We start from the raw sequence: 60,948 nt of genomic DNA on the forward strand, positions 1-60,948 counted from the left end.
TGCCCGCGCCCCGCGGCCGGCCCCACGGCTCCCCGTGCCCCACGGCCCTGCTCCTCATGCCCCATGGCCAGCCCCACGGCTCCCCATGTCCCATGGCCAGCCCCATGTCTCCCCATGCCCCACGGCCAGCCCCACAGCTTCCTGCACCCCATGGCCCTGCTCCCCATGCCCCACGCCCCACGGCCAGCCCCCTCAGCCCTGCTCCCTGTGCCCATGGCCAGCCCCACAGCTTCCTGCACCCCATGGCTCTGCTCCCCACGTCCCACGGCTGGCCTCACAATGCCCCGCACCCCACAGCCTGCCCCTCAGCCCTGCTCCCCGTGCCCCACAGCCCTGCTCCCCGCACCCCATGGCCTGCCCCACAGCTCCCTGTGCCCCACGGCCCTGCTCCCTGTGCCCCATGGCTGGCCCCAGGCCCCATGGCTCACGGCTACACCACAGAGCTTGCCACTTCCCCACACAGCCCCCAGTTGCCCCCCACATGACCTGCAACCACCCCACATGCTCAGGAACCCCGCTGTGACCCCCAGACCCTGTAACAGCCCGTTCCCTCAGGAATCCTGCAGCTGCCCCCCAGAGCCCACGGCCGCCCCCACGGCCTGCGCTCTCTCCTCGCCCCCCGGCCCCGGCCGCTCGGCCCCTGCCCCACCTGGAGGACTCCTGCTTGTAGATGTCGATGATGTTCTCCACCAGCAGGTTGCGCTGCAGCCCGTAGACGCCGTGTCGGTCCAGCACCACCTCGTGGCGGCAGGAGGGGCAGCGGAACCGGCCCCCCGATGGCACCGAGCTGGAGCCCCGCGACTGCCACAGCGGGTTGGAGGCCTGCCGGGCGGCGGGGGTTAGGGGCGGAGACCCAGAGACACCGGCCCAGCCCTGCAGCCCCTCCGGCCCCGCACTAGCCTGGGGCACTGCCCGGGCGCTGGGGCAGAGCAGGGCCGAGGGGGGGGCCCACAGGCAGTAAATGAGCCAGTCCCATCCCTAGCCCAGCTAGCCCCGCCCACAGCTCAGCCAGCCCCGCCCACAGCCCAGCCAGCCCCGCCCACAGCCCTGCCAGCCCCGCCCACAGCCCTGCCAAGGCCACACCAGCCCCTCCCACAACTCAGCTAGGCCCACCCACAGCCCTTCCAGGGCCACGCCAGCCCTGCCCCCAACTCAGCTAGCCCCGCCCATAGCTCTGTCAGCCCCACCCACAACTCAGCTAGCCCCACCCACAGCCCTGCCCACAGCCCATCCAGCCCCACCCACAACTCAGCTAGCCCCACCCACAACTCAGCTAGCCCCGCCCACAGCCCTGCCAGCCCCGCCCACAGCCCTGCCAAGGCCACACCAGCCCCTCCCACAAGTCAGCTAGACCCGCCCACAGCCCTTCCAGGGCCAGGCCAGCCCTGCCCCCAACTCAGCTAGCCCCGCCCATAGCTCTGTCAGCCCCACCCACAACTCAGCTAGCCCCACCCACAACTCAGTTAGCCCCACCCACAGCCCTGCCCACAGCCCATCCAGCCCCGCCCACAACTCAGCTAGCCCCGCCCACAGCCCTGCCAGGGCCACACATGACAAATACAGTCAGCCCAACCTCTGTAGTGCACCCCAGCCCGCTGGAGCCGTCGCTGGGCCCCTCGCCCCCATGGAGAGGCCAGCGCTTAGCCGGGTCCTGCTGGGGAGAGGGGCCTGGCATGTCCATAAAGGCCGGGCAGAGCTGCTCACCGGCCCTGAGACCTGCCCCGGGGCTGCTAACGAGCCAGGCGCAACGTGCCAGCCCGAGCCAGCGCCAGGCCTGCGGAGCTCTCCCGGCGCGGTGGGGCGGGCAGGACGGGGAGCGCTCGTAGTCACTGAAACCAGGGCGGGCAGAGCCCTCAGGAGCCATCACGTCCAGCCCCCTGCCCAAGGCAGGACCAACCCAACTCAGTCATCCCACCAGGGCTTGGGCCAGCCGGGACTGAAACACCCCTAGGGACGGAGATTCCACCCCCTCCCCAGGGAACCCAGCCCAGCGCTTCCCCACCCGCCTAGGGAAACAGTTTGTCCTAATCTCCAACCTAGACCCCCCACTGCAACTTGAGCCCATCGCGCCTTGTTCTGCCCCAACTGAGCCCAGCCTCTCTCCAGCCTCTCTGGACCCCCCGGCAGGGAGCTGCAGGCTGCTCTCAAATCCCCCCTCGCTCTGCTCTTCTGCAGACTGAACAAGCCCAAATCCCTCAGCCTCTCCTCGCAGGTCGTGTGCTCCAGCCCTGAATCATTTTGGTTGCCCCCCGCTGGACCCTCTAACAGGGGCAGGTGACCGTTCTGCGGGGCCCCGGGCAGCATAATTCTGCGGGGCCCCCCTTTGCCACGGCGCATGCGCGGGGCTTTCTGAAGCGCGGGGCGGCCGCCCCATTCGCTCTGCCCTATGTCTGCCCCTGCCCTCTAAAATGTGTCTATGTCCCTTCTGTAGCGGGGGGCCCAGAACTGGACACAATACTCCAGATGTGGCCTCCCCAGAGCCGAATAAAGGGGAATGATGACATCTCTGGATCTGCTGGCAATGCTCCTCCTAATGCACCTAATATGCCATTTGCCTTCTTGGCTACAAGGGCACCTGGTGACTCATCTCCAGCTTCTCACCCACTGTAACCCCCAGGGCCTTTTCTGCAGAACTGCTGCTTAGCCAGTCGGTCCCCAGCCTGTACCAATGTTTGGGATTCTTCCCTCCCAAGGGCAGGACTCTGCACTTGCCCTTGTTCTACCTCTGTGAGGAACCAGGCAGGTGCAGGGGCTGGGGGGGGGGGGGGGGGGCGTTAGGAGGGGGCTCAGTGCCCAGATTTTACTGGTTTAAGGTGACAAGGGGGGGAGTTTGTTGTTGCAGGGAATGGCCCAGAGTTGGAGCCAGGGCGTCTGGGACCCTGCTGACCCCGACCCTGCTCAGAGGGCTCGGCCGGCTCCAGCCAGACCACAGACAAGGGGCTGCAGAGGCACCCGGCACCGGCCCAGCTGACCCCAGCGAGGGGAGAACATTAGACGGGGAGGGGGGCGGAGAAGAGGGGCCCAGGCGACCCTCTTACCTGGGGAGAAGACAATGGCGGGGGAGGGGCTGTTGCGGGGGTGTAGGAGGCTCTGCTGGGAGACGGGGGCTGTTTTGGGGACTGAGGGCAGAGCAGGCCGGGCTCAGCCGGCTGCCGGGGAGACTGACGTGGGGCTGGGGCCCAGGCCGACTGGCCTGAGGGATCCGTTGCTGTTCAAAGCTCCATAAACCCGCCTGTGCCGTGCTGGCTGGGAGTCGCTCTGGTCTGGAGAACGGGGGGGGGTGCTGTTCCCTCTGGGGGGGAGGCCCCGGGGGTCCAGAGGGAGGGGCTCACGGCGGAGGCAGGCGGCTGGAGCCCAGAGAGGGGCCATCCTGGAAGCGGAGGGGCGGACCCCCCGGTAGGGTTCCCAGAAAAATCCCGAACGTGGCAGGAAAAAAAATTGGTTGAGCAAAAAAAACCCCAAACTCCCCGCACTCCTGGGCCGGGGCGATGTCCCCGCCGGCCTCCAGCCCAGAGACGTGTCCCACGTCCGGCATTTTCTGTCGTTGTTACTGGACAGGGCCAGAAATAACAGACTGTCCAGGCGAAAACCGGACACCTGGCAACCCCCCCGGGCAGTGGGCCCCCCGGACCCCAAGAGAGGGGCGTCTCCCTGGGAAAGGGCTGTCCCCCTGCCACTGGAGGGGGGGAGGGGGCGGACGGGCCGAGCGTGGGCCCCACCTGTGAGCCGAGACAAACCCGTCAGGTTTCTTGTGGCCTCATCCTCTACTCTGCCCAGGTCACTCTGGGCCCTGTCCCTGCCCTCCAGCGTCTCCCTCTCCCCCAGCTTAGTGTCATGCGCAGACTTGCTGAGGGTCTCCAGTCAAGGTCTATCACATCCACTGACTTCCCCACGTCACCTCGGCACTGCCGGGTCTGATGCTGGCCTGCCCCTCCCCCCAAGGTAGCCCCACATCCGTGCCGGTCCCAGCCCTGGAACACGTGGCCCTTTGGGGCCGGCAGGCAGGAAGTCGTGGGCAGCCCCAGGCCTGTGGAAACCAGGCGCAAACAGGCAGCAGGCACCCCTGAGCCCAGCCCCAGCGTCTCCGGCCTCACTGGGGGCCCCACCCAGCGCCTCTCCCTGCGGAGACAAGCCAGCGGCCCAGAGGGAGGCTCCTGGACGGGGCTGGTCTGTCCCGAGGGCCAGGCCCCCCCATGCCCAGCGGGGCCCCTCGCCGCCGCCCCCCTCCCAGCGCCCATTTGAGTGTCTGGCTCCCGCCTGGCCCTGAGCAGGACGTGGGGCAGGAGGGGGCTGAGCCAGCCAAGGCCTGTGGGCCCCCAAGTGCCAGCGGCTCCCCAGCCTCGAGCCCAGGAGCACCTGGAACCCGCCGGCCCTGGGGATCAGTCCCGGGGCTGGGCCTGGGGTAGCTCAGACCAGGGCCTGGGGCAGCAGCAGCCGCACGAGTGACCTGGTCTGCGGGGCGACTGGCAGGGCCCCATGGGACACCGGGGCGCTGTGAGCCGGGGGTGGGGAGTCCCCGGGCCCTGCCCCCCACCCGCAGCCCGAAGGGCTCCCAGCCGGCAGGGAGAGTGGGGGGGGCGGGTCTTGGTCCCCAGGGACATGGCGCAGCACAGACTGGTCAGCACAGGGACCAGGGGCAGCCAGGACAGCCCAGCTTGGGGGGAGGGGCCTAGAGCACCGGCCCTGCCCCATCCCTGCCCCCCAAGCCAGCCCAGACTCACACACCCAGCAGCCCAGCTCTGTCCCAGCCAGCCCCACCCTCTCTTTGTCCTGAGCCCGGGGAAAAGGGGCCCCCTGGTCACTCCTCCCCCGACCCATGCGCAGGTGACAGGAGGCATCATCCCTTGTGTGCGTGGGGGAGGCTGTCCCACCCAAATTCCCACCCCCACCTCACAATTGATGCAGTGCCCAGGGAAACTGAGGCCTCTTCCCGGCGCGGCTCCCAGCCCCCGGCCCCTCCCCGGCGCGGCTCCCAGCCCCCGGCCCCTCCCCGGCGCGACTCCCAGCCCCCGGCCCCTCCCCGGCGCGACTCCCAGCCCCCGGCCCCTCCCCGGCGCGGCTCCCAGCCCCCGGCCCTTCCCCGGCGCGGCTCCCAGCCCCCGGCCCTTCCCCGGCGCGGCTCCCAGCCCCCGGCCCTTCCCCGGTGCGACTCCCAGCCCCCGGCCCCTCCCCGGTGCGACTCCCAGCCCCCGGCCCCTCCCCGGCGCGGCTCCCAGCCCCCGGCCCTTCCCCGGCGCGGCTCCCAGCCCCCGGCCCTTCCCCGGTGCGACTCCCAGCCCCCGGCCCTTCCCCGGCGCGGCTCCCAGCCCCCGGCCCTTCCCCGGTGCGACTCCCAGCCCCCGGCCCCTCCCCGGTGCGACTCCCAGCCCCCGGCCCCTCCCCGGCACGGCTCCCAGCCCCCGGCCCCTCCCCGGAGCGGCTCCCAGCCCCCGGCCCCTCCCCGGAGCGGCTCCCAGCCCCCGGCCCCTCCCCACCTGGAAGATGTCGTTGGCACACTTGCGACACAGGTTGTGCTGGCAGGGCAGGATGACGACGGGCTTGGAGAACATCTCCAGGCAGATGGGGCAGATGAGCTGCTTCTCCAGGCTGTCCATGCTCTGCGCGTCCCCCAGCCTGGGCTGGAATCCCACCGCGAAGTTCATCCCCGCGCCCTGCCCTGCTCCCCCGGCTCGGCCCGCGCCCTGCCCTGCTGCCCCGGCTCTGCCTGCGCCCTGCCCTGCTCCCCCGGCTCGGCCCGCGCCCTGCCCTGCTCCTTCGGCTCGGCCTGCACCCTGCCCTGCTCCCCCGGCTCGACCTAGAGCCTGGACCTAGAGCCTGTGTCCCTCACTGCTCCCCCGGCCTTGCCCTGCCTCGCACCACCGTACCCCTCGCCCCTGCTCTGCCCACTGCTCCGCGCTGCTCCCTCGGCTCAGCCTGCGCCCTGCCCTGGAGCTGTGGCCCGGCCCCGGCCCCGGCCTGCCTCGCTCTGGCTGTGCTCCTCGCCCCGGCCCTGGCCTGCCCCTCAGCTGCTCCCAGCCCCGTGTGCCGGTCTGCCCCAGATCCGCTCCCTGCCCCCCCGCCCTCGCCGGCCCTGCCCAGCCGTGAGCGCAGGTGCTAATTTTAGCCCCACTCTGCCGTGGGCCACGTGGCCCCTGGAATCCCGGAGCCAATTTTATCCGGGGCCCAGGCTGCAGCTGTCAGCGGCGTCGGGTGACACTGAGTCACGCGGCCTCCGCCAGGCCCTGGCTCCAGCTGGGGACTGAGAAGAGGCAGCCCCGGGGCCGGGCAGAGAGCCGGGCGTGAGGCAGAGAGCGGCCACGCGCCCCAGGGCCTGGCGGGGTGGGAGAGGGGCTCCGGGCCAGGGGAAATTTCCATCCGTGGGCGGCGGGAGTTTTGCCTTGTGCGCCCACAGAGAGTCACGGGCGCTGGCCTGGATGCGCCACCGTGGCCCCTGCCCGTGGCACTGCTCCTCCAGAGACTCCCCCAGCGCAGGGACCCCAGCCCAGCCCCCCTTGCAGGGACCCCAAGTCTGGCTCCCGCACTGTGGGGAGAATCATAAATACCTCTGGGTCTCTGGCACTGGGAGAGCCTGTCCAGAGACGGGGGGATGGGTAAGAACCTCTCCCCTGTGTGGGGAGGCTGGGGGGCACAGGGAGCACTGGGGTGTCTGAGGGGAGACGGGGGGATGGGTTAGAACCTCTCCCCTGTGTGAGCGGGGCTGGGGGGCACAGGGAGCACTGGGGTGTGTGAGGGGAGGTGGGGGATGGGTTATAACCTCTCCCCTGTGTGAGCGGGGCTGGGGGGCACAGGGAGCACTGGGGTGTGTGAGGGGAGGTGGGGGATGGGTTATAACCTCTCCCCTGTGTGAGGGGGGGCGGGGGGGCACAGGGAGCACTGGGGTGTCTGAGGGGAGGTGGGGGATGGGTTATAACCTCTCCCCTGTGTGAGGGGGGCTGGGGGGGCACAGGGAGCACTGGGGTGTCTGAGGGGAGGTGGGGGATGGGTTATAACCTCTCCCCTGTGTGAGCGGGGCTGGGGGGCACAGGGAGCACTGGGGTGTCTCAGGGGAGGTGGGGGATGGGTTATAACCTCTCCCCTGTGTGAGGGGGGCTGGGGGGCACAGGGAGCACTGGGGTGTCTGAGGGGAGGTGGGGGATGGGTTATAACCTCTCCCCTGTGTGAGGGGGGCTGGGGGGGCACAGGGAGCACTGGGGTGTCTGAGGGGAGGTGGGGGATGGGTTATAACCTCTCCCCTGTGTGAGCGGGGCTGGGGGGCACAGGGAGCACTGGGGTGTCTGAGGGGAGGTGGGGGATGGGTTATAACCTCTCCCCTGTGTGAGGGGGGGCTGGGGGGCACAGGGAGCACTGGGGTGTCTGAGGGGAGGTGGGGGATGGGTTAGAACCTCTCCCCTGTGTGAGGGGGGCTGGGGGGCACAGGGAGCACTGGGGTGTCTGAGGGGAGGTGGGGGATGGGTTAGAACCTCTCCCCTGTGTGAGGGGGGTTGGGGGGGCACAGGGAGCACTGGGGTGTCTGAGGGGAGGTGGGGGATGGGTTAGAACCTCTCCCCTGTGTGAGGGGGTTTGGGGGGCACAGGGAGCACTGGGGTGTCTGAGGGGAGGTGGGGGATGGGTTATAACCTCTCCCCTGTGTGAGGGGGGCTGGGGGGACACAGGGAGCACTGGGGTGTCTGAGGGGAGGTGGGGGATGGGTTAGAACCTCTCCCCTGTGTGAGGGGTGTTGGGGGGCACAGGGAGTACTGGGGTGTCTGAGGGGAGGTGGGGGGATGGGTTATAACCTTTCCCCTGTGTGAGGGGGGGTTGGGGGGCACAGGGAGCACTGGGGTGTGTGAGGGGAGGTGGGGGATGGGTTATAACCTCTCCCCTGTGTAAGGGGGGGTTGGGGGGCACAGGGAGCACTGGGGTGTCTGAGGGGAGGTGGGGGAGGGGTTATAACCTCTCCCCTGTGTGAGGGGGGCTGGGGGGCACAGGGAGCACTGGGGTGTCTGAGGGGAGGTGGGGGGATGGGTTATAACCTCTCCCCTGTGTGAGGGGGGCTGGGGGGGGCACAGGGAGCACTGGGGTGTCTGAGGGGAGGTGGGGGAGGGGTTATAACCTCTCCCCTGTGTGAGGGGGGCTGGGGGGCACAGGGAGCACTGGGGTGTCTGAGGGGAGGTGGGGGATGGGTTATAACCTCTCCCCTGTGTGAGGGGCGTTGGGGGGCACAGGGAGCACTGGGGTGTCTGAGGGGAGGTGGGGGATGGGTTAGAACCTCTCCCCTGAGTAAGGGGGGGCTGGGTGGGGCCCAAAAGTGTGTCCCGTGCAAGGATGGCACAGATCCCCACATGGGGGGGGGTTGGCTCAGCCCCGTCTCTAGGCGACGTGCTCTCCGCTGACGCTCAGCTGTGCCCGCAAGCCCTGCGCCCTCATGGGCCGTGGCCCGGCTCCGCTCCGCACCCCAGCTCTGCGCCCGGACCCCGAGCTCTTCTGCGCTGGGCCCGTGGGCCTGAGGCTTTGGGTGGCTCAGGAGCAGCTTAGCGGCTGAGCACCGACCCGAGGGGCCTGGCCGAGGAGCCAGGGAAGGTCTGTGCTCCGGACCGGAACCCGTTTAGCAAGAGAGCCGCAAACGTGGACCCCAGCGCCCTGCCGGAGCTTTGCTCTGTCACGTCAATAGCAGGGCCCAAGCGCAGGAGAAGTGTGATGCCAGGCCTGTGTCTAGACGCGGCCATGGCCGGCCTGGGGCGGGTGCCTGCAGACAGGCTGCCTGCCCGGGGGCTCTGAGCCCTGTCCCAGGCCTGAGAAGTGAGGCTGGAGTTCGAGGAGGCGCCCAGGGAACCAGTCTCTGGGGCAGAGCCAGGCTGAGGGGGGGTGGGCGGTGGAGCTGGGCCTGAGTGAGCTGTGAGGGTTTGGGAGGGGGTGCAGGGCCAGCAGCTGCTGCACGTGAGGAGGGGCCGCGTGGCTGTGGGGAGGGGCCGCGTGGCTGCGGGGAGGGGCCGTGTGACTATGGGGAGGGGCTGTGTGGCTGCAGGGAGGGGCCGTGTGGCCGCGGGGAGGAGCCGTGTGACTACAGGGAGGGGCCATGTGGCCAAGGGGAGGGGCCGTGTGGCCAAGGGGAGGGGCCATGTGGCTGGCCAAGAAGCGGTCTCAGTAGCCGGGGTGTGTCTGAGACCAGCCTGGGGGCTGGGCCAAGGGAGGGACCAGCCCCATGTCTGTCTGTGTGGGGCAGCCTGGGGAGTTTCTGAGCAGTTCCTCTGCCTGCTGGTTGTGCCTCCCTGTTACCCACCAGCTCTGTGATTATTGGGGAACCAGAACATGGTCGCCTGTCAGCCTTGTGCTCTTGGGGAGTCAGGGAGTGACATTCATGGAAAACCATCCCCCTCCCTCAGGCCTCTGCTAGAATCAAAGACAAAGCAAAGAAAAGGCCGGGGAACACACACCTAAACTGCTTCAGACAAGGGTGATACAATTAAGGAAACACCCCAGCCTCATTTGCATTAAAGATGGAACAGAGGGACATCTCATTAGCATACAGAATGGAAAGCAGCTCTTCCCAGGCAGGAACCGCACTGAACTATGGGACACCGAAAGCAGAGAAGCACTGCCTGATGGGAAATCCCTGCTCCAGATGCTAATGAACCTAGGCCTGCTCACACCCAAATTAGTCATTATCAGACCAATTCTAGTAACGATCCTATTGACACCTAAAATACTGAAACTGCCTAGTTGCATTGTGAGCTCGTTCAAGGAACATCCCCCATAACCAGGGGTGATCAGTCTCTATTGTCTCTCCTCTTTCTCTTTGAACTATCCCTATAAAACTCCTCTCCTTGCCTCAAGAAAACTGTTCTGATACCTGGACTTAAACTGCATCAGTTCCATTGACACTTCATCTCCTGTCTGATCGTGCTGGGGGCTCTGTCCTGCTTTTCTCCTGCCCTCTGGACCCCCGGCTACCATCATCATCTGGGAACCCCGATCAGTGCAAGCTCCGTGGAGTGGTGAGGTCTCTCTCTCTCTCTCTCAACTCTCTCTCTAAGCATAGCCTCCTGACCCTGCCCTGTGTAAACTGTTATATGGTTACCTCAGAACTAAATCACTTTCATTGTTAAGCTGGTTGCTTCTCTCTCTTTTGCTCACTCTTCCTTAAGGGGTGTTGTTTTGGCTTCCCCATTTGCTCTGCAACAACGCTTCTTGTACCCAAGCGAAAGATCCCTGTAGTGCCCAAAATCCTGTGGGGTTTGCTCATCGTGTGGTTTACCAGTGAATGACTGTGGTGTGAAAGTGGGGATAGGGGGTGCTGAACCTGGGGGCTTATGAGGATGGCAGCTTAAAGTGCTGTTTAATCCAGCCCACGGAGTCCAAAGGCACATGAGGGTGCAGTGTGGCATTGCTGTGAAACCCAGCCAGCTGAGTCCAGGGACATATGAGGGGGTCAGCTTGTGAGTGCTGAGTACCCAGTCCTCTCAGTCGTGCTCTGATTAGTGGGTGTGAGTGTCTGTGTGTTGCTAAGGTGGGAAGAACCCCATCCTGAGGAACCTAGTTCCTGCAGGAGAGCTCCAGTGGGAGGGGGAATTGGCAGCAGGGAGAATTCAGCTCCATATGAGAGCCCAAGTAAGCACCAACAGCACCCTGATAGAACTGTTAACCTTCCCCCAGTCCCATAAGGGTAACCCTGATAAATGAGCATACCCCAGAGTATTGGGCAAATCTGGTAACATCCCAGCCGGGGACGGTTCTGGGCACAGCCGGGGCCCGGGAAGGGAACGGCCCCGGGTCTGTCTGCTGGGGAGCGGTGCTGGGGCTCCAGTCGTGTCGATCCCAGGGACACACAGTTGGGGGGACGGGGGTCACCGGTTGCCGGGAGAGGGGAGATGACTGGAGGGAGCAGGAGGGGGCCTGGGAGTGGGGCGTACGGGCTGGGCGAGTTTGTAGGCAGGAGGAAGTGCCCCTGCCCTGGGGTGCGCCGAGGCAGGTATGGAGCACGGTGGGGGGACAGCGAGCGCCTCGGGCCTGAGGGCTTGGTGGAGGCTCCGCAGAGCGACGCTCCTGTGCAGCACCATGATGGAGACTTGCGGCCGAAAGCCCCTAAGGGGCCGAGGGAGGCGGGCGAGGGGCCGGGAAGAGGATTTGGGGCTGGAGCACAGGACCTGCGAGGAGAGGCGGAGGGGTTCTGGCTGCTTAGTGGGCAGCAGAGAAGGAAAGGGAAACTGAGTCACGCAGCTTGCTCCTCGAACCCTTACAAACATGCCCACGGCTCCCCGCACCCCCGCTGCCTGGCAGGGAGCCCGGCCCGACCTGGGCTATATTTAGACCCCCTGCCGCGGGTACAGCGTGTGCTGGGCACAGAGACCCTGGCGCTGCTGGGCCCCCCACCGTGCTGAGCGGAGCTGGCCAGGATTAGCCCCTCCCCTGCTGGCGCCCAGCCTGTGCCCTGCAGACACCCTCCTGCCCTGTGCCAAGAGCCAGCCGGGCGCCCAGGGACTGGCTTTGGGGGCTGCCTGCCTGTGCCGTGCAGGGCCCCACCCTCAGAGCTCGCAGCCAGGGGCAGCCCAGAGCCGGGCGCCGGGGCCCAAGGAGGCTGAGTAGGGGGCCCAGCAGGAAAGGGAGAGGCCCAGTCGTGTGCTCCAGTGCCAGAGAGCCTGGCCCCCACCCCCAGACTCCTCCCCAGGGCGCCTGCCCCCAGACTCCCCCCTAGAAGAACAGCCCCCCACGCCGGAGATGCTGGCATGAACCAGTCCCTGCCCCGTGCCTGGTACCCAGAGGCCTCAGGCTGCTGCGTCCGGGGCCCCACCTCTGACTAGCGAGCAGCCGGTGGGGTTGGGGGGGGGGGCTGGAAACTTCTGCCTGTGGCTGAGCACTGGGCCAGGAATGCTCAGCCAATGGCTGTGCGAATGAGCGAGGCACCAGGGGCAATAGATCTCTCAGTGCCAGAGACACCTGAGGAGTCTGGAGACCTGCAAGCAGCCAGGATAATGGTTGCTGACTTGGGACACAAGGAGAGGTCGATGGACCACGTGACCTTCTATGGCCAAGGAGATGCCAGGAGGGATAGAAGTGCCATGTGGCCCCGCCATCTTGGTCTTCAGTTTAGCTCCGAATCCAAGATGCAGCCTTGCAGGGAACGAGCCAGGAAGAACCCTGGACCCATCCTGACATCGGATGTAACCAGAGACTTCTAAGCCAGCAGTTTGTAACATCTCTGCTAGAGCCTGAATCGAGAACTGGGAGACTCGCTGCATGGAACGTACGATACTTTTAACAGCCTCACTCTCAGGCTTTTCTTTCTTGTAGTAATAAACCTTTAGGTGTTAGATTCCAAAGGATCGGCTCAGTGTGGTCTCGTGGGTAAGATCCAGAGTGTAAATTGACCTGGGAACTGTGGCTGGTTTCTTGGAACCAGAAGAACCCGTTGGGGTGGGTGAGATTGGTTCTATAACCCCTCCCCGTGTGCAAGCCCGGGGCTGATTGGGGCACGGAGAGATCTGGGGCGCCAGAGGGGGTTTGCTCATGAGGCTCCAGGCTGGCCAGATTAGCAGCTGGAGCACTCGGTGGGACTGGTGTGTGGCCTGTTTGGAAAGCTCTCCAGACTGGGGCCGTAAGGAGCCCCGAGTTTGAGCAATTCGCCCTGAGCGGACGCCCTCAGCTGTGCCCAGACCTGGCCTGGTCCTTCACAGCCCCTCCCCTGCATTGGACCATGTGGGAGAGGCTGGCGCCTGCAGCAGCTGGCCTGGGGAGGGGGTTACAGCCGGGCCCTGTGGCTCTGCTCCCCGGGCAGCCCCATTTGTAACAGAGAGGCCCCCTGCAGGCAGGAGTGATGGGAACAGCCCAGGCCCACATGGGCTTGTCCCGTTTCCCACCCAGGGCCTCTCTCAGGCCTGTTACCCAGCAGGTGGGGGGCGGCTGCAGTGGGGAGCCCTTTGCCCTGATGCTGTGGGGCCCCTGCTGAGCAGGGCTTGCTGCAGGGGGGCTCACTCGCGGGCCTAGCGGGGCCTTGGGCCAGGCACAGGCCCATGGCGATGAGATGGTGCCAGTCCCAAGGGTGCCACTCTGCTGCCAGGCCAGACACATGGCTGCACCTGAGCGCCAGTCGCCTGCCTCAGCCTGTAGCTCTACCCAGATGCCCGGGAGAGCTGCAGCCACTGCCCCCCCCCTCCCCCAAGGTCTAGGTCGCTGGGCCCAGCCTGGGGGACCCTTGGCTTGGCCAGAGAAGCCAGGATCAAGACACAGCCCAGCCTGGCTGCTGCACCACCATCCCTGGTTCATTTCTCTGTGCCCCCCCCCCAGGTCCATGTGAGCCCCAGCCCAACCGGCTGGTCCCTTGCCCCCCGCCCTGTGGGCCCCACGCTCTGCAGGCCGGAGCTTCCCTTCAGCCCTCTGGTTCCCATTGGCCTGGGTGGTGCCCTCTTGTCCTCCAGCATCCGCCCCTTCGGCAGCCACAGGGGAGCGTGCGCCAGCCTGGGCAGGACTCAGCCAGAAACATGCCCCCGCCAGACAGGCCTGAGCGGGCCCCGGGGCAGCCCCCACCAGTGTCACCAGGAGCCCTGTGGACGACCCCTGGCAGCCGAGAGGGGGACGACTGAGCCGGATGCTCGACTTGCAGAGCGGTTCTGGCCTGGCCCGGCCCCAAGTGGCCACAGGAGACGCTGTTTCCTGCAGCCTCTGTGAAAGCCACCAGTGGGGCTAGTGAGGGTGCAGGGGCCAACTCCCGCCCCTGCCCCACAGGCCTCCTTTCTGTGCTGGGCGCCAGGAGACTGTCCTCAGCTCTCTGTGCCCCGGAGCACCACAGAACCGCCCGGGACCAGGCGTGGCAGCCGGACTGGCTGCTGCGGTGCTGAGGGGCCTGGCTGCGGGGACAGCGGCTCCCTGGCTCCCTGGCATCCAAGCCCACGTCAGCGCCAGCCTTCAGCTAGGCAGGGAGCTGCCGGCCGAGCCAGGAGCTCACAAAACAGCCTGGAGAAGGCACAGAGCAGACTCTGCCCTGCTCGGCCTGCTGGGCTCAGCACGCACAGCGCCTCAGGGCAGGGTCCTCGCCGGACTGGGCCCACTGGGGGCTCACGAGCTGCTCCGGCTGCACTGGGTGTTGAGGGGCAGCGGGATGTGACACTGAGCTGTGGCACCGGGGGCATACGCCTTTCTGGGGATGCCAGCCGCCTCCCCCTCTGTTCTGAATCTGCCCGGGGGCCCTGTGCACCTTCCACTGCAAGCAGGAGTCCCCGGGGCTGGCTCGGGCGCTCGGCTACCCTTGAGCACCACAGCGTTAGCTCTGTTCTACTCCGGAGCCCCGGCGAGCGCAGGCAGGTGGCACCGTGACAAGAGTCGCTCTGTAGCTTTATTCACACTGCCCATAAACTTACCAAGTCACAGGCTGTGCAATTCCAGGGAGTATTCCTATGATGCACTAGTATTGCACACTCACAGACAGCCTCGGGGGCACTAGTATCACACACTCACAGCCTCGGGGCACTAGTATCACACACTCAGACTTGGGGGCACTAGTATCTCACACTCAGACTTGGGGGCACTAGTATCACACACACACAGCCTCGGGGCACTAGTATCTCACACTCTCAGCCTCGGGGGCACTAGTATCTCACACTCTCAGCCTCGGGGGCACTAGTATCACACACTCACAGCCTCGGGGGCACTAGTATCTCACACTCTCAGACTTGGGGGCACTAGTATCTCACACTCACAGCCTCGCGGGCACTAGTATCTCACACTCTCAGCCTCGGGGGCACTAGTATCTCACACTCTCAGCCTCGGGGGCACTAGTATCACACACTCACAGCCTCGGGGGCACTAGTATCTCACACACTCAGCCTCGGGGGCACTAGTATCTCACACACTCAGCCTCGGGGGCACTAGTATCTCTCTCTCAGCCTCCAGAGCACTAGTATCACACACTCACAGCCTCCGGGGCGCGTCAAGAGTGTCGCTGCTCACAGGCTGTTGGCTCCCGCGTGGCTTGGTTGTCAGGAGGGGGACGGCGTCACCAGGAGAGTCCCTGGGCCCTGCCGGCAGGGAGGGAAGGGCTCCTGGTTCCCAGGGGCGCAGTGGGGAACAGACCGGTTAGCAGTGGGACCAGAAGCATTGGGTACCAGCCCTCTTGGGGGCTCAGAGCAGGCCCCTGGCTCTCCACCACCCCTGGGTCAGAGGACACTGCCCCACCTCAGCGCATGGTCCCTGCACCTCAGTGGGCTAGCCCCAGCCCCTCTGGCTTGATGCTGGCCGACGGGACAGCCAAGCCCAGGGGCCGTGTGTCTGCGGCAGCCCCGTCTGACTCCAGTGAGACTCTGCTGCTCCCCCCCGCCCTGGCTCCCAGGGCCCCTTCCCGTCCACAGGCACCTCCAGGGCTCGTCAGCCAGAACCAGGTGCTGTTGTCAGGTCCTGATGGGCACCTGCAGGGCACTGCCCCCCCCACGCCCCGTCTGCCCGCCCCTGGGCAGGGGAAGGGGCCCTGGGGCTCCTCTGGCGCCCTGCGCTCCCGCCCCTCCCGCCAGGAGCAGCTCCGCTCTGAGCGGGGCCCGGAAGGGCTGACGGCCCGGCCCAGAGCGAGCGCCAGAGACGGGTCCGACAGCAGCTTGTCCACCCCCCACACGCCTGCACCAGGCACCCGGCCGTGGGGGGGGGGGGTCGCTTGTTCCCTTCACACCCCCCTCCCGGCCTCTTCCTCCTGCACCAGCAACCCCCAGATGGGAGATGCCAAAGGACGGGCCCAGTGAGAGCCTGTCCAGAGTCAGGGGATGGGTTATAACCTCTCCCCTGTGTGAGGGGGGGCACAGGGAGCACTGGGGTATGTGAGGGGAGGTGGGGGATGGGTTAGAACCTCTCCCCTGTGTGAGGGGGCGGGGGGGGCACAGGGGTGTGTGAGGGGGGCTGGGGGGGCACAGGAGTGTCTGAGGGGAGGTGGGGGATGGGTTATAACCTCTCCCCTGAGGGGGGCTGGGGGGGCACAGGGGTGTGTGAGGGGAGGTGGGGGATGGGTTATAACCTCTCCCCTGTGTGAGGGGGGCTGGGGGGGCACAGGGGTGTGTGAGGGGAGGTGGGGGATGGGTTATAACCTCTCCCCTGTGTGAGGGGGGCTGGGGGGGCACAGGGGTGTGTGAGGGGAGGTGGGGGATGGGTTAGAACCTCTCCCCAGTGTGAGGGGGGCTGGGGGGGGGCACAGGGAACACTGGGGAGTCTGAGGGGATTTGCTTATGGGGCTTCTTGCTGGCCGGAGTGGAAACAGCCGTGGTCAATCCGTGTGGCTGGGCTGGTGCCTTTTGTGCTCCACTCATCCCATAAAGGCCTCAACCTGCTTTTTGGTTGGAGGGGGGAGGGAGGTGAAGCCAGTCTCTGATCCGCCCCCCCCCCCCCCCCCCCCCCCCCCCCGGGCCAGCGCCAGCCGTGTGCAGCCGCTGCCCGCCTCGTCCAGGAAGGGCACCCTGGCCATACCCCCCTTACACGTTTTCACGGTTCCAGGGAGTGCAATGACCCAGCCCCTCTCCCTTGGGACTGAGCCCCCCCTGAGCTGGCTAGAGCCAGGGCATTGCCAGTGTCCAACAGGGCAAAGTCCTGTCCCCCCGTAACTGATTCACTGGGCGCTGGCAGGCGCCCAGGGCCTGGCACTCACAGGGCGCTAGTGAGAGGGGAGACCCATGGCAGGGAGGTGACTCCTCCCCCCAGCTTGCCTAGGTTTCGGCAGGCCCAGGCAGTTTCCGACAGCGCGCACAGAACCGGTCTGGCCTGTCTGGGGGGAGGCCCGGGGGCTGGCTCACCCCGAGCAGCACGTCCTCGCCTCCCTTGCAGGGCTGGGCCGCATTCCTGTGTGTGGCAGCCACGGGCGGGCACCGCTCCCCCAGCACACGGCCACAGGCACTGGGGACGCTGCCCGGCTGCCAGGGACTCCGACAGCAGCAGCATTCAAGCAACCCTCCCCCGCCCCACAGGTATTGGAGGCCTGGGAGGAGGAGTCGGCGGCCCCCTTGCTTTGGCTCCCATCTGGGGCAGTTCTAGTCAGTTTCCCAAGAGCCAGGCTTTGCCCCAAGGGGGCACGAACTCAGCTGCCTATTGGGCAGCAGTACCTCTCGCTGCCCCCCCCCCCCCCCAGCACAGTGGCAGGCTCCCCATCCCCCGGCCTTTGCACACCCCACATCAGCGCGCTCCCCGCGTCCGGCAGCTCAGCTCCCGGCCCCGCTTGGCTCCAGCCTGCCTGCCACGGCAGCTCCAGGGACGGGGAATCGGGCACCCGGCCGCCCTGTTGCCAGGGCCTCATCGGCCTCAGCCGCGCTGAGCCCCGCCTGGACTCGGGTCCTGGTCAGAGCTGCCACCTCCGGCCGGGTGGCTCATCTTCCCCACTCGCCCCGTCCCTGCACAGCTCCCCAGGCTCTCCCTGCAGAGCCAGCTGCTCAAGCTACAGCCTAGCCAGGGCCTGCTGGCCCTTCGGGGCCGGCCCTGCAGCCTCACCGAGCCCTGAGACCAAACCCTGGGTCCCAGCCTCAGCCCCTAGCTCAGCCCAGGAGCGACTCACCCGCCCTGTGAGGCCCTGCGCCTGCAGCCTGCCGGGCCCGGCCTGAGCAGTTCTTGGGCGAGGACGAGACTGTAAAACCCCAGTTAAGCACCTACCCGTTAAACGCTGGGTCAACCTAACGCCTAACCAGTTAGCCAGCTACCGCGGGACCCTGCTGGAGCAGCTCCCCAGCCCACAGGGCTCCTGCCAGGGCAACCCCTGTCTATGGGGGTTCGGGCTCGCTGCAGAGATGCTGCTCTGGAGGAGAGCAGCCCCCTGTCCATAGCAGGCCCCTTATGGGGCTAGGGCAGCCCCCGCCTGGAACCAGTGGGGCGCTGCTCCACCCCCATGGGTTCCCATTGGTTAAACATCACCTGTGCCCAGCCCCAGAGCCAAGCCACGGCCCTGGCAAGACAGCAGACATGGGCCACTGCCCCTCCCCACGCAGCACCCACAGGAGGGCCCCAGCTCACCGCAACTCCCTTGGAGCAGGGGCCTGGGGTGAGGTTGCCCTGGCCACACGCCGGGGTGTGTGGAGCACCAGCCTCAGCGGCTCCCGAGTTGCAAGGCAGCATGGGCACAAGCGCAGTGGGCAGGGGCAGCTGCAGGCGGATGGTGTGGAGGAGCTGTTCTCCATCTCAGGGACCCCACCTGGCATGGAGCAGCAGGGAGTTCCGCAGATACATTAGCCATGACAGAGGACAATGGTGCTTTGGGTCTCCCCTCAGGAGCACTCTGAGCACCCAACCGCCCTGCAAAGGGGCCCACTCCGCCCCCCCCAAGCGCACGCCAGCTGCTTGGCCTGCGAGGCTCCCCCACGGCCCTGTAGGCTCAGCAAGAACCCTGCCCCCCCTCGGCCTGGCTCCCAGAGAGGTGGCATCAACCTGTCCCTTCCCTCCCTGCCCCCTGGGGAAGGGCCCCATCCAGCTGTGACCACCCGTCCATCGCTGGCATGGGGCACCCAGTAAAACCAGTGCTGGGGGGGGGGGGGGGACGAGGAGCCACACCCGCCCGGCCCTGGACAGCCCGGAGCGAGGTCGGGCAGGAGGCGCAGGTCCCAGGCCCAGGGCCGTGCTGCAGGAGCCAGAGCATGGTGAGAGACGCCCCCACGCCGCGGTTAACGTGCCACGCGCGCCCTGCGAACAGGTTCCTTTATTCCCGGCACGGCAGGGCAGCGCCGCGGCTCCGACACAGTGAGTGAGGCTCCAGCTGGACCCCGCGGGGCCAGCAAACCACGGTGCGAACGGGCAGCCCGGAGAGCGTTTGGCACCCGACCGGGGGCAGCTCAGGCCCTGGGAGCAGCAGGGCCCCGGCAGGCTCAGCCCACGGGCGGCCTGGCTGCAGGGGCTAGTGACAGTGGGGTTGGTCTCGTGTCTGCAGGCGGCGGGGCCCAGGGCCCGGCGAGCTTGGCAATGGAAATGCTGAGTTCGGGGGGGCACAGTGCTGGTGAGTGACCGGCCGAGGAGGGGGCCGTGTGCCAGGGCAGCCGGCTCCAGCGGGCAGGCCGGGGGGTCCCAGGCTCAGGGTCCTTGTGCAGAGTTGGCAGCGCCAGCGTGGGGGGGCGTGGCCCGTCCACAGGCCGCAGCACGAGGAGCCCCGGGCAGGCACAGGCCGCAGGAGCGAGTCCTTCCAGGAACGGCCTCCCGCGGGCGCCGGCCACGTTACCTGAGATTTGAACCAGCCGGGCTGGCTGCCCCCGCGCGGGGCGGGACCCGAGCAGCGCAGTGCCAGGGGCTCCAGCCCACGCTGCTGGCCAAGGGACAGTTCGGTGGCAGGACCAGGCCAGCCTCACGCGTCAGTCCGGGATTTGGTGTCTGCCGGCGGCTCCTCTCCAGCTGCTGCAGGCAGGGGCTGCACCACAATGGGGGCCTGGGTCTCTGGGGGCGACAGGCTCAGTGAGGGGCTGGGCCCTCCCATGCTGCCCCCCCCCCCACGCGCTGAGCTTCCCACTCCTGCCCGAGAGCCCCCACCCCCACCCCCACCCGGGCCGCTGCTTGGCGCAGAGGGGAAGGCAGCTCAGGGCAAACCAAGGAGAGGCCACAGGCTCCAGGGAAGTGGGAGCCGTGGAACAGGGTATGGACCGGGCCAGCCCATATGGCTACTCGCAGCCCTGGAGAGCAGGCCAGGCTGGGGACACAGGGAGCACTGAGGGGTCGGGGGGGGAGACACAGGGAGCACTGAGGGGTAGGGGGGGGAGACACAGGGAGCACTGAGGGGTAGGGGGGGGAGGACACAGGGAGCACTGAGGGGTAGGGGGGGGAGGACACAGGGAGCACTGAGGGGTCGGGGGGGGAGACACAGGGAGCACTGAGGGGTAGGGGGGGGAGACACAGGGAGCACTGAGGGGTAGGGGGGGGAGGACACAGGGAGCACTGAGGGGTAGGGGGGGGAGGACACAGGGAGCACTGAGGGGTCGGGGGGGAGGACACAGGAGCACTGAGGGGTCGGGGGGGGAGACACAGGGAGCACTGAGGGGTCGGAGGGGAGGACACAGGGAGCACTGAGGGGTCGGGGGGGGAGACACAGGGAGCACTGAGGGGTGGGGGGGGAGACACAGGGAGCACTGAGGGGTGGGGGGGGAGGACACAGGGAGCACTGAGGGGTCGGGGGGGAGACACAGGAGCACTGAGGGGTCGGGGGGGGAGACACAGGGAGCACTGAGGGGTCGGGGGGGAGACACAGGGAGCACTGAGGGGTCGGGGGGGGAGACACAGGGAGCACTGAGGGGTCGGGGGGGAGGACACAGGGAGCACTGAGGGGTTTGGGGGGAGACACAGGGAGCACTGAGGGGTCGGGGGGAGACACAGGGAGCACTGAGGGGTCGGGGGGAGGACACAGGGAGCACTGAGGGGTCGGGGGGAGGACACAGGGAGCACTGAGGGGTCGGGGGGAGGACACAGGGAGCACTGAGGGGTCGGGGGGGAGGACACAGGGAGCACTGAGGGGTCGGGGGGGAGGACACAGGGAGCACTGAGGGGTCGGGGGGGAGGACACAGGGAGCACTGAGGGGTCGGGGGGAGGACACAGGGAGCACTGAGGGGTCGGGGGGGAGGACACAGGGAGCACTGAGGGGTCGGGGGGGAGACACAGGGAGCACTGAGGGTCGGGGGGGAGACACAGGGAGCACTGAGGGTCGGGGGGAGGACACAGGGAGCACTGAGGGGTCGGGGGGGGACACAGGGAGCACTGAGGGGTCGGGGGGGGACACAGGGAGCACTGAGGGGTCGGGGGGGGACACAGGGAGCACTGAGGGGTCCGGCAGGCAGGGCAGTCCCAGCCTAGCCTGTGAAATACAAATACAGCCAGCACTCACTCTGCCTCTTTCCTGCCCCACAGCTGCCAAGTCTGCCCCCTTCCTGCTGCCCCAGCGAAATGCCACCCGTGGTTCCCTCCAGCTCTGCAGACACTTGGGGGCAGTAGCACCCCCCCCCCCCGGCTCGCCTTGCCCTGTGTATTTCGCACAGCCTGTCTGGGTCTAGGGCAGGGGTGGGCTATAACTTTCAGACAGGAGGCTACTTCACTAAGTTTTCAAGTGGCCCTGGGCCACCCCGGAAGGGGCGGGGCCAGGAAAATTCCATGCTCCCCTGCCCACAGACCCTGACTGGCTGGGTGGGGGGGGGGGAGGGGGGAGGTGAGTTTGTAGTCTCCTCCTGCCCCCCAAGAACTGCTCTATGTTCTGAACAGCTGGTGATTCCCTCTAGGAACATGCCGGCCACCAGCACCATCACCAGGCCGCCGGGACCCCCGCTCTGCTCAGCCAGCAAGAGACACCCCGCCCTCGTGGGCTCCGCACTGTGACAGGCCCCAGGGACACCCAGAACCCCCCAGGCACCCGGAGCCCAGCCCCCGCCTGCTCTGCCCTGCACCCACCCTGGCTCAGCCATGCCTTGCTCTCATGCGTGCTGCCGGGTCCCCCTGCAGGGGGCAGGGTGGCCCTAGCCCGTGGAGCTCGGGCAGAGCACTGCTGCCCCCGGCCCTTCTTCCTGCCACCTGGCCATGCCTCCCCCAGGCTCAGGACCCCAGGGTGTCAGCGACATCCCGACCCAGCACTCCTGTGCTCACAGCAGTGGCACTGGGGGGTGAGCTTCCTGCCAGGCCCCACCCTGGGCTGGCCCGGGCCACCCTCGGCTCCGATAAGCAGCAGCGCCTCCCTGTGAGCGCATGGCAAACCCAGGGCAGGGCACAGAGAGACCAGCCCTGAGTGCACCGCAAGCTGCAGCAGAGCTGGGACCCGGGGCCAGAGCCCGTACTGCCCTCCCCAAAGCCCAGCACTGGCTGTGCGCCCCCGGCCTCATCCCGGGACCCTTGCTGCCTCTGGCTCCACCCCTGCTCCCCTGGGGATCCCCGCCCCCGCTCCAAGGGCACGCCGGGGCTGCGCCGGGCCCCCCTCTGGCAGCACCAGCCCAGTGCAGCACAACTCCTCCTCCTCCTCACCTTCAGCCTCAGCTTGGATCTGCGCCTCCAGGTCCTCGGGGTTGACGTACTTATAGGCGTCCTCCTCCTCGGGCGGGCGGCACTTCCCACAACAGAAGCAGCAGCAGCAACAGCAGCAGCAGCAGGTGAAGAGGCCACAGCACACGGCCAACGCCTGCACGGGGAGCAGATGGGCCTAGAATCAGAGGGGCTGAAGGGGCCTGGAGAGAGCTCCCAGCCCCACACCGAAGCAGGCCTAAGGACTGTCCAGGCCATCCCCCTCCTGGGGGCGGGGAGAGGGGAATTCCACCCCCCCCCCCCCCCGGGCTGTTTATTCCAGAGCTTAACTACCCTGCCTTGGTGCTTTTCCTGGGTCCAGCCCAAACCGCGCCGGCTGCAGTTTAAGCCCACTGCTTCTTCAGGGGTAAAGGAACAGACTTTCCTCCCCTCTTCTCAATGCCCCTGAAGGCTCAACCCCCCCTCAGACTTCTCCTGGCCAGACTCAACAAACGCAGCTCCCAGATCTGCCTGGACGGCCACATGTTCCAGACCTGGTCACCTTCTCACCTGGGCTGGGTGCCATTTGCCCACCTCGTCTCTGAAGTACAGTGCCCAGGGCCAGACAATGCTCCAGCCAAGGCCTTGTCAGGGCTGGATACAGCAGAATTATTTCTTGTCAGCCACTTCCCTTCTGCATGCGTGGAACTGATTGTTCCTTCCTAAGTGGAGCACTTTGCATTGGTCCTTAGTCAACTTCATCCTGTTTACCTCAGACCAGTTCTCCAGTTTGTCCAGAGCAGTTTGAATTCTGACCCTCCCTCCAAAGCTCTTGAAACCCCTCCCATTATTAGTAAACTCTTTATGCTAACAGGTTAACCCGGGGAGGTGCTGGAATCCCCACCCCTAGAAGGTTTTAAGTCCTGGCAGGACAAAGTCCTGGCTGGGATGGTCCTGCTTTGGGCAGGGGCTGGACTCGACCTCCTGAGGTCTCTGCCATCTTTGGGTTTATCTAAATTGTTGATGAAGCTACTGAACCGAACCAGTTGTGACCGATTCCTGCAGGACTCTCTCATTGAGCCCTTGCAGCTTGACCATGAACCACTGAGAGGAAAACCACTTCCAGAGAGAAGCTACCAGCTGCAAACCCACTGTGCTGTAAGTCCAGGTAGGTCCCACTGCCCTACTTGGCTTATGAGGCAGTACATGGGACTGTCCCACACCTCGACTTCGGTAAGGCTCTATTACGTCTGCCACGTTCCCCGCCCACAAGGCTGGTTAGCCTTCCAGAGGGGAATATTAGATTAGTTTGACATGATTTGTTCTTGACAAACCCATGCATGTTGTTATTCCTCAGCTGGTTAGCGGGGGTGTGGGCGTGTGTGCGTGTGCTCACAAGCAGAACGAGTGTTTGCTCCACTAACTCTGGTACTTGGAAAGATCAACTGGCTGGCATAGACTTCCTGGTTCGTCCTTGTTCCCCCTAGTCAGTGACAGGAGCCGCATTTGCCCTTCCCCAGGGCTCTCCAACCCTCCAAAGCTCTCCAAGATGGTTGTTAATGGCTCGCAGAGCTTGCCAGGCAGTAGGTATCCAAGGGTGTATTTGGCCAAGCCCTACCAAGCTGAAGACACCCAACGTGTCTAGCAATTCTCGTTCTTCCCTTAGTTTAGCCGGAGCTCCTACCCCATGGACACAGATGTTCACACGGAGTGCCTATGATCCCCTCCAGCACAGCGGGTGGCTCAGGGCACCATGCACTCATACACACACCCACGCCGGCTGGGGCAGCGTGGAGCCCAGGACACCGCTCTGCGGCACCCCACCTGGTAGCCTGGCTGACGCAGCCCATGGAAGCGGGGCAGGAGCAAAGGATGGGCCAGAGGCAGCTGCGCCCAGTGGTAGCAGGCACTCACCTTGAACCACCACTTGGACATGAGGAAGTAGTACTTGACGCTCTCCTCGCCGAACTGCTCCGCCACGTAGAGCCCCATGGAGCCATACTCGTCATAGATCCGCCGCTTGTTCTCGTCGCTCAGCGTGGCGTTGGCATTGTTGATCTCCTTGAACTTCTCCAAGGCCTCGGCATTCTCAGGGTTCTTGTCTGGGTGGTACTTCAGGGCCAGCTTCCTGCGAGGTGCAGGGGAGCATCAGGCCTGAGCAGGCATCCCAAGCAGCCTCCTGAAATCTCTGGGGGGACCCAGAGACTCCTTCCTCCCATTTTCCCTGGGAACAGGAGACCTTGAGCCATTTGGAACGACCCTGCCCTGTGCTAGGGGCAGGAGGCTCCTTGGGACAACATGGTGTGACTCCTCCCCCGCAGAGGGCATGCTGTAACACAGGGCTACTCAACATGCAGCCCACGGCCCGATTTTTTGTGGCCCATGGTGTGCTTTGGGTTTACGCAGGGCTCAACATGCGACCCGTGGGTGGGAGCCAAAACAAAAAGAAGTCCTCTCCACCCAGCGCTGGCTCCTGCTCCCCTCCACCTTGCTGCCTCTGATACAGAGGCAGCAAGCTGGGGGGAAACGTGAGCAGTCTAGTAGTCCACTATATGCTCACATCCCTACCCCAGACACTGGGCCAGAGCCCAGCCCGCATGCAGAGGCACTTGCCTGTGTGGCTGGCTGGGCTTGCCCTGCTTCAGTGGGCCCGGCAGCAGGAATGCAGCCACCAGGCCCATGGGAAGGCTGGTGGCTGGCCCGGCAGGTGGGCTCGTACCTGTACGCCTTCTTGATCTCGTCTGCAGACGCCCCTTTCTCCAGGCCCAGGACTCTGTACAAACTCTCCCCAGCCCGGGACATTTTCCGCTGGGGTCGGCCGGGCTCCGCCATGCTGCTCTGTGCGGGAGAGGAAACCGGGCGGTGAGTCCCCGTCACTCGGCGCCGTGGGGCAGGGCGGGGAGAGCGGGGGGAGCCGGGCGAGGCTGAACCCGCCCCCCCAGGACGCGGGTCCCAGGGGGCAGGATCCCGTCACCTGCTGCGGGGCCACCGCCCTGTGCTGACCCGGCGGGCCGGGGGGCCGGGGGGGGGGAAATTGGGGCCCCTCAGCAGAGACCCGGGGGGGCCCCGCGCACACAGCGCCCCCCCCAGGGCCGGCCCAGGAGCGTGTCCCACCGCGCGGGCAGCCCCCCCCGGCCCAGGCAGCCCCCCCCACAGCCCCACGCAGCCCCCCCGGCCCGGGCAGCCCCCTCCACAGCCCCACGCAGCCCCCCCGGCCCGGGCAGCCCCCTCCACAGCCCCCCCGGCCCGGGCAGCCCCCCCACAGCCCCACGCAGCCCCCACGCAGCCCCCCCGGCCCGGGCAGCCCCCCCACAGCCCCGGGCAGCCCCCCCGGCCCGGGCCCAGCAGCGGCGCGAGGCCCCGGGAAGGAGGAAGCGAAACGAGACGAGGCGCCGAGGGGCGGGGCTCAGCGCAGGGACCGGCCCCGAGATGGGGGGGGAGCGGACCCCCCCGCCCCTGGCCCCGCCCCTCACCGGCGGCTCCCGCGACCCCGCTCAGCCTCCGCCTCGGACCCGGCGCAGCAATCCGCCTCGCAACTGCGCCTGCGCCGCCCGGCCCCTGCGCCTGCGCACCAGCCACTGCCGGGATCCCGGCCCCGCCCGGTCCCTAGGGGCGCCCCTCCCGGCATGCCCCGCCCCAGCCCATCCCGCTCCCGGCATGCCCCGCGCCCGCCACTCCCGCTCCCGGCATGCCCCGCGCCTGCCAACGGTGTCTCCGCGCAGGAAAGCGGCGCGCGGGCAGGGGGCGGGGCTTGGGGACGCTCAGGGCGCCGCGTGCCGGCTCGCGGGGGTGGGCGCGCGCTGCGCCCGTTGGGGCGACCCGCCATCGGCCGTTGGGCGCGAGGCAGCCGGGCCGGGCGGCGGTTGAGGGCTCCCCGGCGGCGCGTCTGCGGGGTCCCGGCCGGGGGACGGGCCCTGAGAGACCCTCCCGGGGCGGCCGGTGGCTGCGCGGAGCAGGGCCCGGCCCGGGGGCCAAGGAGCAGGTGCAGGGAGGCTGTGGCGCCCCCCCCCCCCTCCCCATGCGGGGCTGCGCCCGTCTGCGAGGGGCGAGGCCCGGGCGCGGGAAGCACGAGGAGCCGCGGGCGCTCGGCAGGCCCAGGGGCTGGGGCAGGCGGGCGCTGGCGGGTTTGCGCCTCGCTGAGGGGAGACGAGCGGGGCCTCGGGCCAACCCGCCCCCGAGAGCACCGGAAGGGGAAGCACCGCTCCTACCCGCCGAACAGCCCCGCCATCGCCTCTGCGGGACACTGGAGCCCGGAAACGTCGTCTCCGCCGCCGCCAGCTCGGCTCCTTGGCAGAAGTGGCAGGAAACGGCATTTCAGTCTGGCAGCCCCCCCGAAAACCTAGAAATGCATCCTAGAATACTCAAGGAGCTGAGAGAGGAGGTATCTGAGCCTCTAGCTATCATCTCTGGAAAATCATGGGAGACAGGAGAGATTCCAGAGGACTGGAAAAGGGCAACTCTAGTGCCCATCTATAAAAAGGGAAATAAAAACAACCCAGGAAACTACAGACCGGTCAGTTTAACTTCTGTGCCAAGGAAGATAATGGAGCAGGTAACTAAGGAAATCATCTGCAAACACTTGGAAGGTGGCAAGGTGATAGGGAACAGCCAGCATGGATTTGTAAACAACAAATCATGTCAAACCAATCTGATAGCTTTCTTTGATAGGATATTGAGTCTTGTGAATAAGGGAGAAGCGGTGGATGGGGTATACCTAGACTTTAGTGAGGCGTTTGATACAATCTTCTATGATATTCTTATTAATAAATTAGGCAAATACAACTTAGATGGGGCTACTATAAGGTGGGTGCATAACTGGCTGGATAACCGTACTCAGAGGCTGTGTCTAGACTGGCATGATTTCGCGCAAATACTCTAAGTGGCTCAACTGGTCTAAAGAGGGCGCTTAGGAGCAATCATATCAACTGCCTGGGTGTTGTGCTTAAAAGAAGCACCCGGGATCTTTTTCAGGGGGATAAGGCAACCTGCCATATTTATTGAACATACATAGATCAATATTTCTCATGCATATGATACATCACACTCATGCACTCTCACACACACAAGCACACTTCATCTTGTTGTTACCAAAAGTTGTTCCCCCTAACTGCACTGGCCAGATGAGTTAGATGGGGGAGGGGTGGAGCCAGGCTTCTGCGGAACCAGATCGATGCTTCCATGTTGACAAGACGAAAACCTGGGGTCCCTCTGCAGGATGCCTCCTATTCCCCCCCCCCCCCATGCAGCCAATTAGTCATCACCTCACCTTTCTTAAAGCTGCTTCAAAGAGTTCTTCCAAGCGCAGGCACTTGCTGCTTGACTCCTGAGGCATCTGTATGTCCAGTCTTCTTAATGAGCTCACTTTACAGATATTGTCTTGGATCTGGCTCCCAGATCTTCTCCTCCTTGCAACTGCTGCTGGAGGTGCTCACGTTTCAGTCTCCATTCACACCTCATTCATTTCAACAGGACAATCAAGGAAAGGGGAGAGCTCAAAAGACATTTTTTTATCATACAAGATCTATATATCTTAATGCAAAGTTATAGGAGAAATGTTACAGAGATTCTATAAGAACACTTAAAGATATATCTAAAAGGACAAGATCTTAATACAAAGTATAATATTACAGAGATTTATCCACACGGGCTACCTCGGTGTTCCATGTATCAACTAGGGTATCTACAGGACCATTTGCCATAATGGCTGAACAATCCTTCAGAGACCTCAGAAATCCCTCCAGATCCATCAGCCTCCGAGGGCGGATCATCTTAATTGGTCCTCCGCCTCTGTGGAGGGGAAGGTCAGCAGATAGTCTAAACTTGACCAGGTGGTGATCAGTCCATGACAAAGGGAGTGTAGCCACATCCCTTATCCCAAGAACTCTATCACCCTTAGTCCAAAAAACCAAATCGAGTGTATGACCTGCAACATGTATTGGGTCAGTTATTTCTTGGGATAATCCTAGGGTGGTCATGGTATTCATAAAATCTTGGGCTGGATCAGACAGAACAGTCTCGGTGTGGATATTAAAGTCCCCCAAGACCAAAAGCCTCGGCGTCCTCAATGCCATGTCCGAGACCACGTTGGCCAGCTCGAGCAGAGCATCTGCCGTAGAGCGAGGTGGGCGGTACACAAGCAGCATACCCAACCTATCCTGGCCACCCAACGTCAAGTACAGACACTCGAATTTGACACTTTGTTGGACCACAACCCTAGCCAGTGAAATAGTATCTCGATAGACAATTGCTACCCCACCTCTCTGACCATTGAGCCGCGGCTGATGCTGTACCAAGAACCCAACCAGGCACAATTGGGAAAGGTTGATGCTTCCCTCCACTCTCAGCCAGGTCTCAGTGATACATGCCAGGTCAGCCTCTTCATTCAGAATTAATTCGTGGATGACAATTGTCTTCTGAGATACTGACCTGGCATTCAGCAACAGCATCCTCGGGGCTGATGGCCCGGTATTAAAGGTCCCAAAATTTTTAAGGCTGGGAATAGGACCGGAAAAAGGAATAGCACATAACTGTCTAAACGTCATTTCCCTTGGCTGGCCAGTCTGGCTCTTACTTCCATATCTTCCCCTACCTGTCACAACTGCTACGATGCCATCTGAGCCCTTTTCCTTAGGCACCCCATCTGTACCTAACCATATATTGGTGATGGTGGGGAGAGTGGGGGGGTAACAGAACAAACACACACCTTCAGTTTGGGTTGCTAAAGGGAACGTCCTCTCACCAAGAACCCTCGCCTGCTCTCCCTGCTTTCACCAGGGACTGAATAGGCCACCACACAACCAAGTGTACTGCTCTCACCAGCACACACAATTACAATCTACCATCACAGCACACACCCTTGCCTGCGGTCTGCCCCCAAAGGGCTACCCCAAAAGGGCAGCCCCCTTCGGGGCAGCCCACCAGCAGAAGCCCACTGCTGGCGCGGCCTTCTGGCTTTAAGGCTGCCCCTGGTAATGGCTGCAGGCAACACCTGCAGCTGAAAGGTCTTAAGTCCTAATGGGCAGACCTCTCACTCAGGAGCTAGGTGGTAACAGCTGTGCAGCAAGAGCAATGATAGCAGTTTTCAGGTATCTAAAAGGGTGTCCTGAGGAGGGAGAAAACTTGTTCATCTTGGCCTCTGGGAATAGAACAAGAAGCAATGGGCTTAAATTGCAGCAAAGGAGGTTTAGGTTGGACATTAGGAAAAAGTTCCTAACTGTCAGGGTGGTCAAACACTGGAATAAATTGCCCAGGAAGCTATTTAAGAGTAGGTTAGATAAATGTCTATCAGGGATGGTCCAGACAGTATTTGGTCCTGCATGAGAGCAGGGGACTGGACACAATGACCTCTAAAGGTCCCTTCCAGTCCTAGTATTCTACGATTCTATGAAAACTCTGACTCACTGAGTCTGGCCATTAGGCCTTACTGCCCTACAACCAGGAGCACCCAGTGGTTCGGGCTATCAGGCCCTACAATCCTGAATTAAGGGATCCTCTCTGACTCTGGCCGTCAGGGGTCAGGACATCTATTAGAACGTAAGAACATAAGAATGGCCGTACTGGGTCAGACCAAAGGTCCATCTAGCCCAGTAGCCTGTCTGCCGACAGTGGCCAGCACCAGGTGCCCCAGAGAGGGTGGACCGAAGACAATGATCAAACGATTTGTCTCCTACCATCCCTCTCCGGCCTCTGACAAACAAAGGCCAAGGACACCATTTTATCCCCTGGCTAATAGCCTTTTATGGACCTAACCTCCATGAAATTATCTAGCTTCTCTTTAAACTCTATTATAGTCCTAGCCTTCACAGCCTCCTCTGGCAAGGAGTTCCACAGGTTGACTACATGCTGTGTAAAGAAGAACTTTCTTTTATTAGTTTTAAACCTGCTACCCATTAATTTCATTTGGTGTCCTCTAGTTCTTCTATTTAGGGAACTAATAAATAACTTTTCTTTATTGGCCCTCTCCACACCACTCATGATTTTATAGACCTCTATCATATCCCCCTTCAGTCTCCTCTTTTCTAAACTGAAAAGTCTCAGTTGCTTTAACCTCTCCTCATATGGCACCCATTCCAAATCCCTAATCATTTTAGTTGCCCTTTTCTGAACCCTTTCCAAGGCCAAAATATCTTTTTTGAGGTGAGGAGACCACATCTGTACACAGTATTCAAGATGTGGGTGTACCATAGTTTTATACAGGGGCAGTAAGATATTCTGGGTCTTATTTTCTATCCCTTTCTTAATAATTCCTAGCATCCTATTTGCCTTTTTGACCATCGCTGCACTCTGTGTGGAAGTTTTCAGAGAACTCCACTATAACGCCAATATCTCTTTCCTGATTTGTCGTAGCCAAATTAGCCCCCATCATACTGTACGTATAGTTGGGGTTATTTTTCCCGATGTGCATTACTTTACAGTTATCCACATTAAATTTCATTTGCCATTTTGTTGCTCAATCACTCAGTTTGGAGTCCCTCACAGTCTGCTTCTGTCTTGACTATCCTAAACAGTTTGGTATCATCCGCAAACTTTACCACCTCACTGCTTACCCCTTTCTCCAGATCATTTATGAATAAGTTGAACAGGACTGACCCTTGGGGGACACCACTAGTTACCCCTCTCCATTCTGAAAATTTACCATTTATTCCTACCCTTTGTTTCCTGTCTTTTAACTAGTTCTCAATCCAAGAAAGAACCTTCCTTCTTATTCCATGGCCATGTAATTTACACAAGAGCCTTTGGTGAGGGACCTTGTCAAAGGCTTTCTGAAAATCCAAGTATACTATATCTACTGGATCCCCCTTATCCGCATGTTTGTTAACCCCTTCAAAGAACTCTAATAGATTAGTAAGACAGGATTTCCCTTTATAGAAACCATGTTGACTTTTGTCCAACAAAGTATGTTCTTCTACATGCTTCACAATTTTATTCTTTATTATTGTTTCGACTAATTTGCCCGGTACTGAAGTTAGACTTACCAGTCTGTAGTTGCCTGGATCGCCTCTAGAACCCTTTTTAAATATTGGTGTCACGTTGGCTACCTTCCAGTCATTAGGTACGGAAGCCGATTTAAAGGATAGGTTACAAACCACAGATAATAGTTCAGCAATTTCCCATTTGAGTTCTTTTATAACCCTTGGATGAATGCCATCTGGTCCCGGAGATTTGTTAACATTAAGTTTTTCTATTTATTTCAAAACCCCCGGCCTAGTGTCCTTTTTTGTAGTGTCTGGCATTCCCTGCAGCCACCGTGCTCAGAGAAGCTATAGCACTTTGAGGGCTGCATCGACAGGCTCTTATCCCTTCTCTGATAGATGAACTTGTATAGAAGGTTTAAACAGACATTGTCTGGCCAGGAGCAGGAGGTTGCACCGTGCTTGGTGAGCAGCATGAAAGCAGGCAACAAGAAGTAGAATATTCCCCTTGCCAACCACGTGGCTCTCCCTGGTAGAACCCATTGTGAAGAATATCCATGTGGAGACGGCTGAGGCAGAGGTAGCTGTCCCAGGATACTGGGCTAGATGGACCTTTGGTCTGACCCAGTACGGCCGTTCTTATATTCTTATGGGAGCCCTGACTTTCTGGACAGCCCCGGGGACTGAACTCGTGCTGCTCACTTGGAACAGGAACAGTGGAAACCTCTGTCCCTAGGGAACCTGCACCCTGCCAGAACATAACACACCCAGGCTGGGAGCCTGAACCTGAGGGTCCTGGGACCCACCAGGACTAGCATCTCTGAGGCTGACACCTGGAGCAGGGTTCTAATGAGACTCCCAAAGGGACAGACAGGCTCTGTTGGAAACGCCCTCTCTGCTCCCAGGGAAAATCACCAGCAGCCAGTGTTGCCCCTTCCTTCTCCACCACAGCTCCCTTGGGGCTCCAGTCCCTGCTCTGACAGCGCACCCAGCTTTCTCGTCACATAGAATAACTCCTTCTTCCACTCAGCCTATTGCTGCCTGGGTACCCGGTTGCTATCTCAGCCGGCTCCTGCCTTCACATAGCCCCTGATCCCCGACCTTCCCTCAGACCTGAGCATTCCTGTTGCCACAGCCCTGCCTGCCCTTCAGTTCTGACATGCAGGTGCTGCGCGTTTCAGCAGGGGTGAGGGTCGGGGTGGGGTTACAGGACACTCCCAGCCCCTGTCCACACATAAAGCCAAACATGAGATGCCACATGCTGTGACTGTGGAAACCTGCATAACAGGATTGTCCTTTTCCTTCTGATCTGCTTTGATCAGAAGAAACAGTGACTGATGCAGAAGGTCTCAGAGTTAACGTTCAATTGATGAACACAGCAGCTCATCCCTGTCAGCGTTACAGTTTGAAGCTAGCTCCAGACTCGAGAAGATATCCCTGCGTTGGCTACATGAGGGTCACATTTCAAAGTGGCGTTTTTTCCAGCCATGTAAATCAGAGGCGGATGTTTGCTTTGAATTAAAACTTTGATTCTAGAACAGATTATGAAGCAAACCCCAGAACCGTGTTGGGAGCAGCACTAATCCATTTGGCAGGTCTTGAGTGCATTGCTGTGCAGCTACCTATTCTCTCAGCAGGGTGCCTGTTGGAAGGGAAGAATGACTGTCTGGTCCACAGCCAAAGGAGGGAGGATCCCCTACCAGGGGAGAAGAGCCACCTCTGAACCATGTGGACTGTGCCGGGCAAAGAGAAGAGCAGAAGCATATTGGTACAAATGCCATTCTCCCCTCTCGCCATAGGGGGGTGCCCTATGCATTGATCAGCTGGGTGGAGGGTAGAGACGCCAGCCTCAGGCACAGCTCTGCACCTCCCACCCATGCGGCTTTTCCTTCAGCCAGGGATTACCTGATGGTATTTCTAGAGCCGTGGGGTGATGCAGATACAGCTCAACAGGGTGACAAATTGAGATGGAGCATAAACGGTGCCGAGGGCTCGTGCCTACCCAGTGCCAGGGGAGAATTTCAAGGGGCAGGATCCGCTGCCCTCGCAGCCACAGCCTTCTTCGCAGCAGGGAACTGCCTGCAACCAGACTGTGAGGTTTACACGTTCACTGGCAGCAGTGGCTGGTCAGGGGCATGTTATTGTAGCGAAACCAGCTCAGGCCCCTGTTCCATTCACTACCAGGGTGGTTGGCCACTGCTCAGAAAGCAGGTGTAGGTGGGTTGGATTTAGTGCAGCTTACACAGATCTGGCTGTAGTGGAGGTGCACAAAGCAGCCAGCTCCACTCCTGGTGTAACTCCACTCACACCAGTCAGTCACTGGGTGCCATTGTCCTTCAACACCCAAAGCAAAGACCAGCAAGAGGAGTGAGACCATTCAGAGAACCCTCCTGTGTTGCGCTTAAAAGAAGCAGCCGGGATCTTTTAAGGGGCATAAGGCAACACGCCACATTTATTGAGCATACATAGATCAATCAATACTTCATCATATGCATATGATACACTATACTCATGCACTCACACACATACACACAAGCACACTCTGTCGGGTTGCTACCAATAGTTGCTCCCCCTATCTGCACTGCCTAAGTGGGGGAAGGGCGGAGCCGGGTTTCTGCTGATCCGGGTCGATACTCCCATGTTGACAAGATGAAAAACTGGGGTCCCCCTGCAAGATGCCTCCCATGCAGCGAGATGCTTGTGACACCTGTTTTAATGCTGCTTCAAAGAGGGTCCTTCAGGCACCTGCTGCTTGGCTCCCAAGGTGTCTCTGTGTCCAATCTTCTTTTCAATGAGCTCACTTCACACGTCTTGTTGTCTTTGGATCTAGCTCCCAGCCCTCTCCACGTTTGCAGTGTTTTGCCAGTACCTGATTTTCTCTGTATGTTGAAGAAGTAGTCCCTCCCTTTCTCACACAATGTCATAAATATTTTAACACTTCTTGAAATTGTTGCTACCAAATAAGACTCGCTGCATTTGAATTCATTTCTGGGAGTGGCTTCTCCAAGTGGAAAAAAGCATGATGGAAATGGTGAATTGTATTGTTAATAAGAAAGAGAATGGCACAAGATTACTTTTTATAGTGCTTCTCTTTGCAAGAGTCCTTGAAATATAAAATATTTTGGGAAGTTTGGGAAGAATTTCTCCCTCAAGTCCTACAAGAAATATTGTTTTTTTTAAAGTAAAATATGACAAACATTTCACACACACTTCACTTTAATTTTGATTGAAAAAGTTCCTTCCTAAAGTTATTCAAACAGTACGGATTGCAGTCTTTCTTTCATACTCATTTAAAAACAAAAATTTGTGTCAGCCAATAGATTTTTATCATCAAAAATTAAGCCTAATATATCCTTGGCCACATCATTCTTGTCTAAATTTTCCCATTCTGTTGGGATTGCCCCCTTGCCTTCAAATTTGCCAGCATAGGTATTTTCTAAGTCAGATCTGAAATGACTGACAAACCATTTCCAATAAGACAGTTCTGAGGTATCTGGTTTGATGTTCCAATTTGCAAAGTCAGGTCCTATATCTCGATAATTTTTGAATGGAATTGTTTTTTCACCAAGGACTATTTTGGAGTCACTTCCTGCAAGACTGGAGCAAATGTCAGTGACTAGATGATTTGTTCCTTTCCACTGGATGCCAGTCACGGCCTGGGGATGATGGAAATCAATGCTGTGGTCTCCATCGTGACCAGGAATTGTGTTTGTGCAGACAGCCTTGCAAAAGGGACATTGCTTCAAACACCCACGGAACTGCTCAAATAGGATTTCATGAGGTTTTGAGGGAAATGGGTCCAAATCAATCTCAGAGAATGTTTGTTTCAGCTGTTCTAAGACAGGAATCAGTGACTCACTCACCACTTCTTTCAGAAATTGTATGTCCGTTATCTCTTGATGTTCGATGCTTTGCAGACTGCTTCTGGGAAGGCACAAATCATCTCCAAGCCTGGTACAAAATTCATCCAACCACAAGGCTACATTGCCATGTTTGTCTTTAACAACTTTTGTTGATTCATGAACTGCTGAAAGAACGAGAGCTTGGAAAGAATCAAGATTTGAATTTAAGAATTTTTTCAATTTTGGATTTTTTTTATCAAAGCAATATCTATCAACAGCTCGTCTGATAAAATCCTGCATATAGTAATGTGGGTTGTAAATGTACTCTTGGTATCTTTCAAACTGCTGTTGAACTAAAAGATAAAGTAGCATGAACATTTCCAGTTTGCTCCTATTGCCATTGAAGACTGGATGGTTCGATTTCATCTCATTTGCAATGTCAATGGCAGTCTTGTCGTACACTGCGTCATGGATAGCACATTTCAGATTACTGCATAAAATATCTGCAAAAGTTGCAGTGGATGTTGCTCCTTGGCAGGCAATTTTGAAAGAGCTAAAGAACTCCTCTCTCTTACTTTCAAGATATCTGGCTGGATTATTTGACTCCTGGAATGCTTTGAGTGTTTCGCTAAACTTTCTTGAGGCCATTTGGCAAAAATATAGAGATATATCCACTTTGTATGAAGGTGTTAATGTAAAATGTACTTTCTTTGGATCAGATTCTATCTTCTTGCTTATTAAGTCCACTATTTCATGAAAGTAACTGGAGCTGTAATTCATTATCTCTCTTGCTTTGGTCTCAATGTGTTCACAGATATGCTCCTTTAGTGAGTCCGTCATTTTCTGAACATCACTTTTATCAGTCTTCTTCAGACGATTCCGTGATTTCTTCCCATGCTCAGAAAAGTCCACAGGAAAATCAGTCCATTCAGAGGATGCTCTAATCCTGTTCTGTATATCTTTTTCTGATGGAAAATGACCCAGAAGGAAAGTTTCCATGTCAAGATGGATATTGGGCTCATCCACACGATGGGCAGCAGAGGACACGTCAGTAATCCAGTCGTTCCACATAAGTATAAACTGAGTTCTAAGATTACTTTCACTCAATTCCTTATCTCTGAAATCTCGGGCCAACTCTTTGCTTTTTCTTAGCAACTCATCTTTATAGGTTGATTTCTTTTGTTCAAAACTGTTTTGACGATTCTTCAGATCAATCTGTTCTTGGCCTTTTCTACAGATGCTGTCAATCAGATCTTGTCTGAAAAAGTTCATTCTACTTTTAATATTTGCTTTCCACTGAATCAGTATGTCACAGTACTTATCCTCACTAAAATAACTTTCTAGATCCTTTTCAGTAGCATCATATTTTTCTTGAACTCTTTTCTCAATATCTGCTCTATCTATTTTGGCGATTATTCCATTCTGAATTTGGATGTTCAGCTTGTTCTGCAGACCAAGCATGAAACGTCTCAGTTCCCAGGTCCATTTGCTGTAGTTGTTTTCCAGTCTGGTGTACACTTCAATCTCCAGAGTATTTTTAAAACTGAATACAAAGTTCTCATTTAACAAAGCCGCCCACAGGTCTTGAGTACGCGTTTTTAAGTCCGACAGACTTAGAAATCTATGTTCAGATTTTTCCTTGGCAGTCATGAGAATCTGGCGCTTTAGTTCCTGCACACTTTGGCTGTAGCTGGGGTTGGGAGGTGCCATGGGTGGGTCCCCTTCCCAGAGGTGAGGAAAATAATGGATGTGAGTGTTCACATCAAATCGGATAACGTCACTAAAGCAGGTTACATCACAGGATTCTTGCTGGGCTGCAGTAACGGCCATTTCATCTAACTTTTCCTGAAGGCATCTTCGTCCTCCCATATTCTGTTCTTTTGCGGTTATGTCACCAACATTCTGGTGCACGAACAAGCAGCTTGGGGAGAGCTTGACTTGCTTCATCCTCAGAAATGCCTGGACAGCGATCTGCAGGATATCTTGCATTTCTGAAGGGTTCTCGCCAAAGATATTGATCAGAGTCATGTTGCCCAGACCAATGACAAAAGTGGCTAGCTCATTGTCATGACTGAGTGCTGATCTGTTTTCTAGCTCTATGGCCCGAAGTCCTTCAGTGTCAATAACCACCACAAAGTCAAAGTTCAGCTCTTCTCTGAGTTCATCATCCACCTTAACTAGCTGCATGAAGGCTCCCCTGGTGCACTTCCCTGCACTGACTTTAAACTGGAGGCCAAACATGGCGTTCAGGAGGGTTGATTTCCCAGTGCTTTGGATGCCAAGCACAGAAAGAACAAACACCTTTTTGTCTCCGAGCTTCTCAATTAACTTGTCAAAGATGGCTCCGATCCATTTCAATGGCACATAAGAAGTGTCACCATCCAGCAGCTCGATAGGATACCCTGAAACCATCAAATCAGCTACAACCTGCGGCAGTTTAAGATGGCATACATCCTGTCCAGGTAGTGCATCCAGAGCTTCATAAATCTGACCCACCTCTCTCAAAAGATGCTCAAGACCAAAAGTAGATTCATTTATTTTACGTGATAATTCTTCTAATTGTTTTTGCAAGTCATTATTTTTTCTTCTTTGGTCTTGTGACCACAACTCATGGTATTTTTCATGAAGCTCTGGAAGACGATCAGAAGACAGATCAGCTATAAATATTTGCAGCCACTGTAAAAAGTAAACTTTAGTTTTGTGGGAAGATAAATTGAGAGTTGAAAGCACTGATCTCATTAGTTCCTTCAGGGGAAATGCTTTCTGTAACTGATCCTTTCGTATTGCATGCTTTTCTGATTTTATTTGGCTTAGCTGCTGTTCTATGCTCATGCTCCCATTGTCCTGCAAATAGCCATGCTTTTTATCCATCTTACACCACTCATGCCACAATTTTCCTTGGAGAGGTAATAATTCCTCCTTAACATCTAAAATACCTTTCTGTTTCAGATAACCTGTCACTGTTTGTGCCAGTTCTTTGCCGTCCTTGCATTCTCTTTTGTCTTCATCAATGTGGAATCCATGCTCTCGTGCAATGTTTGCACATTTACCAAGGCTACAAGAAATATTCGAAATTTCCATGGCACTTTTAATAGCAGTGGTCAGTGCATCCATTAATCGTGCCTCATTCTGGTTCTTTACAGCTATTTTTACTCGATTTCTAGTCTTGTTAACTGGTGTTCGCTCTTTGTCAGTACAGAGAAAGATGAGAGGTTTGGGAGATTTTACGAGGTCTTTTAAAACCTTCTTGCCCTTTTCATTTCGATCATCCTCTGACAAGAGAACCACGCTGACAGAGGCTATTTCCTGTAAAAATGTGACTTGTCGCTCATGTTCTCTTGCATCTCCATGAAGATTGGTGAACGCGATGCAGTTCTCAAAACTGTCATCATCCTTTCCACCTGGACAGTACCAGGTGATCTCTACAACACCTTCCATCAAGAGGCAGTTTTTAATACTGCCTCTACAGTGACGATGGAAAAAAATATTATGTTTTTGCTTACTCAGCAGTGTATTTAAGAGCTGAGATTTAGAAAAAGATGACGCACCAAATCTTATGAAGGACACCAGTGGTATATCTGCCTGATATATCAATTTATCTTCACATTTCCTAATTCCAGAGTTGCTTTGTGATTCCTGAGGACTCTGCCATTTCTTGTTAACTTGGCAAAAGGACCAAAGAGGAAGTTCTATTTGTGGAGAATGTGGATCTGGCACCAAAAGTGGGAGAGCAAATTGACATAAAGCGAGCTTTGTTGAAATATATTGCCTCATGAAATCATCTGCACAGAGAAAAATTGCCATCTGGACATCCATAGGGTGCACCTGATCCCCATTACTTTCAGCAATTTCATTAGATTCATCATCATCATTAAAAAATCCATCTAGATCATCTAAGGGTTCGTTCACATCATCACTGGTATTCGGTGTCTTGGCCATGTCTTGTTCTGTTTTACTGTCATTCTTGCATATGTAACTTCTTGCCCGATAGTCCAGCATCAGCAGCTTATCCAAAATATAAAATGGCAGCTCACTTTCATTGCTGGGGTAGCGGTCATGTAAAGATGTTTTGCGAATTTTCTGGAAGTCTGCCATCCCCATTTTATTTGGATAGTAACTTTCAAGATTAAGTTGCTTGATTAATTTTTGAAATCCTGCAGTTTGAGGAAATTCCTTTGTCTTAGTGCCTGTGGATTGTACTTCGTCACTGGTTGACACTGCTGAATTTACCAGCTTACTCTCTTGAAAAACATTTTCTAGTTCTTTTTTAATATATTCCTTCTGCTGATCATCATTTGTGGCTTCAAATGTTCCATTTACAAGGGATTTCAAATCTCTTTCCAGTGCTTTCCAATCAGTGAGCTTTTTGTGCTTTTTAAGGACAAAAGTAACTTCCTCTGACAGCAAGTTGCCCATGTGATCTTTAATAAAATTCAAACGTTTCCTCTTCTCTTTGGGGGCCATCACTTGATTTTTAGCTGCTGACGTTAGACCTGTCAGCAGCAAGAAAGCCTGAGCTCTGGAAACACCCTGATCCCTTAGGGTCAAATATGTCCCATATGCTGTTTGCATTTCTTTTATCAGGAAGTTAATTTCTGAGCATCTGAGGAGATACTGAAAAGTGTGACTGTCCACACGGTAGCCTGCGCTGGCTACAATTGAGAGTAGTAACAGTTCTATGTCGGTCTCGGCTCTCTGTCTTAGAGCCTGCAGTAATGAATAGATGGATAAGCTGAGAGTCAGAGTAGCTTTTCTCTTTGTTTCATGCTCTGCTGCTGGAGAATTCAAAGAGATACTGGTAACATCCCTGATGTCACTTTCCATTTGCTGTAAAACTTGAGTGAAATCTGTAAGCTCAGAGCTGGGGCTGGAGCTCTGATCTGCTTGTTCTGCTGCTGACGGGAAAATCCATTGCATAACGAAAGAAGATTTGGGGAAATTCTGAACGGAATAGATGTAAGGATCCAGAAGGCAGTACAGCACAGATCTGATGTACCTCTCATTTGGGACAGGTGACTCTCTGCACCGTGAAACTGTCTGTTCCAGGAAATCTTGAAGCCCCTTGTCTGAGAGGCAAATGTCGATCCACATACTCGGGCTTCTTGTCTTTTCATTCAGCTTCTCTTTGAACTTGAGCAGCGTCACCAGCTGCCCTTCATCCCCTGTGACTGCCCAGGTCTTCATTTCCTCTAGGAAGGATCTGGCCTCTTCCACTGCACTGACGGTTCCCTCCCCAGCCAATGGGCTGGCACTTAGGTTTGTTAGGCCTTCATAGGCCCTTGTGAGGCTGCTGCCCATTTGATAAACATCTTTAAAATCTTGTCTGTGATTGGCCAGGATTATGTCCCACACTGGAGTCAGCTGAGAGCCTCTGTCAATCACAGACCAGGTTTTGTTACTGGCCAGCAGCCCAGATTTCCATGCCTCAAGTGACTCCACTCCAGGGGGGCCGCCCGTCTTGGTCACACGCAGCTGAATCTCTCTTTGATGTTGTTTTCTGTTTGTGCCCTGAAATGATTCTTCAGAGTCTGACTTGGATGCAGTGACACCGGCTGCGATGCCCCTGTCAAAGCTGCTGTACCGAGCCCCGATGTAAGAGCTCAGCGCGTCAGATGCTCGTTTCTTTACCTTGTCCAGCTGCTCTGCCCAGAATCCCTGCGATGCTGCTTTCCACCAGAATATCCCGCCTAGGTGAAGCGGGCCCTGGTTCACGTGAGACCCGAATCGCTTGAAGAAATTCCCGGCCCGGCTCTTCAGCAGGGGGAGCTTGTCGGGCTCTGGGGTGAGACTCAAAAGCTGCTCGATCTCTTTTAACTCCTGCAGCGCGGCGCTGGACAGTTGGAGCCGGTGCTTGGGGAAGTAGCAGGAGGCCAGGGGGATGTAGCTGTACTTGGTGGTGCAGGGGTAGGTGCGCTCAGAGCGGGACCTGTGGGTGTCTTCCGACTCTGAAGAGCTGCTGTAGTTGGTGCTGGTTTCCACACTAACCCCCCCAAACCCAGCCTTGGCTGCGAGGCTCAGGCTGTAGCCCAGCGTTTCCATGGTCCGTGTGAACGTGGACTCTGCTGTGGCCGATGAAAACTCCTTCATCTCAGACAAGGGCCCTTGCTGTGGGCCAAAGAGCTCCAACCCGTCTGGGAGCTCCAGGAGCTGCTCGCGCTTCTCCACCATCCTTGCAAGCTGGTTGGTTTTGTAAATGCCCTGCAGGGCCAGCCCCCCCGACGCCCGTCTCACAACTTCCCTGTCAGGGAGAGTCTCGCTCTGGGACATCGACTGCTCGAAGAGGTCTAACTGCTTGTGCGCATTCTCCACCACCTCTCGCAGCGACTTCTGAGATGGAGCCCAATACTGGGGGGCTACGTCCATCGCTTGCTGCAGCTCCTCCTCTTTCTTCTTCACAGCTTTCTCCTGCATCAGTTTTATCTCCTGCAGTGTCAGCTTTCTCAGCTCCTGGCTCTTCAGCATCTCCATGTGCTCCCCCTTCTGCTGCTGCATTGTTGCCTTGCTGTCTGTACTGCAGAGTTCTTGGAGCGCCTGCTTTTCCCACGCGTGTCGTATGTCACGTTCTAACTTCACGCAGTCTTCAGACCGCAGGTGTTTCAAGGCTTGGGCAGAGGTAACGCCCAGCTGTGTGTGCAGTTTAGGCAGCCAGTACTCTGCACTCAGACCCACGGCTTCCAGTCGCTTGGCTAGATCGTCCTTTGCAGCATCTCCCTCCGCGGAATGCCTGGGGCTTTCCTCTCCCATAGACACAGCTGTGAAATGGAGCAGACAAACAATATCAGGACTTTCATGAAGATGTCCCACCTTCCTGCCTCTGCATTCCAGCATTATGTATGTAATATACAGTGTATATATATGTGATACACTGAGGCACCTAGCTACAGCCAGGGTGGATAAGAAATTATGATTTTAATTACATTTTACAAAATTAAGGACTTTTTAAAACTAAGTGCATTTGAAATTATTACAGAACGTATTAATGCCTAATCTTAGTGCAAGTTATGAAAATCATTTAAATTAATTAATATTATGCTGCATGTTTGCTGCCTAGTTTTTCATAGCACCTGGAATCAGTTTAGTACATTTTCATTAAAATTCAGTTTGACGTAAAAAAACTAAAGCATCTCAGAAATAAGAAATGCATCATTCACTGTTTTTCTAATATAACGAAGAAATGTGAAAATTAAGAATCCAGATAAATGTATATTTGCTATATAACTGCTAAAATAACTTGTATAAAAACACGAGTGGCCAGATGGGGTCAGACCAAGGGTCCATCTTTCCCAGGGTCCTGTCTCCCCACCGTGGCCAATGCCAGGTGCCCCAGATGGAGGGAACAGAACAGTGATCCCTCCCCTGTTGCCCATTCCCAGCCTCTGCCAACCAGAGAAGCGCCTGTTCCTCCAAACCCCTCCGTCAAGGGGTGTGACCTGGGGGACGACTGGTGCAGGACCCAGTGCTGGCAGCAGGGGTCGCCCCCTGCACTCACCAGGGGTGGCAGCGGGAAGCAGAGAAATCTGTCGCCATTCTGCTCTGCTCCCCCAGCTCCCAGGCATGTTTCTCTGCTTCCTGTTACCTGGGAGTGTGGGGGATGGGTCTGCCCCTTCGTGCATCCCTGACTGGCCTGAGGGATCTGTTGCTGTTCAAAGCTCAATAAACCCTCCTGGTCTGTGCTGGCTGATAGTGGCTCAGGTCTAAAGAACAAGGGGGCGCTGTTTCCTCTGGGAGGGGAGGCCCCGGGCGTCCAGAGGAAGGGGACCCTCCGAAGGGGCTCATAGTGGAGACAGGCGGCTGAAGGTCCTGAGATGCACCCTGCTGGAGGCGGAGGGGCAGACCCCCCAGGTGAGAGGGGCCCCCCAAGAGAGGGTTGCCGCACTGGAGTGGACTCCCTGAGAAGGGGGTGTCTCACTGCCATTGGAGTGGAGTGGGCTTGCCAAGAAGGGGAAGCCACACAGGATGGGACGGGGGGAGGGGGGGTCTGCCCAGGAGCTGAGGGGCCAAGTGTGGGTGTGACGTAGTGTGGGTACCTTGATGGTTGCTAGGCTTGGGCTGTGGGTGACCCCCACTGGTTACTGTCTGTACCACAGACCAGCTGGGTAGCTGATGGGACAGGGAGGTAACCTGTTTGACCAGTTACCTCCCACGGAGAGGAACAAAGGAAGGTGGAATGCTGCCCCTGGCTGGGGGCAGGGCTGGAAGGGCCGGTCTTTAGTTTCGGTCTGGGAAGCAGGAGAGAAGGAGCTAGGGAGGGGGCTGGGATTGTAGGGCCCAGCCACCCCCCATCTCAAGGGGGGCACTGAGGCCTCCTAGCCCAAGTTCCTGTAACCAGATTACATCTGTGCTGTGCTGTATCCTGGAGAAGCAATAAACTCCCTCTAGTCTACCGGCTGGTGGAGTCTGTTCGTGCCACTCCGGGGGTGCAGGAGGCGGGGACCACGACGTGCCACCACAGTGGGCACCACCTGTGAGCCGTGACAGCAGGTGATTAAGAATAACAAAAAGCTGGGCATTCTATTCATTGAAGGGTCATTAGATCATCATCAAAACATTTCTGCGACCTCCACTTAAAAGTTGGGGGGGGGAGGGAGAGTAGGTATGAGTGTTCTGCTGCACAGATCTGCATTTGGATCACTGCTGTTAAACTTCTCAAAAATGTTCTTGAAAAGGGGGTGAATGGGGACTAATCCAAAGCTGACTGCTGAGCGCTACAAAGGGATCTCACAAAACTGGGGGACTGAGCAACACAAAGGCAGATGGAATTCAGTGTTGACAAGTGCAAAATAATGCACAAGGGAAAATATAATCCCGACTATCCATACAAAAATGATGGGGTCTCAAATAACCGTTACCACTCAGGAAAGAAATCTGGGAATCCTTGTGGCTAGTTCCCTGAAAACATCTGCTGAATGAGTAGCATCAGTCTAAAACCAAAAAAGCTAACTGAATATTGGGAAGAATTCGGAAAGGAATAGATAATAAGACAAAATACCATATTGCCTCTGTCTGAAGTCAGTGTACGCCCACATCTTGAATGCAGATCTGGTCACCACTTCTAAAAATGATCTACTAGATTTGGAAAGGGTACAGAAAAGGCAACAGAAAGGAGGAGGGGCAAGGAATAGCTTCCATATGAGGAGAGATTAATAAGACTGGGACTTTTCAGCTTGGAAAAAAATGACTAAAGGGCAGGGGATACGTTAGGGCTATGTCTACACTGGCATGAATTTCCAAAAATGCTTTTAACGGAAAAGTTTTCCGTTAAAAGCATTTTCGGAAAAGCGCATCTAGATTGGCAGGATGCTTTTCCGCAAAAGCACTTTTTGCGGAAAAGTGTCCGTGATTAATCTAGACGCGGTTTTCCGCAAAAAAGCCCCGATCGCCTTTTTCACGATCGGGGCTTTTTTGCAGAAAACAATACTATGCTGCTAAACTGGCCCTTTTGCGCAAAAGTCTTTTGGAAAAAGACTTTTGCCCGAACAAGAGCATAGTATTTCCGGAAAAGCACTGATGATTTTACATGAGATCGTCAGTGCTTTTGCGGAAATTCAAGCAGCCAGTGTAGACAGCTGGCAAGCTTTGCCGCAAAAGCAGATGATTTTGCGAAAAAACTTGCCAGTCTAGATACAGCCTAGAGGTCTAGGAAATCAAGGATGGCATGGAGAAATAGAACAAGGAAATGGTATTGATTCCTTCACTAATATAACACAAGAAACTGACCCAATTTAATTTATAGGAAACAGATTTAAAACCAACAAAATAGGTGACAGGGGAAGGAGCATGATGATTGTCTCTTCTCTTTATTCCTTCTGAAGCACCTGGCATAGGCCACTGTTGGAAGACAGGATATGGGGCTGGAAGGATCATTGGTCTGACCCAGTCTGGTCATTCTGATGGTCTTATATAGAGCTGAAATGTATCTGCTCCTTGGTGTCACCCATGAGATCCCCCTCCGCTTTAATAGCTAAGACAGAGCCCAGGAGTCCTGATTCTCTCTCTCTCTCTCTCTCTCTCCCCTCCCAGAGTTGGTAACGAAGTAAGAATAGACATTAAAATGTTATGGCTAACCAGCGTCCCTTCAGTGACCTACCACAAGATGTCAGAATGTGCTAGTATTAGAGCTGAGTGGCTCCAAAATTTATTTAAGTTTCTTAAATTGAAACTATAGTAAAGAATAAAATTGTCAGACACATGGATGAATATAATTTTTGGGGGAAAGTCAACATGGTTTTTCTAAGGGCAATCCTGCCTTACTAATCTTCTGGAGTTCTCTGAGGGGGTCAACAAACATGTGAACAAGGGGGATCCAGTGGCTAGAGTCCACTTAGATTTCCAGAAAGCCTTTGACAAGGTCCCTCACCAAAGGCTCTTAAGCAAAGTAAGTCGTCATGGGATAAGAGGGAAGGTCCTTTCATGGATTGAGAACTGGTTAAAAGACAGGAAACCAAGGGTAAGAATAAACGGTAAATTTTCAAAGTGGAGAGAGGTAACTGGTGGGGTCCCTCAAGGATCTGTCCTAGGACAAATCTTATTCACGTTATTTATAAAATATCTAGAGAAAGGGGTAAACAGTGAGGTGGCAAAATCTGCAGATGATACCAAACTGCTCAAGATAGTTGAGACCAAAGCAGACTGTGAAGAACTTCAAAAAGATCTCCCCAAATTCAGTGACTGGGCAACCAAATGAAATATGAAATTTAATGTTGATAAATGTAAAAAATTGGAAAAAAATAATCCCAACTATACATACAATATGAAGGGGACTAATTTGGCTACAACTACTGAAGAGAAAGGTCTTGGAGTCATTGTGGATCGTTCTCTGAAGACGTCCACGCAGTGGGCAGCGGCAGTCAAAACAGCAAACAGGATGTTAGGAATCATTAAAAAAGGGATAGAGAATAAGACAGAGAATATCTTTTTGCCTCTATATAAAGCCATGCGACACTCACATCTTGAATATTGCGAACTGATGTAGTCACCTCATCTCAGAAAAGATCTCTTGGCATTGGAAAAGGTTCAGAAAAGGGCAACAAACATGATGAGGGGTTTGGAACAGGTCCCATATGAAGAGAGATTAAAGAGACGGGGACTTTTCAGCTTAGAAAAGAGGAGACTGAGGGGGGATATGATAGAGGTCAATAAAACCATGACTGGTGTGGAAAAAGTGAATAAGGAAAAATGATTTACTTATTCCCACAATATGACTACGTCTAGATTGGCATGATTTTCCGGAAATGCTTTTAACGGAAAAGTTTTCAATTAAAAGCATTTGCAGAACAGAGCATCTAGAGTGGCACGGATGCTTTTCCACAAAAGCACTTTTTGTGGAAAAGCGTCCATGCCAATCTAGACACGCTTTTCTGCAAAAAAGCCCCGATCGTCATTTTAGCGAAAAACAAATCTGAGCTGTCTACACTGGCCCTTTCGAGCAAAAGTTTTGTGCAAAAGGACTTTTTCCCGAACGGGAGCAGCATAGTATTTCCGCAAGAACACTGACAATCTTACATGAGATCGTCAGTGCTTTTGCGGAAATTCAAGCGGCCAGTGTAGACAGCTGGCAAGTTTTGACAGAAAACCGGCTGATTTTCCAGAAAAACTGGCAAGTCTAGACACAGTCTATAAGTACTAGGGGTCACCAAATGAAAGTAATAGGTAGCAAGTTTAAAACAAATGAAGTTTTTCTTCACTCAGCACACAGTCAACCTGTGGAACTCCTTGCAAGAGGATGTGGTGAAGGCTAGAACTTTAAAGGGGTTCAAAAAAGAGCTGGATAGATTTCTGGAGGTTAGGTCCATCAATAGCTACTAGCCAGGATGGGTAGCAATGGTGTCCCTATTCTCTGTTTTTCTGGAGGTGGGTGACAGGAGGGATCACATGAGGATTAGCTGTTGTGATCCCTCCCTCTGAGACATCAGGTATTGGCCACTGTGGGCAGACAGAATACTGGGCTGGATGGACCTTTGGTCTGACCAGTATGGCTGCTCTTATGTTCTTACATTCTTTCTTTTATAGAGGAATTATATTCAGTGCTTCTGCCAGCTAATTGTTATGTTAACGTCCAAAGAAGAATTTACCAGTGTCTTTTATCCAATTATCAGTCAATGAGAGGACCTTTCCACTTATCTCATGACAACTTACTTTACTTAGAAGTCTTTGCTGAGGGATCTTGTCAAAGGTTTTCTGGAAATCTAAGTACACTATATCCACTGGATCACCCTTGTCCACATGTTTGTTGACCCCCTCAAACAACTCTAGTAGATTAGCGAGGCATGATTTCCCTTTACAGAAACCATGTTGACTTTTCCCCAACAAATTATGTTCATCTATGTCTGAAAATTGTATTCTCTACTATTGTTTCAACTAGTTTGCCCGGAACTGACGTTAGACTTACTTGTCTGTAATTGCCAGGATCACCTATAGAACCCTTTCTAAATATTGGCATCATATTAGCTTCTGTACCGAATCACTGGAAGATAGCTAATTTAAACAATAGGTTACAAACCACAGTTGTTAGTTCCACAATTTCCCATTTGAGTTCTTTCACAACTCTTGGGTAAATGTCATCTGGTCCCGGTGACTTGTTCAGTTTATTGTTTTGTTACGAGACCTCCTCTAATGAGACCTCAATCTGGGACAATTCCTCAGATTTGTCACCTAAAAAGAATGGCTCAGGTCTGGGAATCTTCCCAATACCCTAAGCAGTGAAGACTGAAGGAAATAATTCATTTACCTTCTCCGCAATGACTTTATCATCTTTGAGGGCTCCTTTAGCATCTCAGTCATCCATGGGCCCCACTGGCTGTTCAGCCAGCTTCCTGCTTCTGATGTGTTTAAAAACCATTTTGCTATTACTTTTTGAGGTTTTAGCTAGCTTTTCTTCAAACTTCTTTGGGCTTTTCTTATATGACTAGCCAATTAGCCCGCCCTAAGACGGGATTTTCAGGTCTCTCCTCCACATCCTATTCCATTTCTATTTTGCTCTTCTCTCCTGAGCCTCTCTCGCTCCATCTCTCTGGGTATGTCTACACTTGCAGCCTAATTCGAAATAGGGCTGCAAATGTAGGCATTCGAAATTGCAAATCAAGCCCGGGATCTAAATATCCTGTGCTTGATTTGCATCTTCCCGGCTGGGCGCCACTTTTTGAAATTGACAAGCCCAGAATAACTGCCCGCTCCTACATGCGGCAATGAAATGGGCGTTCGAAATAAAGACCTATTTCGAAATACCTGTTAAACCTCATTGCAGGAGGAATAATAGGTATTTCGAAATAGGCCTTTATGTTGAATGCCTGTTTCACTGCCACGTGTAGACACAGACAGTTTTTCCGAGCTTGTCAATTTCAAAAATTGGCACCCGGCCGGGAAGATGCAAATCAAGCGCGGGATATTTAAATCCTGGGCTTGATTTGCAATTTCAAATGCCTACATTTGCAGCCCTATTTCGAATTAGGCTGCAAAATACCCCCCCCCCCTCTCTCTCTTCCGCCTCCTGCCTCTTTCTCCATCTCTCTATTTCTTTTCTCCCACTCCTGCTTTCACACTCTCTTTCTCCTCCTGCCTCTCACTCTCTCTCCGCTCTCCTCTGAGCGGGTGCAGAAGTCAGCCCAGCATCATGGCGGGAAGCGAAGGGGGGCGGGGCGGTGACGTTCACAGCCAGGGAGCAGGGCCTGGCCATGTATGTCCCCGCCCTGCCCCCCTTTGCCTCCCGCCGTGACGCTGGGCCGACTTCTGGGACACTCAGCTGGGCTGCCTCTGGGGAGCCCAAATGGCTGCTTCTGCCACTTGCTCCCCCATGGTGACCCAGCTGAGCGCCCCAGAAGTTGGCCCAGCGCCACTGCGGGAGGTGAAGGGGGGTGGGGCAGTGACATGCGGCGTGACAGCGGCTCAAGGTCCTGGCCCCTGGTCGTGTATGTCACCGCCCTACCCCCCTTCCCCTCCTGCTGTGGCGCTGGGCCCAGAAGTCGGCCCAGCGCCACGGTGTGAGGCAACAGCGCCCCCCAGAGGTGACTTCCTAATGCTTCAGCATTAGGGAGTCACAGACATTGGGCTACTATATATATTTTTACACTTAATTTGACAGGTTTATGATCCTTTCAATTTTCCTCACTGAGATTTGACTTCCACTTTTTAAGGGACGTCTTTTTATCTCTCACTGCTGCTTTTACTTTGCTTGGTTGTTAAGCCACAGTGGCACTTTTGGGTTCTCTTACTATGTTTTTTAATTTGTGGTGTATATTGAAGTTGGGTCTCTATTATGGAGTCTTTGAAAAGTTTCCATGCACCTTGCTGAGATTTTACTTTTGTCACTGAACCTTTTCATTTCTGTTTAACTAACCTTGTGAGTTTTTGTGTAGTTCCCCTTTCTGAAATGAAATGCCACATTGTTGGGCTGCTGAAGTGTTTTTCCCTCCACAGGGATGTTATATTTTATTACATTATGGTCACAATTTCTAAGAGGTCCAGTTATAGTTAGCACTTGGACCTAATCCTGCGCTCCACTTAGGACTAAATCAAGAATAGCTTCTCCTCTTATAGATTCCAGACCCAGCTGCTCCAAGAAGCAGTCATTTAAGGTATCAAGAAATTTATCTCTACCTCCCGTCCTGAGGTGACGTGTACCCAGTCAATATGGGGATAGTTGACATCTCCCACTATTATTATAGTTTTTTATTTTGATAACCTCTCTAATCTCCCTTCGCATTTCATAGTCCCTATCCCTGTCCTGGTCATGTGGTCGATAATATCTCTACTGGTATATTCATGAGGCTGGGATACAAAGCCTACTTCCATGGAAACCAATGGCAAAGACCCTGCAGACTTGAACCCTGAGCTCCCAGATTAACAACCCCACCCTGCTCCAGAACCTGAGCCCCGTATTTATTCTCCATTCACAGGCTTGAACTAGGATTCCTCCATTATCTCCACTGCTCCTGTGGTTTCCCCCAGGGCCATAACAAGGGCGAGGCGAGTGAGGCACTTACCTCGGGCGCATAGCGGAGAGAACGTAGAAAAGAAAGCTACAACGCTGTCTTTGCTCATGCCTCGTGCCACGTCAGCACCTCTCCCGTGCCTTAGGTGCCAAATTAGCTTGTTAGGACTCTCCTCCTGTCCTCCCCCACACTCCAGAACTACTTCCTTCCCCTTAGCCCCTATAACCTGCTCTCAGCTCTGCCCCACGGCCCATACAGCTGCTGGACGTATTTACTGCCTGTCAGCCCAGGACCTCTCCCCTCAGCCCTGCCAGCCTGCCCCTGGCATCTTTCCCCAACACATTACTGCCCTCAGGCTGCTCCTGAACTCCACTACCCCACCCCCCCAACTCTCCCAGCCCGCCCCAGCATCCCTCCCTCTTCCTGAGCCGGCTCCTGGGCCCATACCCACTTTTGCTCCACTCTTCCTCACTGGGAGCCCTGACGTCTTCATTGCATCTCACTAGCCTTTGTTCTCAGGCCTAAACTGCAGCAGGAGGGTCCCAGGATCCCTCCCCGGCATCCAGTGTAACCCAGCAGAGCACGGGACAAACAGAGATCACACAGACATAGGCACAAGAAAACCCTCCCACCCAACCCCACGGGAAAATACCGGCTTCAGAAGACTGCTCCATCCTTCTCCAATGTTTTGCATCTCCCTCCTCCGTCCCCTGTTCCCACTGGCTTTCTGCAGCCTAGCCTGTTTACGTTCACTTTCATTCTGCCTGACGTGCCTTCCTCTGATCAGCTGGTTTCTGCTCTGGTGTTGTATAGAAACCAGCCACTCCCCACTGCACCCATTCTCCACAAAGGCGAAGGTTTCCTATAAGAAGTCAATTGTTTTCCAGTGCTGTCTGGAGATTTCAGTAGGGGTCATAGGAACGTAAGAGTGGCCAGACGGGGTCAGACCAAAGGTCCATCCAGCCCAGGGTCCTGTCTGCCCACAGTGGCCAATGCCAGGTGCCCCAGGAGGGAACATAACAGGGAATCCTCACGTGATCCCTCCACTGTCACCCATTCCCAGAGAAACAGAGGCTAGGAACACCATTCCTGCCCTTCCTGGCTAATAGCCATTGATGGACCTAACCTTCATGAAACTATCTAGATCTTTTTTGAACCTTGTTATAGTCCTAGTCTTCACCACATCCTCTGGCAAGGAGTTCCACAGATTGACTGTTCATTGCATGAAGAAGAACTTCCTTTTCTTTGTTTTAAACCTACTGCCTTTTCCTTTCATTTGGTGACCCCTAGTTCTTGTAGTATGGGAACAAGTAAATAACATTTCCTTATTTACTTTTTCCACGCCAGTCATGATTTTATAGACCTCTTTCCTATCACCCCTTAGTCTCCTCTTTTCTAAACTGAAATGTCTCCATCTTTTTAGTCTCACTTCATATGGGACCCATTTCAGGCCACTAATCATTTTTGTTGCCCTTTTCTAAACCGTTTCCAATGCCAATATATCTTTTTGAGATGAAGTGACCATATTTGCATGAAGTATTCAAGATGTGGGCGTACCATGGATTTATAGAGAGGCAATAAGATATTATCTGTCTTATTCTCTATCTCTTTCTTAATGATTTCTAACATTCTGTTAGAGTAACAGATTTATTGGAAGAAGTGGATCTTTGCCCACAAAAGTTTATGCTCCAATAAATCTGTTAGGATATGTCTACACTACAGCACTAATTCAAACTAACTTAATTCGAAATAGTTAATTCGAACTAAGCTAATTTGAACTAGTGCATCTAGACCTAAAAACTAATTTGAATTAGCATTTTGCTAATTCGAACTAGCATGTCCACAGTGAGTGGACCCTGAACCGAAGTCAAGGCTGGCCAGAAGCAGTGCAGGCAGGGCATCAGAGTAGGACTTAGAGCGTGGAGCTGCTGTCTCAGGCTAGCCGAGGGCTGTGCTTAAAGGGACCCGACCCCCACCCCGGACAGACAGTTCTCAGGGTTCCCCGCTTGCTAGTCTACCTCGATGAGGGAAAGCAAAGCAGTCCTGTCTTGGAGTGCCCTGAGTGCCCACACTCGGCACATCACAGCATTCGGCCATCAGCCCGGCTGCACTTGCCGCAGGCTGCCAACCGGGGGGGTCAAATGGGGGGCTGTCAGGATCCAGGAGGCCCTGCAGGAGAGCTTCCACCCCAAGGAGCCCGCAGACCCACCCCAGTCCTCCCCATCGGGGGCTCGTGCCCCATTCCTCCCTCACCTCCTTCCACTTACCCCTCCCTAGCCCCCCTTTCTGATGTAAAAAATAAAGGACACGTGTTCAAAAATAGAAACTCTCTTTATTTAACAAAACTGGGGTGGGGGAGTTCAACCTCTGGGGAGATTGGGGAAAGGAGGTGGGAGAGGGGAAGAGAGAGGGTGGGAGAGGGGAGATGGAAACCTGGGAGGAGGGAGCTGGAAGGGGGAAGCCAGGGTGTCGGGGACTCGAACCCGGACGGCCTCTGTTCGTTGTCTGACCGCAAAGAGACAGGCAACACCAGCAAGATCCAATCACAAGCTCTTTATTGAATGGTGCACACAACAAGAGAGAGCGGCCCGTCTCCAAAGAGAACCAGCCCCGATTTCATTTACAGGTAGGCTTATATAGACAGTTCCGTCGCATCATAGACTATTCGCCCAAGCAGCCAACCCCCCTTTATCAGTTAGAACCTCTAATACCCATGCATACCTGGCCAACTATACATCATGGCCTTAAGCAATTCATAATGCATCAGCAATTTCTTATCAGCCCAAAAGACAGGCAATAAGGAGACAGTTTGTTATGGCCAAAGGAGAACATAAACAGGGAGTTTAGAACAAACGGGGAGAGCAGAAACAGGGAGTCTTCTTATCAGTTCTCAAAACAAACTGATCCTCATCACAGCAGGTACAAAAATGCAGCTTCTTGCTTATCTCATTTTGCCAACTTGAGCAAGCGTGTAGGGTGCGTCCCTGCTTGAACCTATCTCCAGTTCTGTCCAGGGACTACCCAGAAACCTTTGTTACATTTGCTTTAGCATAACTGCACTAGGCCTATTTTTTCTAGGGCCTAACACAGGGGAAGGAGGAGGGGAAGTATAAAACTATGGAATGCCATATCTTCAGTACTGTGTACAGCTGTGGTCTCCTCACCTCAAAAATGATATTTTGGCCTTGGAAAGGGTTCAGAAAAGGGCAACTAAAATGATTAGGGGTTTGGAACAGGTCCCATATGAGGAGTGGTTAAAGTGACTGGGACTTTTCAGTTTAGAAAAGAGGAGACTGAGGGAGTGTATGATAGAGGTCTATAAAATAAGATAAAGAAAAGTTAAAAGATAAAGATAACCGATAAAGAAAAGTTATTTATTAGTTCCCTAAACAGAAGAACTAGAGGACACCAAATGAAAATGGTGAAAATGGCGATCGGGGCTTTTTTGCGGAAAAGCGCATCTAGATTGGCCACAGACACTTTTCTGCAAAAAGTGCTTTTGAGGAAAAGCACCGTGCCAATCTAGACACTCTGTTCCGAAAATGCTTTTAACAGAAAACTTTTCCATTAAAAGCATTTCCGGAAAATTATGCCAGTCTAGACGTAGCCAAGGAGTTTGCTTTAGGTCTGTCCTTAAAACAAAAGCTGAAAGGTGCAGGCCAGTCTTATAGCTCACACCTGGCAGGTGTGAAGCAGGTTGACTCAAACCCTTTAACCCTTTCCCCCAGCTCTGTTCCTTCAACTCTGGAAGGGGGGAGGCTTGTTCTTCCCAGACCTCTTACCATGATGGTGGTGTCTCTCCTGCAAGCACTGGTGGCATGTTTTACAGTTCCCACATTTAGGGGTAGCTGGCTGAATGGGATTTCCATAGCCACACCTCGGATTCTCTCCTGAGCTGTATTTACATATCAACAGTTAACAGTTAATTACCTTGCAGAGCTAAACAACTGTAGTGGGCACACCCATCCCTCCTTTTAGCTGGCTGATAGCAAGCAGCAGTTCAGCCCCTGCTTACACACACATCTTGCCCCTCGGGGCATCGGGGCTTCAGGCCTCTGAATGCCCTTGGGCCAGACCCTCCTGTGAGCCCCACATCCAATTTACACGGGAAGGCAGGGACTCTGATGTCCCTGCTGGGAAGATGGTAGGGGCAGTGGTGGAGGGAGAACAGTCTTGGACGTGCTGGGAGCAGAAGAAACAAAAAACACTTCCCGGGGGCCAACCCCTGAGAACATAAGAGCGGCCAGACTGGGTCAGACCAAAGGTCCATCCAGCCCAGTGCCCTGTCTGCCCACAGTGGCCAATGCCAGGTGCCCCAGAGGGAGTGAACCGAACAGGTAATGATCAAGTGATTTCTCTCCTGCCATCCATCTCCATCCTCTGACAAACAGAGGCCGGGGACACCATTCCTTACCCAGCCTGGCTAATAGCCATTAATGGACTTATGTGACAGACCAGGCCGTGTCTGGGCACAGCTGAGGGCGTCCGCTCAGGGTGAATTGCTCAACTTTGGGGCTCCTTACAGTCCCCAGACTGGTGACCTCTCCAAACAGGCCACACACCAGTCCCACAGAGCGCTTCAGCTGCCTGCCTGAAGCCTCACGAGCAAAACCCCTCCGACACCCCAGCAATATCTGTGCCCCAGATGGCCCTGGGCCTCATACACAGGTGGGGGGTCTTAGAACCCAATCCCACCTACCCCGAACAAGTTCTGTCCGGTTCCAAGAAACCAGCCACAGATCCCTGGTCAATTTACCCTCTGGATCTTACCCACAAATCACGCTGAGCCAACCCTTTAGCATCTAACATCTAAAGGTTTATTATTACAATAAAGAAAAGCATGACAGTAAGGTTGTTAAAGGATAGTACATTACATGCATCAAATCTCCCAGTTCTCGATGCAGGCTCTAGCAGAGATGTTACAGCTGCTGGCTAAAAGTCCTTGTTGCGCATCCTAGGATTAGGATGGGTCCACAGTTCTTTCCGGCTCTTCAATCCCTGCACTGCTGCCTCTGGGATGAAGTGCTGAGCTGAGTACCAAGATGGAGTCAACCACATGGCCTCTTTATACATCCTTCCTGGCCTCTTCTTGGCTGCAGCAGGTCACCTGGCCAGTGGCCTATCCCTGTGTTCCCTGCTGGTAGCCCTCAGGTGTCAGCCCTCATTCTTTAGGTGTGTCCTTGGCCCACCGAGTGCCATTGTCCCACAGGGCCTCACTAATTAACATGTCCATAGGCCGCGCTCTGCCCACTGCTCAACCCCATGCAGAGAAATATTCAGTATCCACACAGATTACAGATTCCTACCTACACACACAGACATTCTACAATCACATGACTAGCTTACACAGGATTAGCAGACAATAAGCTTCTATTCAACACCCCACATGGCCCCTTTTATACCATTTTTGGGGCCAACACCTCCACCTATGGGTGCAGCAGTGATCTGGCTGCTTCCCTCAAATTCAGTAACGTGACACCCCCCAATGCAAAATTGATGCAGGAGGTGATGCTAGTAACAGCACTGAGGGCATCATAGGCCTCCCCATGTTTTGGCTCTGTGTCATCGCATATTCTAAACCAGTACAGAGCTGGACCAGTGTATGAGAACCCAGTTTGCCTAAAATAGGCTTCATTACTGCACGGTCTGTCATAGCAACAACCACATCCTTGCATTGTCTTAGGTAAAACTTGGTAAAACCCAGAGCTTCTTGGATCTGCCTTTGTAGCATGATCCCCATGTGTGTTAGGTGATTTTGCCCAGAGCTGAAGAAAGTAGTGAATTTATTATCCAGGCCAGCTCTGGCAACTCTCTGAACAACAATTAACATTGTGTGAATGCAGGTATTCTCATCCAAACTAATGTAGGCATTTTTGCACTTATCCATGAAAACAAAATGGTGGCGTGCCTCAGTTTCCCTTATCATGCAGCACCGTCTGGCTGGAACCTTTTTTGTCCTATAAGACCAGTTGCAAGCATTAACCATGAACTAGCAACATCACAATGTCCCTTTACATACCGTCTGTCGTTCAGTACATCTCCAGATAGAGTACATGGTATTTCCGTAAGATCATGCACAGTGTACACCTTTACATTTCTCTGCAACAATAATACATTGGTTACAAGAATTAACATCAGTACCAAGAACAATCCTATATCAGGTGTATATTGACATTCTCCATCAGGCCCCTTCTCTGGCCCCACACCATTGCAGTTTTGGCCCTTCAGGTTTAAACTGAAAATCTTCTTGGCCAAAGCAAGTCCTGCCCCTCCCCCTTGTCCTGTGGGCTCCAGGCCTGAAACCTCTGGCCAGACCAAGACAAAGTGCTGGCTGGGCGTGACTCCCTGGCTCACAATGGCCCTGGAATTCTCCCTCTTCCCCCACTCATTGGGGTAACAGCAGTAAGCTGTAGACTCCCAAGTTTCTCCTCTGTCCCTCTCTAACCTCTGTTTCCACATGGAACCAGATATCAACCTCCCTGATTGATCATGAGTGTCCACAGTGTCCAGAGATGGGAGCTTAACTGCCATCTCCTGCATCCTAGGGAGAGTGACCACACAGCTGTTCTGCTCTGCACACTTAGCTACACAGTCCTTCTCCTGAATCTGAGACACTAACTTCCCACTCTCCTCACTCACCTGGGAACAATCCTGTCCCACACACACTGACTTCCCAGCAAGCTGGTCACCCACAGTCCCTTATTCATCAGACGCTCCAATTCTCTGGCTGTTCCTGCCTCATCTGGAACAACCCTCCGTCCCTCTGAGACCTCTCCAACACCATCCACACTGGATTTGTCTATATCCAAGACAGTGGAGTCACTGTTAATGGACAAATTCTGTCTGTCAGGCACTGCAACAAGTGCCTCACACAACAAACCGCTGCCTTTTACAGGCAGAGCTTTCTCCTGAATGCCTTTTCCAAGCCAGGCATCGTCACCTCTCTCAGTTACAGAGAACTGCTTGCTACAAGCACTGCCAGGACTCTCTTCCCTAGGAGCTTCCTTAAGCCACAGTTCACCTTTTTCTGGCTCTGCAGCAGCATTGCCCTGCTGAGCCCCAACCAACTCCTTCTGCAATTCCCTTACTCCCTGAGTCATCTCCAGCCCCTCTGGTGGATTCACCGACAATCCCCTCTCAGGCACACAGACAGACTCACAAGAGACAGGGTCAGGGGCACCTTCTCTCCCATTGCAGCTCTCTAGATGGCTGTAAACTTCCATTCCATCATTAGGCTCCAGAGTTAACATGCCCTCATTCTCTCTTTGTGCCTGGGCTACGGGGTCACCCTGGTCCCACAGAGTCGCTCCCCCCTCTTCCAGCCACACAGCAGCATCAGGCAAAATATCAGGGTCACCACTGTCTGATTTCTGGGGTTCTGGCAAAACAGTGACTGGGTCTACCCGAGTCATAGCCTCCTTCTCCCCAGCAGATACAAACCTTGGGCCACCCCCTTTCTGGGCCTCAGCTGTATCCAGACTTAGCTTTGGGCCACCACCAACACTCTCAGCCATCACAGGCCGAGGGGCACCTTCCTCAGACAAAGAACTGGGCTGAAACCCTTTCCCCACAGGCCTGCCACTGCCACACGCAGCTGGAGGCCTAGAGAGAATCTCTCCTTTTTCCCCGTATCTCTGACTATTCTTAGGCACACAGCTAGCAACTGAGGCAGCTTCCTTCACTGAACCACTGCTACTTCCACCAGCCAACTCGCCCGCTTGCACACACTGTGCTTCACACCACTCATTTTCACCTCGTGCTGGTTCAATTCCACAAACCTCACCAGCCACCAACTCCTCCCTGTCCAGAACTTTATGTTTTTCCTCAGCTACAACTCCGCTCCGGCCAGCCACTCCAGGCTGCCCCAGAGCAACACTGGGCTCTTTCTGCCCTGGTTCTGATTCTAGCCTCACCTCTGAGGCATCAGACAGGCACATCAAACCCTTACTCACAGGCCCCCAGCCACCTGCCTCAGGCCTGTACTCCTTCCACAGCCCAGTTACTACATTACGTTGGCGAGGTACATCCGCTATGTTATTCCCCACCAAGACCTCAGCTAGGATCAAGTCCCGGACAGCCACTAACACCTGCCCCCTAAAGTCTCCCCACTCGAGATGGACTTTAGCCACCAGCAGGTTCACCGAGTATTCGGACAAAGCCATTATCGTTACACTCTTCCCGGGCACCATGTCCTCCGGTCTCACTAGGTGCCCCTTGACTATCATGATGTCAGAGCTAGTGTCCCGCCAGCCCCTATATCCAACTCCATTGACCTTCGTCTCCCCCATAAACTTCTCACTGCCCTTCCACGCCTCAGTCCTGCCATACCGGGTGAGCTCACTGCCCCCCTCACTCCACCATAGGTCACATTGTTAACGTTAGCCACTGCAGTGCTCACATCTGGACTCAGGGTGGCACCAGAGGCCTCGCTGGGGTCTGTGAGCCCAGCCTGTGTGCACACTGTAATTGAATTGGTGCTTACAGAGCCGCTGGGAGCTGCTGGCCTGGGGCTGCTCTTTAGGTTTGGACAGTCAGGCCTTATATGTCCAGATCTGCCACAGTGATAGCACATGGCCTGCTTATCCCTGGGGAGGGCACCCCTGCTCTCGGGGCTCCTCTGCGTCCCCTCGATGGATTCTGGGCTGGGTCTGCTCCTGAACCCCTCCCTCCGTTTAGACTGGGGGGAAAGGTGCTGAATCCTCCCCAAGGGTCTGTGCCCGTCCCGCGCCCTGTTCTGGGTATGGGAGTCTGCAATCTCTGCAGCCCGTAGGACCGACTCAGGCTCCCAATCACATACAGCCACCCTGACCTGCTCAGGTACGATATTCAGAAACTGCTCCAGGATGATCAAATCCAGCAGCTTCTCATAACTCCCATTTACTTTTGCCCCCATCACCCACCTTTTAACAGAGCCCATCAGCTTATGGGCACATTCCAGATAGGAACAATCATTGGACATCCTAAAACTCCTGAACTTAACCTGGTGGGATTCAGGGGTAACCCTGAACCACTTCAGTGCATAGTCCTTAAACCGCAAGGAGTTTAACGCTTCCTCCTCCCCCATGTCATTGAATACCTCCCTGGCCTTGCCAGTCAGTTTGGTCATCAGGACAGGCATGTGCTGTTCGTCTGGGATCCGGTTCACATTGCAGATGCTCTCGAAGGTGGCCAAAAACTCCTCAATATCGTCATTATCGCTGTAGACGGGACAGATCCTCTCCCAACTCTTGTTGGCAAGCGGGGCTGGGCTCGCAGGTTGCTGTACCCTTTGTTGTGCCTCCAGTATCTGGAGTTGACGCCGCTGGAAACTCTCCTCCGCCGCCCTCTCCTCCATGCGCCGTGCATGGTCCTGTGCACGTATCTCTGCCAGGCCCCTCTCGTGTTCTAGCTCCATTTTCCTCGCTGCCTGTTGCCTCTTGATTTCCTCTGCAACCGCATCTGTGGCATATGGTGGGGGCCGCTCCTTGGCCCACAGATCATCCCGCAGCAGCAAAACTGTCAGCTGCTGCTTAGTAGTCTTCTGTAGGAAGCCAATGCCCCTCTGTGAGCACAAATCCTTCAGAGACTCTCTGCTTAGGCCTCATACTGGTGCTGACTCATTTCAGCTTCCCTTTACCCAACCGAACTCTCAGTACCACAAATCAAATTTAGCCAGCGTGGGGTCCTGACCCAAAGCTCAATTGACCAAGATCTGTGGATCCTGCCGACTACGTCACTGTGACGGACCAGGCCAAGTCTGGGCACAGCTGAGGGCGTCCGCTCAGGGCAAATTGCTCAACTTTGGGGCTCCTTACAGTCCCCAGACTGGTGACCTCTCCAAACAGACCACAAACCAGTCCCACAGAGCGCATCAGCTGCCTGCCTGAAGCCTCCTGAGCAAAACCCCTCTGACAACCCGGCAATATCCATGCCCCAGATGGCCCCAGAACTCATACACAGGTGGGGGGTCTTAGCACCCAATCCCACCTACCCCGAATGAGTTCTGTCCGGTTCCAGGAAACCAGCCACAGATCCCTGGTCAATTTACCCTTTGGACCTTACCCACAAATCACGCTGGGCCATTCCTTTAGAATCTACCATCTGAAGGTTTATTACCACAAGAAAGAAAAGCATGAGAGTAAGGTTGCTAAAGTATCATATATTACATGCATCGAATCTTCCAGTTCTCGATGCAGGCTCTAGCAGAGATGTTACAGCTGCTGGCTTAAAAGTCCTTGTTGCGCATCCTAGATCAGGATGGGTCCAAAGTTCTTTCCGGCTCTTCGATCCCTGCACTGCTGCCTCTGGGATGAAGTGCTGAGCTGAGTACCAAGATGGAGTCAGCCACATGGCATCTTCATATATCCTTCCTGCTCTCTTCTTGGCTGCAGCAGGTCACCTGGCCTGTGGCCTATCCCTGTGTTCCCTGCTGGTAGGCCTTAGGTGTCGGTCACCATTCCTGAGGTGTGTCCTTGGCCCCTTGAGTGCTATTGTCCCACAGCGCCTCGCTAATTAGCATGTCTATAGGCTGGGCTCTGCCCAATGCTCAACCACATGCAGAGAGACTTCCTGTCTCCATACAGATTACAGATTCCTAACTCCACACACAGACATTATACAGATATATGATGAGCAGATACAGAATCAGAAGAAAGTAGCTTTTGTTTGACCCCTCACATGGCCCCCTTTGTACCACTTTTGGGGCGAAGAACCCCATGGGAGTGACCCAGCTGCTCCCCTCACAATCCAATAACGTGACAAGAGTTTCCCTGGTTTGTCCCAGAGTGGCCTCCAGGGCAACCTGGGAAAAGCTAACCTCTAACTAGTTTGAATTAAGTGGCTACGCAGCCCTTAAATCGAACTATTTAATTAGAACTAGGCGTTAGTCCTCGTAGAATGAGGTTTACCTAGTTCAAATTAAGCGCTCCGCTAGTTCGATTTAAATTCGAACTAGTGGTTTGTATGTATAGCCACTATTAAAGTTAATTTGAACTAACGGCTCTTAGTTCGAATTAACTTTGTAGTGTAGACATACCCTTACAGCGGGAGAGGTCTAGTTTGGATATTAGGAAAAACTATTTTCTTAGGGGTGTGTTTAAACTATACCCCTCTGCCAACAGAGGAAGGTAGATTAGGCACATCACTATTGCAAATGAAGCAGGGATTTAAATATCCCGTGCTTCATTGGAATAGAAATGGCCGTCGCTTTTTGCCAATGTGGCACTTTGCCAGCAAAAAGTGACAGTCTAGACGGGGATTGGTCGACCAGGAAAGCCTTTTCGGACCGATTCTATAAACCTCATTGCACAAGGCATAAGGGATCAGTCGGAAAAGGCTTTTCTTGTTGACCAGTCCTCATCTAGACTGCCGCTTTTTGCCGGCAAAGTGTCGTGTCGGCAAAAAGCAGCGGC

At 55.7% G+C, this 60,948-nt stretch overlaps 3 protein-coding genes across 4 annotated transcripts in view; all 3 read right to left on the reverse strand.

The window, feature by feature from the left end:
• The window catches only part of TRIM54 (tripartite motif containing 54), a 15,581-nt gene extending 9,543 nt beyond the window's left edge, over positions 1-6,038 (reverse strand). The window contains exons 1-2 of one of the 2 annotated variants that reach the window (XM_075923226.1): positions 5,475-6,038; positions 650-822 (exon numbers count right to left, since the gene is read on the reverse strand). In XM_075923226.1, the coding sequence (XP_075779341.1) occupies positions 650-822; positions 5,475-5,642 (341 nt within the window). In that variant the 5' untranslated portion in view covers positions 5,643-6,038. The remainder of the gene's footprint in view (positions 1-649; positions 823-5,474) is intronic. The other variant, XM_075923225.1, reaches the window with a different exon arrangement.
• Positions 6,039-18,601: 12,563 nt separating this feature from the next.
• LOC106732488 (dnaJ homolog subfamily C member 5-like) lies at positions 18,602-25,513 on the reverse strand. Its single transcript, XM_075923206.1, has 5 exons — positions 25,351-25,513; positions 24,597-24,715; positions 23,792-24,005; positions 21,902-22,055; positions 18,602-19,344 (listed from the first exon to the last, which is right to left on the reverse strand). The coding sequence occupies exons 2-5, from the start codon at positions 24,707-24,709 to the stop codon at positions 19,256-19,258; spliced, it is 570 nt and encodes a 189-aa protein (XP_075779321.1). The 5' UTR covers positions 24,710-24,715; positions 25,351-25,513; the 3' UTR covers positions 18,602-19,255.
• Positions 25,514-33,122: 7,609 nt separating this feature from the next.
• Positions 33,123-50,310, reverse strand: LOC102445042 (interferon-induced very large GTPase 1-like). The gene is made up of 2 exons (XM_075923207.1): positions 50,211-50,310; positions 33,123-41,383 (listed from the first exon to the last, which is right to left on the reverse strand). The coding sequence occupies exons 1-2, from the start codon at positions 50,230-50,232 to the stop codon at positions 34,080-34,082; spliced, it is 7,326 nt and encodes a 2,441-aa protein (XP_075779322.1). The 5' UTR covers positions 50,233-50,310; the 3' UTR covers positions 33,123-34,079.
• Between the last annotated feature and the right edge of the window lie 10,638 nt (positions 50,311-60,948).

The sequence above is a fragment of the Pelodiscus sinensis genome, chromosome 3, assembly GCF_049634645.1.
Source record: "Pelodiscus sinensis isolate JC-2024 chromosome 3, ASM4963464v1, whole genome shotgun sequence".
Taxonomy (NCBI): Eukaryota; Metazoa; Chordata; order Testudines; family Trionychidae; genus Pelodiscus; species Pelodiscus sinensis.

Coding starts and splice junctions, on each gene's coding strand:
- LOC106732488 (XM_075923206.1), bottom strand. CDS start 24,709: ATGGCGGAGCCCGGCCGACCCCAGCGGAAAATGTCCCGGGCTGGGGAG. Junction 24,006..24,596: donor GAGATCAAGAAGGCGTACAG/GTACGAGCCCAC, acceptor TGCACCTCGCAG/GAAGCTGGCCCTGAAGTACC. Junction 22,056..23,791: donor TGTCCAAGTGGTGGTTCAAG/GTGAGTGCCTGC, acceptor CTCCCCGTGCAG/GCGTTGGCCGTGTGCTGTGG.
- LOC102445042 (XM_075923207.1), bottom strand. CDS start 50,232: ATGGAGCAGTCTTCTGAAGCCG. Junction 41,384..50,210: donor GGAGCAGTCTTCTGAAGCCG/GTATTTTCCCGT, acceptor TCCATTTCACAG/CTGTGTCTATGGGAGAGGAA.